We start from the raw sequence: 53,952 nt of genomic DNA, 5'->3' as shown, positions 1-53,952 counted from the left end.
TCACCAAATATACCACGTGACTTGGATGACGCCCCGCGGTGGTGGGTGTCACAAAACATACCTAAAACAGTCACTTATTAAAACAAATGGCCCTATAGAGGCAATAGCACGCTTCATGAAGCACAACTTGAACAAGAAGAAAAATAACCCTGCCGAAAGGTAATTTACAGAAAGAGAGAGGCATGGTACGTAAAATAAATAGTACTCCGACTTAATGTTAAAAAAAGAAAAGAAAAATAGCACTGACTGATTTAGCAAAACCCATGATAGTGGTCATTCTCCAAGTACTCCTAGTCTTGGCTCAATAAACTGTAATTTCACAATACCCCAAGTCTGATCAGACTCCTTACAACATGGGTTTAAATACTGACAGCATCAGACTCCTTACAACATGGGTTTAAATACTGACAGCATCAAACCCACGAGTCAACAATAAAAAGGCACTTCAACATAGTTTCCTCTTGTAGAGAAAGTCAGCAAATTATGTGAGAAAACCACAAATTTCTGTAATCTGAATATTCATGAATTTGATTTTACATCCTTCTTGAAACTCAACAGATAAGCACCTAACCCAACATAAGGTATAAATTTAAGGGCATTCACTAACCCAACATTGTTCTCCTCTACATTTTGGAGGTTGTCCCCTACCAACCAGGGCTGGAATATGATGTAGAGTACGATATCCCAAACGAAGGCATAAGCTATCCTGTCAGATAGTATATACTCTACAAAATACCCCCATCGATCTCCTACTGCTCCAAAACCCCCATCAGGACGGCCATAAAAGAGCCATAATATTGAGATGACACCCAATAAACCACCAATCAATCCCACAGTCGCTGCATTGTTTGTCAAAACTGAGACCAACTTCGAGGGCTTCTCATCGACTTCAGGGCCATAGCTTTCATTCGTGGCACCAAGGCGAATGGCCATGTAAGGTATTAATGCTGCTGAAGAAAAGAAACCAATGAAGCAGTTGAGGGTTAGGTAAATGGAAAGCATAAAGGAAGCCCAATAAAATGATGACAAGAGAATCTGAAAACGAGGAGTTTTTTCATTTGAGAAGCACATGGAGGTTTCAGGTTGCTTGTTAAGCATACTGTTTGTAAGGAACATTTGGATGATCCATAAGACTTCAAGGAATCCTTTAACTCTCCCTCTCTTGCGATCAGTGAAGAGCAATGGAGCAAACATAAGTGTCCATGCGATAACAAAATTGAACAATGCTTCACATGCCTGATGATGGACACAAAGTTTTATCATGAAGATGTCTGGCAATGGTGTCTTGTATATAGATGGACAAATAGAGAAATTCTTACAGGATGAAGCAAGGATGCCTCAATTAGATGAAAGCCCACTGCTCTGCCAAGAAACACCACATTCACAAGAGAATTATTTTAAACAGACAAAATTTCTACTATGGAAAGCCATAATGTGCAAGCGGTGCTCTTTGCAGATACATGGCATGAGCTAATCTTCTTTCAGACTTTCAAAAAAAGACAAGGACCTATTATCATGGACATTATTTTATTTTTTTTTTGTAACTAAACAGAGCATGTTCTACACAGACTTCAAGAGAGATTTTATCACATCTGCCAAACGTTGCAAGTTTGGCACAGTTTTTTTAGACTACTCTCAGTACTGATTGTGAGAAATCGGATTAAATTTATGCATGAATCCGATTAGTAACAGATATTAAGGTGGATATCCTCTAAATTTCTTTTGCCCGCTATTACATAATATTGATTTGCAATCAAAATTATTTCATTTATGCTGACAGTACTTTATATTTCGAAAATCCATAGATGTCTATATAGTTCTTGCAAAGCTTGGATTGAACTCTTAGATTTCTTTAAACTCGTAAAGCATTAACTCAAATTATAGTGTCTCTGTTGGTGTGGCTCCCATATGGATAGAAACCAGTTATGGGTCAACATTTTTCATGTGCCAGGCATCCAGGTTTTGGAGGATGGAGAGGAGAAGATTTCATGCATAGCACTAATGAGGCAAAGTGGTCAACCTCTAACAGAAAAGTAAAACAGTCCTCAATTTGGGCACTTTTCATGATAATGGTAACAAAATGGAGGTGCCGCAGAAACGAAACCCAAATATAACATGGTATAAGATGGTAGGAACAAATATTCAATTCCCCATCTCCAAATTAAAAGAGAGACACTGATTAAGATGAAGCATCACGTGGTTCTCTAAGATCACTCCAATGAATGGAGAACTTTGAGGTTGTACACCAGAAACACTAAGGCAAACTATGAAGATTCCAAAACTAAGGACAAATCAACCATCCCACACATTTACTCAAATACGTGTTTAACAGATGTCACTTAACTTGCAAGCATCCACTCATGCACCCTCCAAAGGAAACATAGAACATAAAAATGAACTCATGAAACAGTTCAGTAATCCCAGTGAATTTATACAGTACTCTGCATCTACTCTCTATTCCTTTTATCATTCCGTTCCATGTATCTACTCTCTATTCCTCCCATCCTTCTACTCGCATTTCCAGTGGATGAAAGCAAATTGAAGGTTAAAAGGTAATGAGAGCAGAAGGGAAAAGGATACACATAAAAGCATTTATGCAAGAATGATATTTTATATTTTTAGCTTTGAAAAATACTTATGATTATTCCAAAATAATGTCTCTTATTACTTAACGTTTTGGAAAGAGTAAAGACTTAATAATGTCATACTCACCATTATAGTATCCAAATAATAGTTGACAGTTATCTTTAGGTAACTTAATCGTTAAGATATGTTAATGCAATATATGGAAGAGCTAAGTATAATAGTGACTATTTGGATAGTGTATAAACCCTTCACAAATTGATTTATAATGCAAAACGGTTAATAACTCTGAATGCATTATAAAAAGCCTAAAAAGACATACAAAAGTCTTTTGACCAATTTAAGATAACCCATATATGTTAACTCTACAAAACCCAATTTCATGACCAACTCTACCATAAGTTATAAGGTAAGTGTTGTCTTAATGAGGCATTCTCTCTCTCTATAAATAGGGACCTATTCCCTCTTTTTTTACAAACAGAAGCAATACAAACTTTCTAAGAGTTATCTGAGAACTTTCTCTCTCTAAAAGTAGCAACTTCAGTGCTCTAGATCTTGCAATACTTGTGCATTTGTATTGGCAAGATAGTTCCCTCAATCATTTACTCCCATGTATCCCGAGGACAAAATTGCCTCGTAAAACTTGAGTGCACACTGATTCCTGTTAGTAACGAGCAAATGTTGTCTTGAAAAAGTGATTTATCATGTCTGGGATCAGAGAGATTGAAATTCATTTTACTCTTTTTTCATTTCCTACTCTTGTCCCATTTCACCCCTCATTTTTCAACAATTCAAGACAACATTTTAGGGTGAAATATGGAGTCCTTTAAGGCTGTAAACATTGACTGCTTTGATGGGTCAAGCTTTCGAAGGTGGCAACAAAAGCATGTTTTTGTTGACCACGCTCGAGGTCACATACGTCCTCACTAATCCCTTGCCAAAGGAACCACCACAAGTCGAAGGAGAGACAGTGGAACACGCACAGAAAAGAGAACGAAAATTCAAACTTTGTTGAAAATGGATAAAGGATGACTTTATAGGCAAGGGACACATTCTCAACGCACTCAGACCCAATCTTTGACATGTATGGGTCTTTATCCACAGCAAAAGAAGTATGGAACGAGTCGGAGATCAAACATAAAACTTAAGAATCAGGTAACCAACGATTTTTTATTTCCAATTACCTCAACTTTAAATGCACTGAAAAATAAGCCTATGCTCAGTCAAGTATATAAATTGTAGCTTATTGTAAGTGAACTTAATCGCTGTGGAGTGGAGTTGAATGAATCTTTCTTTCCATGTGGGAGCTATCATTCACAAATTACTCCTATCATGGAGAGAGTACTAAAAGAAAATGAACCATAAGAAGGTTGATTGTTTATCTTGTTCAACTTCAATGCTCAGTATTGGGGAAGAGAATAGGCTTCAGGAAATGAAAGATGAAACCATAGAAAACCAGTTGGCAAGGGACTTTCAATCCAAGGAAAAACTTGTAGAGCACAAGTAAGGATAAGGATCATAACAAGAAGCCTTTCTTTCCCAAGCAGCAAAAAGACATCATAAAGATAAAAAGTCCAAAAAGAAAAGCATTTGTTACTTGTTGGGAAACCTGGGCACTACTTTAAAGAATGCCGACACCGATAAAGGGCCTTGCAAGGTTCTTAAACCAAGTACTTGACTACTGAAGAAGAAAATTTGTGGCTATGATCACTGAGGTCAATCTTATGGGAATGATTCCGGTTGGTGGGTAGACACAGGTGCTACCATCCATGTTTGTAATAACTGCGATTATTTCAAGACCTATGAGCCAGTGGACGATGGGAACTCAGTTCAACTGGGAACTCAAGCCTAGGCAAGGATGCTTGGTAAAGGCACAGTAAACCTGAAATTTAGTTCAAGTAAGATTCTCACTCTAGAGAACATGTTTTATTTGCTGGGAATGAGGAGGAACCTTGTTTCAGGCTATTTGCTTAACAAGCATGATTTCCAAATGGTCATCGAATTTGATAAAGATCATATTGACTAAGAGAGTTGTCTTTGTTGGCAAAGGGTACTCATGTAATGGGATGTTCAAACTTGATTTAAGTAATGAAATAAAGTACTCTTCCACGTTGCTTGCAAGTTTTTGTAATTTATGACATGCTAGATTAGGTCACTTGAATTTCGTTTAAATAAAAAATATGGTTATGTCGGGCTTAATCCCTGAATGTGGTAATATATCTAATGGTAAACGTGAAACCCATGTTCAAGCCAAAATAACAAGAAAGCCTTTTCCTTCAGTGGAAAGGAATACTGAATTATTATGGCTTATACATAGTGATATTTGTGTCCTCACAATGGTGATTGTTTCAGGCTTTCAACTTTAGACACCATGTAAACTCACCTCAACCCCAGCTCAGATGAAGCTCAAATAGAAATACAATCCATCAGACTTATTAGAAATATGCTAAAAAAGGAAGCTCATTGCAGTGCTACTGTTGCAAAAACACCTTAAAATCTGAACAAATAATGACAAATGAGATTTATTTGATTGGCAAACGCTAACTATTTTAGTTCCTAGGAAGCCTCATCTTATTAGTTCAGTTGGTTGTTTGAGAAATTAACACATAAGGAATTGACACTTATTTTTTCTTGCGTAGGTTAAATAGTCAGAAAAGTGCCTAAGTTGCACGGAATCAGAAACATACCTAAGTTGGCCAGCGGAAGAATGTAGAAAAAGTTGTGGGAAAGCTTTAAAAGGACGATAATGGTATCCAGCTTGATTTCCCACAACGGTTCACCCTATACAAAGAGATAAGAAAAGCTTATATAAGTAAGCATTAGGAGGTCCAAAATACCATTCCAGTCTTCAATTTGTCATCTTTGAGACAAATACAAGAAGCCCAATTTTTTAAATCTCATTAAAACACGTATCAAAATTTTCACCTTAAACAGGTTTGTCATAGCTATATATGCATGAAATATATATACTACTTCCCTGAAATACATCGAGCTGTATGCATGAAAATTTATTTAATTTCATCATGTACAATTAATATATCACATTTATAAAAGATCATATATGCTCATAAAGATATTAAGACCTGCATAAGTGTGCAAATAATAGAGCATGACTACATGGTATGTAATAGTTGCAGGTAAATCAGGGATACAAGATAAATGAGAGTTTCTGTGAGATAATCGATGTGAACCTTTTAATCGTTTGTTTTTCAATAAGTAGGATAAATGATTCAATGGACACCAATTCAGCAGTCAGAGGTTCATGAAATCATTCCTCATTTTCTTAAAGATCATCATATGAAGCATGAACTGTGGTCCTTTGACATATGGTGTTGATCTCCATAATTTAGAACCAAAATATTTCTTTAGTCAATAGAATACATGGACTAGAGTCGTGAAATGCAAGGCCTGAAAAACCTCAAAAAGGGAGTTAAGAAAGACCTCACGATTGCCGTCCATGTATTCATTTTCTTTCTTTTGAATTCTGATAGTCTGTTGCCGATGGATCAAATGACAGCTACATAATACAGGAAGGAGCATGCACTATACAGATTCCCCATGAAAGGCAAGATTTGGATTTGGGGGTTTTCAGTAGCTTTAATGTCCTGTCCCTTACCAAAGTGCCCTCATTATAATTATTACAGTGTGGAATGACTCTGAAATGACTTGCTCACAATATGAAGATAAAAGGGAAGAATACTCAAAACTGGAGGAAGGAGTTCTTCCATTTCTCAGTTGTACGAAATATGAGAATCATGCCTGGGGAGCACCTTACCAGTACAAAGAATCAGAATCTTGATATACTAACATGAAGGTGTGAACGACATTGCAAGCACAGTAAGGTAGTCTAAATAAGTTACAGCCTTCATCTATAGCCACATCCTCACCCTCAGCATGATGAACATGTTTAAAAAGAAGAAGGGGATAGTCAGGCTGGGGCCCATGAGATTTGCTACCTGGTTCCTGTCTAGATAGCATACATTCAAGAAGATTCCAGCTGAGGTAAATGTTCCTTCTAATGATTAGAGAGGATGCAAGTGGAACAGGGATCAGAAAGGGAAGAAAGCATGAAATATTGTCCTATCTAAGTTTATTCTGGCAGGGGATGATGGGCGCTCTTAAGGTATTTTTTCATCTAATCAAAGTCTTGCATATGGTTGACAGTAACAAACCACTCCATGGGCTCCATAGATGAGTCAATGGAAAGTTGCGTGAGAGAGAGAGAGAGAGAGAGAGAGAGAGAGAGAGAGAGCTAAAAATTTGGATAATGATAAGAGCCGCCGCTATGAGCTAATTTGGAAGACTATTGATAAGAATTGGGATAGGCAGCTATATCGAGCATTGCATGCAGCTGGTTATTTTTTTAACCCAGTTTTTTCTAATGTTAAAAGGGATATACAAACAAATGACACATTTATCATTGGTTTTAATTATTGTTTGGAAAAGGTAGTCCCTAATCAAGAAATTCAAGACATTATATACACTGATGAACTAATAAATAACAAGCGAGCATTGAAGTCTTTTGGGAGTGCAATGGAGATAAGGCAGAGGAGCAAAGTTGATCCAAGTAATAACATACTTAACCCAGTCTTCAAGTTCAAAGTTTGTGTTTGTTATTTGATTTTTACATTTCATATTTAATCACAAATTCGTAATTCGTCATCAATTCCTACTTTCATAGTTAACCTTAGATAAATCTTTAACACACTTAATTTGCAGCCCATTGGTAGAGCCATCATGGGTGTAATCTTCCAAACTTGCAGAAGATGGCCATCCGGATATTGAGCCTAACGACTACCTCGTTGGGTTGTCGGCGAAAGTGGAGCACTTTTGAGATGCTATGTTAGTTACTAACTTACTATGCTACTTAAGTTTAAAATTTAAACAATTAAATTATTAGTTTACTTCTAGTTTTAAGTAGTACCAAACGACTGCACAAAATACCTTAAATATGCTCAACCAAAAACGAAAACTGAACCCCTCTAATTTGGACGATAATTTAAGCCTGCAAATAGCCCCTATTTGAACCATTAACTAGTAGAATAATAGGTCCATTTCTCACTCCTAGACATTACGCGATGTCTGCACAATCCATCAGAAATTTTATACTTCGAAACAATATTTTATATGCTTTGAGTGACCATTCAAGTAAAATACCAATTCTGAGCTATGTAGCTGGATTCCAGCAACGGACATGATATTCACAATGATGAGGCAAAATGACATAAGAAAGATAAATAAGTCCTTAAAAACTTTAAGAAGATCACTAATCGTATAAAGGACACTATTAGCTTTGTACCATGGCCATTGAATGATAAAGAGGAGTAAATTCCTTGCAACCAATACAATGAATTAAGGAACCACAGGCTGCAATGAGGCCAATTCAGAACCTACAGTGACTTAGGGCAAGCATACCTTCATTCAGATGACCATAATTGAATCAAGACCAAGTTTAACCCAAAATAAAACACAAAAGTATAAAACATAATTTCACCCCATGTGCCGCACCCAACAGGGCTTTGTAGAAAACCACATACTTGAGCATGGAAAAAAAGGAAAAGAACACGACAAAAATGCATGAATCAGGCACTCACTCACTCTCTATCTCTCGACAGATTAACCAAGGAAAAGCACCAATCCAGTGAAAGCAAGCAAATAAAATTCAGAAAGGCCATCATCAAGCTTTAAACTCGGGACAATTATCAAAAGATTAACGATCAAAATATGGAGACATGCGCACACACAAGCACAATTGGGGTTTAGAAAGAAGTCAAGAAGGAGAGATGGTACCGGAGCATAAGGGAGAAGGAAAAGCCAGACGACGTATACACCCTCCATGATCCATAACCCCACCTGCTGAGCAAGTGTCAGAGGAGATTGACCATCTAATGCCTCCTTTGATGAAGCCTTGGAGGTGCCATCCTTTTCAGATGCTTTGCACAAAATCCCTTTGCTACTTACTCTAGAGCTTGTTGTAACTCTCTGACTCAGAAGATGAAATGAAGAGGAGGAGGAGGAGGAGGAGGAGGAGGATGAACCATATCCTTTTCTTAATATTTTGTGGAGATGAGGAGAACAAGGCAAGCAGGGAGAGCCATTGATTGTAGGCTTGAGAAAGAAAGGAGAGAGGAGAGAGGGTAAGGAGGACATTTCTTCCTTCGTCCCACTGCCCTAACCCCACTGATACTGATACACTCTCTGCTCTCACTATGTACAAATCTCTCACCTCTCTCTCACACACCACCACATTATGAGCGCCACAGTGGTGCCCATCTGTCGCTAGATTTTAAGTTCTTTCTCTCATGGTTAGCAAAATCTCCCAATCTGATCGCTGACCGCCCAGGTAGATCCGGTTTTGAACGGTTAAGATGATAAACCGCTATTTTTAAATAAATAAATAAATATGTATAAATTCTCGAGATTAAGGAATTTGATTTGAAATATATTTTTAAATATTATTTATGTTATAATAAAAATTAAAAATTATTTTGATCATTAATATTTATTTTTATATTTTTTTAAAAATAATCAAAAAATTATTTATTATTAATTTTCAACTTTATTTTAATGTGTTTTGTTTTAATTATTTTTTATATGTTTTTTATATTTTATTAGATATTTTTATGTCTTTAATACTTTTTGACGGCCCAAAACTTGACCGATTAGAACTGTTGAATCGATCATTTTATTGGTTTGGCCGGGTAAACTGTATCATTTCCATGTCCATTGAATTGTTCCTATTTGAACTGCTCTCTCTCCACCCACCACCACATTGGTTTGATAAGAGCATGAGCATATTATCTAGGCATTATATATGAAACTGACAAGGAAATGGGCGAATGAAATCATATAACAAATTAACAAAAACAGAAAAAGAATTTCTCAAAAAAACCAAAAAAGAAAAAGAAGCAAGCAAACCCAATAGAAAGCAGATAAAATCTGTTGCTTGCCTTTCATAAATATCCTGCTTCCACTGTGAAAAAAAATTTTCCACTAAAAGCCCACTTTCTCTCTCAATAAATGAGAGCTCTCGAATCACAATGCTATACATCCTTGTCTCCTTCCTCTCTATCTCATCTTCAACCTCTAAGACCTTTTGCCACACATCATTGTAATCCATTTCAGCTTTATTCATGGTGTTATCAAGCTCGTCTACCCTCTCCTTTACCTCTGGTTCTTCATCTACCCTCAAAACTAGCGTCTCTTTCTCTCTCTTTGAAGACCAATACACATCTGCAATGTTCTCAGATTGCTTAATCAATGCAGCTTTGTTTCTCTTCAGCTTACTCAAATCTGCATTCAAAACGTCCAAAACTTCATCATAAAGTTCTCGACGTTTATCCTTCACCCTCTTTAATGCCTCCTTAACATTCTGTATTAGAATATTTGCTTCCACTCCATTTCTATCTCCTATAAATTCTCTAGCCTCTTTTACTCTCTGTAAAAGTACAGAAACCACTTCTAGCAATCTTTGTGTGTAATCAGAGAATTCATGAGAACGAGAAACCTCTCTCTCAGTCACCATTGCCGGAGCTGCAAAGGCTTGCTTCTGAAGCATCTTCTGAGGTAAAAAACCAATGACGAAGCAAAATAGAGCCAAAGCCAGTGATTTTTGAACTAATTCTAGCCATGAATTACATTTTCTCAGGGATTTTTCCTGATCTCTATTGAGGTACGGCAATCTCCCAAGTGAAAATAAACAATCTGATTCGTTATTTCTTTCATTTGAGCTATAACACCTTGTTCTACATGATTTTAGTAGAATTAACGGAAATTTACAGTGTTTTGGAGACGTATCCCCAAAATGATGGACGTTGCGTTTAGAGAGAGAGAATCCTTTCGAGAGACAATTTTTCCCTCTGAACAGAACGAATCCTCTTTGAAAATTCAAAGGAAATGGATAACATTTACAATGAACAGGGAAAGTTTGGGTTGCAGAGACTACACGTGGGCTACAACAGGGTATCTCCATGGATGAGAGTGAAACTTAGGGTTCCCAAACTTACAAAGAAGATTGATACCATGATATATCCATGGCCAAGGCCCAAATTAGGATCTTTGAAGTCAGAAAGAGCTTCTGGAAAAGGGTGTCTCCATGGTTAGAGCCGAAAAATAGAGTTCCTAGATAGAGAGAACCAGTCAAGGGGAAAGCCCCATAGAAGAGCGAGAAAACTAGGGTTTATGTGAGAGAGAGTTTAGGGTTTTAGAAAACAGCATTTTCTTACTCACTGAACAGAGGAGGAGATCCAAAGCCTCCCCCCCCTCCCATGAAGCAGAGCTATCCAAATGCTTTCTTCGCAATTTACAGTCTGAGAAAGTATAGGATGAGAACATTTACCTTGATACAAAGCGCCCATTGGATGTAAAATTGGGTAGTCACAATTATTTGATTGATCAGGTTCAAACTTCAAAAGCAATTTAAACTATTAAATTTCACCTCACATGGTAAATTTCACATCACATCACATCAAATGGTTATAATAAATTGTGACCACCTTACAGTTATTTGTATTTATTTTGTTGTTTCAGAAAATATGTACGATTTATTGTAACAATAGTCACACTATGTAATCTCCGCCCAATTGTGCCATTCAACGGTTTCGATGGCCTCACAAAAATATTAATTTCAATTTACCGCCCCGCAGCGGGAGGTGAACTTGAAGATACAATACTGGTTATGTATACTGGAATGAAGCATGCCTCAATAGTTGATTCTCCCTCACCAATCAATCTATTGATTGGACGGTGATAAAGAGCATGTCATTAAAATCACAGTATATTAACATTTTTTAAATTAATTATTTTGTTATATATTTTAAACGGATGAGGTTTGTATTAGGTGCCTTCGAGATGTAGTTCTAGTATCAAAAATTTTATAATGGCTTAAAATATATTTTCATCAATGGTTATGAGATTTATAGTACCAAAATTTGGAAATATCGAACATATCCATAAGTACTTGAATGTAGACGCTCCAAATAATTTGTTACAAGATGCAATTATTTTTAATACTTGAAATCCTTTTTTCCTTCACATTCATATATCTTGAAATTGAGTAGACCTTATTGGAGGGTTTTAAAACTTCAAAACACTTTTTTGGATGCACCTTATCACAATAGTATGAGGATGATACCTTGTATAAACTTTTTCCACTTACAAACTGATTCATAATTTGAAGGAACAACATTGATCATGTGGTTTAGCACCATCCAAGTAACTAATGTTGATGGATAGAAAGTAGCCCATAAAATTAATTGGGACCCAATTCCTACCACAATCTAACGAAAATCTATTACATATTTGTTTCACTTGAAAATATTTCACGTGAAAAATTCGTCATGTGGCTAGATGTGAAAATATTTTCACACTAATTGATCCCAATGCATCTTTTTATACCAATTAACAGCTACTTAGTATGAAAATATTTCTACACCTAACCACATTAAGGAAATATTTCCAAGCGAACCAAATGTGTTAATGAAATAGTGACAAACACATGGTCATGGGATCATTACGACCATACGATTATCAGGCCCATATGGATTATGGTAGAAGTGCCCCTTGTTCTGTCTGTTGGAAGAGCTAAAATTGGGAAGAGGAGGCACTATCATTATCATCTTCTTTTGACACCCCCAAATTATTAAAGGTTAAGAAACCATTTGTACCTTGTTCGAAAATCATCCAGGTGGTCCCATGAACCCATTTAACACTGGAGATCCAGTTTCGAAGTTCATTTCACCTAGGTAATTATAAAAATCAAAAAAATAAAAAAACCCAAATTGCCCCAATTCAAGGTGGAATCTCGAACAAAGGCAACCAAGCAGCCGAATCTGGATAACATGAGTACCATGCTTGTATAGGGTTTGCAAGTCGGGAACGTATTTTGCATACTAAAATCTCTTTTTCAATGTTCCTATTTGGCTCATGCCAAGGCGGCACAAGCCAAATGTACAACGTACCCTCACTTATTTCCAAACACATATTTTCAGTCCATATGTTTGTTTGGATTGCAAACCTTGAACATAAGGGGTAATTTCATCCTTATGCTCAAATTATGTGACTCAAGAAAATCGACAATTGTTTCCTAATTATTCAAGGTTAATAAATGAATTGTACCATCGAACAAAATCATTAAGGTGGTCACATGAAACCAATTAACACCAAAATATCTGCTTTTTAAGTGTTATTTCACTAAAGTAACTCCTCAAAAGAAAAAAAATAAAATAAAATAAAACTAAATAGCCCTTTCTCAAGGTGGGCAATATTGAACAACGGCATCCAAGCAACTGGAGCCAAATGACGTACCTTGCTTGTACAGGGCTACAAATCAAAAACATACTTGCATGGTAATCTCTTTTTCATGGCTCCTAATGTAGAGCAATTAGGGGTAATTACATTATTTGGCTCATGCCAAGGCAAGCACAAGCCAAATGATCTATGTATCGTAAATTATTCAAGCTTAAGAATTCGACACACAAATTTTCATTGCATATCCATGCCAAGGTTACTATCCTTGAACAAAAAGGGTTAATTTCATCCTTATGGTCGTCAAATTAAGCGAACCCACAATTATATCCACAATTATTCAAGGTTAAGAAAGTTGTACCATCTCACAAAATCAGTAAGTGGTCACATGAACCCTTAGAATGGCCGTATTCCAACTTTCATTCCACTTATGTACTTCAAAAAATAAAAGAGCGTAAAAAATACCCAAATTACCCCTACTCAAAGTTGAAAATATTGAACGAGGCACTTACTCTATCCTTTTCTAGTGCTACAAATCCATAACATTTGTACTATTTTTAAAGCTTCAAAATTCATGAACCAAAATAGATTTTTAAAACACAGAATTTTAGTGATCAAGGGTATACCAATCAACTACTTTTACACTCAATTTTACTTCCCAAGGTAAAGGCTTACATCACCAAAGCTAACTCCAATTACCCAAAAACAAAAAAACATAAAAAAGTGCACTAATTCCAAAAAAGTGCACTGTTTGTTAGTCGGGAATCGTATTTCCTCGGATAAGGCTTCTATGAATCCCCCGCCCCACCTAACCTATTTAGACGAGTCTTCGCTCCAAAATCAAATTTTCATTAAATTTTTAAAAATCTAAAGAATGATGCGTATGGATTTGCAAAAAAAAAAAAAAAAAAAGGTTTTTACGAAATTTTTTTAGAATTTTAATAATATTTTAGCACGTTTAATTTTGAATTTGAGTAGGCCATCATTCGTTGACATCCATCTACAAGATGGATTTTGAATGTGCATCCCCTTGCACATCTACTTTTCTATTAATTAAAGAAAAGTTAAAATAAAGACAAGGCTTTATATATATATATATATATATATATATATATATATCAAAGCGTTGTATCAAAAATCACTGAAAATCATAATTCATGCATTGATAAACCTTCAAATCAATCTATCTCTGCCTTGTTTATTATGATTGTGAAAAGAAAAATAGAAACTCACGCCTTGAAAATATATTGTAACACATTATCAAGGCCATCTATTTCCAAATGTCCATGGATCCATGTTCATAAATCCACAAGACACGCAAGTGCTACAAATTTTATAATCCATGGTGGAATTAGACGTTAGAGCCATCATAGGGATTTCCCATAGCTAATGTATTTCTTGGACAAGATTTTGAAAGGAGGCTTTCCTTTTTTCATAGAGCCTAGACCTTTTAAAAACTACATCCTTATATTAATACATACACTTTTCTTTATTTGCCTTACGTAACTTTTCCATTAATTTTTATTTTTCCATTTGGAATTCAAGCTGGCAGAATTACAATTTGGGTAGGGCAAGACGTTTTTGGCTTTCAAGTTTTGAATCACAGGTAGAGAGTTCCTCTGCACCTGATCATGAAGCGCTTGCTGACCTTTGTATCCCGTGTGGCTCCTTGTGGCTTGATTCAACTTTATGTTTTTTGGAATCATGGGTTCTTTTCAAATCAGTAAAAATGAGAGAAAAAGTCTCTCTCATACACGAACATGAGCAGACACGTACTGGTCTTATTGAATTCTCATATTGTTTCTCTAAGGTTTCCTTCCACTTTATTACTACTCTTTATAAATTGGAAATAACTTCATAGTTGCATGGAGAGAGAGAGAGAGAGAGAGAGAGAGAGAGAGAGAGAGAGAGAGAGAGAGAGAGAGAGAAATGAACTGCCCTCAAATAGTTGAAAATACTAACATCCTGCAAAACCATGATCAAAATGGATAAGAACTCAATCACAACAAAGCAAGCTGAACTCTCCTAAATCAAAGCCAAGTTAAAAATCCTAACACACATGGACAGAAAAAGTAAATGAACCCACAAATATATTGAACAGAACAGGAAATGTGGGGATCACCCTCTAGAAAGAGGGGCTCCAGTGACCAGTATCTCTCTCCATCTGATCACTTTATTCTTTTCTTCCATTTTATTGTTTTTTTTAAAATGGATATATGATTTACTGATCTCAGCCATCGTCATAACTTTTTGAAACCAAGCTTGTTTTTATAGCCTCTGATATCAAGATTACTTTCCGTTACAAAATATGAGGTTCACCTCACCACAATGCAAGAACCACGTTTAGTCTGCAACTCCCATGTTAATGCAAGCATGAAAAGCTAAAATCTTTTATGCAGACCAAGATCCTAAATCAATCTCTCTCTCTCTCTCTCTCTCTCTCTCTCTCTCTCTCTCTCTCTCTCTCTCTCATACAGAACAAGATCCTAAATCTCTCTCTCTCTCATTCCAGTTCCTGCCACTACCACCACAATATTACGTCAGAATGAACTTCCATAATTGGAATTATATGACCAGACCTTTATATCGATATTAATAAGACCTCAAGTATGTTCCCATGAGTTCCATGTACATACCAAGCATTCATGGGCGTGAAAATACTGCAGTAAATACTGTTGTCCATATTGGTATGGAGGCTAGGGCTAGACCATACTGCAAAGGAAGCATCATTAATTAAAGAGTGCGAGAAGAGACTAAACCGCATGATTGTTGTGCAATTTAAAGGGGTGCCATATGATGAGAGACTCATGATAGCTTAAGAGTGAGAAGAGAGCAAACCAACATGAAATTTTGTGCAGTTTAAAGGGGTGCCATATCGTGAGAGACTCATGATTGCTGAGAATGAAAGAAAAAAGTAAGCCGGAATGATTTTTGTGCAATTTGAAGGGGTGAACTCAAAAGGAATCAAGCAGCAAATGTAAATTGTGGTTTACTTCTAAGTTTTCTTTCGGTCAGTCTTTCTCTTATTCTTTCCTTTCACAAATATTACGAGTCACTAGAACACCGAATCAGTTCAATTCAAAATTTACTACTTCAACCCCAGGTCATTTTAACTTTTTCTCATCTAGTGTTTTCAAACACTGGTATGGACCTATACTGGCTTTCCAGGAACTCTCCTGATATTTTTTCAGTTAGCATCTACTATATTTCAATTTGAAAATTAAAGGTATCATAGACAAACCTCATAAAGCAGAAGATTTGCAAATGTTTCAACAAGAGGTGCTTTGCTTGGATTCAGCTGCGGAACCAAAGCATCAGTTAAACAAACATAGCATTTGAAGCTAGTTACATAAACATCAGGTAACATGCTATTGTCAAAGGGAATTTACTTGTAGCATCACAACGAGGTTTTGGGCCGTTGGCATGGCACTCAATACCTGTGTATAAATAGAAACCATTTGATTCATTTTCTTGTAAAAAGAACAAACAATTATAATAATAATTTCAAGCCAATGAAAAATGAGTGAAACACCAGGTTGCCTACCCAAAAAAGAACAATTTATGCAGGGATGGACGCTGTTCAACAACTAATGACAATAGAGTTTATAGAACAAACTAGATTTTTATTTACTTCGTAAAAAAAACAAATGAATTGGAAAAGCGCAGCAAAATCAACATAGTTACACGAAGGTTTAGCCAAATATTGGAAATGAATGACAGAATCTGGGTAACTTCACCATAGTTTAAAGTCAAGGAAGTTGGAACTTATTAAAAGACGAAGGTAGTTTCAAACACAAACCCAAACATGCATGTGGGGGTGTATTGTCCAATTTCAGCTAAACCTTTATCGACATTGATTCATGCCGCATGGCACCAGACAGTTCAATGGTCATATCCTTGGCACATGTTCTGTTTTAAATCAGATGTGGGTCCATACAATGCCAGACATTAAAGGTCTTCAAAAGAGATGCATATCCAAGCAAAGCTTGTGATAAAGAGCCGCATTACTCGCTCACAACAGACCTTCAATAGCATCAAAGAAACTCGATAATTATAATACTCACCAATATTGTGAACACTAAAATTGTATTCATTGGTAGCAAGCCCATATGCAACAGGCCCTGCAAGGATGTGAACAAGATACAATGGTGGGACTTAATCCATAATGACGTCAAAGGAAACAGTTGCATTTAAAGATATATGAATTTGAAGGTTTTAATTCTTACCTTAACTAGGAATAGAATGGCCAGTGGCATTCCAATAAGGCGGATGCATATAATTGCCCAAAATATGTGCTTATCAAGAACAATAGTATATCCCTTTTCTCTATTAAATTCACCACTCTGTTTATCAGTTTCATATGGATCACCTTTTCTTAGGCCAAAGTCTGAGATAAGAGGTCCAATGGCACAAGCCAGTATAATTGTCTGAACAGTGACCGTTGCCGACCCCAATAATGATGATGCCTGAGAGATAATAGTACATGCGATAAAGATATATGCTCATTCATAAGAACACATTATGTCATAGTTGAGATAGATGTCTATTTCAAGATAGGAGAAAAACACACGATAATCTCAGCAACAGAATGCTACTTTGGGAAAGTGTACCATAATGCTGAGGACAATAGAAGAGAGATAGTAGAACCACCAGAACAGGATATTTTCTGCTTGTTTGTAACACTACATAAAATAATGTCTATTTATTTGCATTTTGTAGTGCATTTCCAAGTTTTAATGATGTTATTTCTGCTTTTTCATTCTTGCCTCTCTATCCCCAATTTTAAAGTTTTTCTTCCCAATTATTTCCAAGAGACTACTGAAATTTTTTTTGTTAAGAGACGTCAGATGCAACATCGATGCTTATTTCCCAATTATTTCCAAGAGACTACTGAAATTTTTTTGTTAAGAGACGTCAGATGCAACATCGATGCTTATACAACAGCTTCAGTGTGGTGGATTGAAGTTATGTTATTAGCTTGTGATTTTCAGAACACTTCGAAAGTTTAACAATAAGACACTTCAATTATAACATCATTTTATTTTTATTTTTATTTTTTTTGCTACTTTTAAATAGTTTGATTGCAATCTTACATAATACAATATAATCTCCCATTCATTTATCTTTCTGTAGAGAAATCAGAACATACCTCCATTATAGATTGGCAGAACAAAACCAGACCTTCGTGGAGAACTCTAAAGCCTTCAGATGATTGGTGAATATCCAGAAACTTTCCCTTGGAAGGATAGAAAAAATATGAGATTGGTGTTGCCCCAATAACCAGTCCAATCAAAGTCTGGAAAAGAAATCAAAATGACACAAGTCAAATGTGAATCGTATATATTTCAGGTGATAGAACCAGTCCAATCAAAGTCTGGAAAAGAAATCAAAATGACGCAAGTCAAATGTGAATCGCATACACTTTCAGGTGATAGAACAGGAAATAAAAAGTAGTAATTTTGTTCATACCCCATAGATAGGAGGATTCAAGATACGCCTAATCCAAAACCATATGAACTGAATGAAAGATTGCATTGACGGTTGTGACAACGATAGAACTTCCTTGCGTTCAGGAGAGAACAATTGATACCCAATACTCCAAAGTAATGGAGACCAACCAACAAGGTAAAGAGCAACATACCTGAAAATAATTTTAATAAGCAATTAATCATTGGTAAATATGATAGGTCATGGTTCTGTAGCTGTGCTTACCCTGCTGCAGTACCACCATCAGCATATGAAAGTAGTCCTGCAAGGATGACCTGTAAAAAATTTAGAAGCAACAATGTTCAGTCTCTATCTTCTGAGCAGCAAATTGACTGTTCCATATCTAAAGGACAACAGGTAGATCACACAGGTGAATGTTTTTATTGCTTTGGTCTGGCTAGCAACCATCCAACAAACATGCAACAACCAGAATTGGTATTTACTATCATATAGACCAGCAAACAAAATATAGCATAAGGGTGGGAGAAAAGAGAGACACAAGATAGGGCTCCAAGTTGATTCCACCTTTTTTGATTAGTGGGTTGACTAATTCCATTGCAATTGCACCTTATATAGGCACAACCTAGGGTGCAATATTACATTAATACCTTTTACATGGATAATGTATGACTGTACACTAAATTGAACATAGACTTAAATAACTATCCCTACACGTCATTTCCAAATGGTCCCCCTCAAGCTGTACAAAATATCCAAAAATTCGGTCGCCTAGCCACATAGGCAGGGTGACAGAACCAAATGAGCCTAGGTGCACAACCTAAGCAATGATGTGCCTAGGAAAAGGGTTTTGGGGGGCATTCCACCCCCCTTAAACCATGTTTGAGTGTTTTAGAAAGAGGAAAACTTCCAAAAACAAGAGTTTTTTTAGATTTTTTGAAGATTGTACAAACTTTCCGATTTCTTGCAAAATAGAAAAGCACTCAACCCTATACCTTTTGTAGCTTGAAGTGGTTGTGAAAGAAGACTGTCAGCAACCAACGGTCTCCAATTCAAGCCAAGATCAATTGAATTTTGAAAGGTCAGTATATACAAATTTTTGGTTTAAGGTTTGGTGATTTTTATGAGTATAAATTTTTTTTTCCTTTTTCTTTTCCCATATTTGGTTTGTTCCTGTTTTTTTTCGAGTTTTAGCTTTGGATTACTGGTCCATATTCAAGAGTGGGGTTTGGTTTGTGTTTATTACGATCCAATCTCAATAAAATGTAACTAAACTTAATTCAAATGGATTTTGTCCTATTTTATTTATAATTGAGAAAGGGGCAATCATATGAACTTCTTTCTACTCGATTGCCCTTTTTCCAATTTTTGCTCTCTTATCTTAAATACTCAGTGTTGCATTAGTATTTTTTTAATTATTTATGTAAGTGAGTTATCATTTTGAAATTTTTTTCTAGTTTTGATTCTTATGAATCTTTTATCTGGTAAACTATTAAATATTTCTCTAGGATGGGTAACTTTAGTGTTTCAAATTTCAATATTTAATTTAGTGTCTCTAGACTAATTACTTGAGTTTTGTAAAGGGTGCAGTTGGCGTACGGATGCATCCGTAGCTGTAGAGGTAAGGTGCACCTTCAAATTTTATCATGGTAAATAATTTTGTTGTAAAATGTTCTTAGGATTATCTCAAAATCTATTTTTATATCTAATTATAAAATTTTAAATTTAAAAAATGGTTAAAATCTAGTAGATCTATAAACATATGAAAATCTTTAAAATGGACGGTGTAGATAATATGTTGTAAAATGCACTATTTTTGAGACTTGAAATCTTTTTATTTTTCATGGTCATACATCTCGATGTCGAGATGATCAAATCAAAGGGTTTTCAACATTAAAACTACCTTTTCCAATAGATTCTTGAGATGCATCCGTAGTTCTACATTATAAGGTTGCATCCTTCAAACTTTTTCCTTTTGTAAATCACTAAATACAAAATAAGTAAATAGTAAACTATATAGTTTTGCATCAATACTTTTTTATTTTTAAATTTGTAAGTATTTCTTCTTGTCTTATTGATACTTGGAAATAGTGACTTTTTTAATAAAGTTTTCATTTTGTTTTTCAGGATTTGAGTAGTTGAAGATGTCTTCTTATATTTCTAGTAAACAAGTTGATCCAAGATGGAAATATGGATCATTCCCAAATCCAAATGACAAGAATAGGGTTGAGTAGAAATCTTGTAAGTTGGGCTTACATCGAGACAAGAAGTGCAAGTTGGACTTACATCGAGACAAAATTTCTTGAGTATTTTTATTCAGATGTATGGCGTCTTGCATCGGTTGTCTCAAAAGATGATCTCTATAGTTTTTTTCCAGTCATAGATGATTTCTCAAAGAATGTATGGATTTTAAACATTAAAGTAGAAGGCAGACATATTTGACATATATAAGCATTGGAAAGCTAAGGTTGAAGGACAGACTGTGAAGAAGGTCAAGCACTTGAGAATGATAATGGTGGAGAGTACACTTCAGCAAAGGTTATAAATTTTAGAAGAACATGAATTAATCATCACTATACCACTTCAAAGACGCCGCAACATAATGGAGTTGCTAAGCACATGAACAAGACACATCTAGAGAAGGACTACAACATTTTGACACTGGTTTGTCAAAGGACTTTTGGGCAGAGGCAGTCAGTATGGCGTGTTACCTCATCTACAAGTCACAATCTATGGCAATAGCATGTAAACACCACAGGAGGTATGGTCAGGTAAACCTGCTCATTATTCCTGTTTAAGGATTTTTGGTTGTCCTGCTCGTGTTTATGTGAAGGATGATATTTTGAGTCTGAGATCAAAGAAGTGTATTTTCCTTATGTTGATGGAGTTAAAGGCTATAGCTAGGGTGCAGATCCTAAGTTGCTTAAGTTATTATCAACTATGGTGTTAAGTTTGATATGGTGACTTATGTTGTGATTGAGGGCATGGCCCTTGATAGAGCAAAATGGCGGAACATGATCCGTGTAGCTGAACCCAATTAGTTGGGATAAGGCTCGGATGATGATGTTAAGTTTGATGAGTCTTGCATGTTGAAGCTCATTAAGAAGAGTGCCAGAAAGGAAAATCGCAACAATGGTGATAAGGTTGAAGTGGAGTAGAGAACTCCAAAAAATGTGTCAACAAATCCCAGTGAAAGAGTGGAGGAGAATGTTGACCATGAGGAAATTGTTGAACCTACTCCACAAGAGGAAGAGCTTTAGCTTGGAAGGGGAAAGAGAACTAAGGAGCCAGTGGTGCGATACAAATTTGACGGCATAAATGGCTTATACATTGGTTGCCACAAGCCAAGAGCCATCCACTTTAAAGAAGCAACACATGATGTTAACAATAGCAGATGGAGTGATGTCATGAATGAAGAGATGAGTCTCTTCAAAAGAATCGCACTTGGGATCACGTGAAGTTGCCCAAAGGCGAGAGAGATATTAGATGTAAATGGGTTTATAAGAAGAAAGAAGAGACACCTTAGTCTGGTGGTGATCAATTTAAGGCACAATTGATTGTAAAAAGCCATGAGCAGAGAGAAGGCGTTGACTATAATAAGACCTTCTCTCCAGTTCTAAAGCTCACATTATTTGGATATTAGTAGCCATGATTTCGTTTGCTTATTAAGAAACAATCGCCGTCTTTGCATGTGGATGTATTCACATTAGTGACGAACCACGTAAAATCTTGGTGTTCTCTTTTGTATTATTTGTGTCTTCCTCTGTTTTTCGTGTTTGTTGCTTGCTTGTGGTCAGTTGTATTTTTCTCGCTCTTTACTTTGCCATAAATCAACCTATCAGATTTTAGAGCTTCCGCACACAATAGTGAATTCACCACCAACATCACTTTGGAAGTTTATGAATTGTGACAAAAATTAATTAGCTATGAATGAATGTAAACATCAAAATATAGAGAACACCTCATTTTTTTTTTCATGAAAAATATTTAGGTATACCTACTATAAGAATCAATAAAAGAAAACATAATAATGCCCATGTAAAGTTGAGCTTTTTCAAAATGGCCCCATATATTTGAATAGACTAGTTTGCATCGAAAATAGGCATTTTTATTATTCAAAGGACAGTTCATGACTCTTAATAAACACCACAACTAGGACATATCAACTTTTGCAATGATTTTTTCAAAAAAGAAAATGAGGGCAATACGACTTTCGCAGCAAGACTCTCAAGGAAAGAAAAATTACTATGAGCTAAATGACAGTATCATAAATCCAACTCAAGATGACGTCTTCGACTTTGACATGAACATAGACTATGGGGCTTCTTTCAGAATGTATAAATTCCTAAGTCAATCCCCTTTAGTGTTTATCTTCATCATGAGAAGATCCTACACATACACAAAAGAGGATGTAAACACGGCGTAGGAATTTGAATCATCATCTAATGGTGACACAAAAACGAGAGTCTTCTTTGTGCGGAAAAGAAAAGTGAGGGAAAGAACACAAGAATTAGCAGAAGAACACATCGAAGCACTTCCTATACGCAACAAGAGGTGAGTCCTCCCATGTCCTAGTACAACTATTCCTTTCCCAACATATGGAATTAAATTCGAAAACGTACCAACATCACCAGAAACACAATTCACTACACGTGGATCCCCAATCCATGCACTCCTTATTGATCTTCAAGGTTGAAAGAGGTGCAGAGACAGCTTCATGCAGGTCGGAAACTTGATTCACTTTAGCAGCTATTGATGTGGTCCAATATTCACACTACGTTAAAAGAAATTAAAACATCAAAGTTGAAACCAAATCTGAGCCAACAGTTGGCAGCACCATGTCCTCCTTTTCCTCATACCTCCTTTTCCTCATACTTGACATGTGATAATGCAAACTTGAATGATGCAATGGGAGAAAGCAATATACCGCATCATCCTCCAGAGTTTCCGACAGCATCTCTTCCTCCTTTGAAATTTCCTCCTCTCCCATGACCACGAGAACGGGGAAAGTGTACATTCAAATCATCAAGAGATTCTTGAGATCCTCCCTTCTTTATCTATGCATTTGGTGCAACGAATATCACCTCATATTCCAACGAGAGGACGAAGTCCTTCAAAAGGCAACAATTGTGATTGACATGACAATGATGAAACAAAACACAAGGTACACATGAGCTTGGGGAGCAAGTGTTTTCTGTACCTTATCTTTTTATCAGATACAGGCTGTCCAACAACCGCAAGTTGATCAGTAATGGTCTTCATCATGTTCAAGTACTCCATGATAGTGGTTCATTTCAAGCTGCATACACCTTGCCTCTGAAGCTTAAGAATAAGTCTGACGTAGACGATTCCATAGTTTCCATTGATCTATATCATCCCTAATACCAAGTAACACTTCTTGGGATAACGTAGACATAATTTACACAAGTAGTGATTGATCTTGCTACATAAAACCACAGTATTGAGGATTTACTCTTTATACAGCACTTGTACTTGTCACTCAACTTAAAAATTTTACAAGTAACACTTTTTTTTTTGGGGGTAAGTTCAAGTAACACTTTCACATACAACTTTCACAACTCTTAGTCATTGTTACAGCCAGAATTTTGATTTTACAAAGACACGAATATCACTTAAAATGAGAGAATAACAACTCTCTGGAGTACCCAAGTCATGAAAACAAGCACATTGCTCATATGGAAGCAAACGACACTACTTAGCACATAGACTTATCTATGAACTGCACATACAATTTTCTCATCAACATAAACCAACTCTAAACTTTACATAATCAACTCTTGATGACATGAAAGATTAATAGACTCAAAGTTACAACAAATAAGTGCAAAGTAATGTGGGAAGCCAAGGGTCCGTGCCTAGGTCATAGAAGCAAATCTTTTAGAGACTTCATTTTGTCCCATGGGTGAAGGGAAGGATGGTTATAAAACCCAAGGGCGAATGTCACTTATGAAGTGGGAAGCTTATGCATACCTGAAAAGCGCTTGATTAGCTTTAAAATAAGACAGAGAGAGAGATGAACTTTTAGTGATGAAAACAGTGAGTAAAATTTAGACATAGACAGCTTGAACTGTGTGGGTGTATATGGCCATAAACTAGAGAAAACAAGAGTAGTTTCACAATAGAAATCCTCTAGTGACAGTTAACAGTTTCAAAAAAAATAGAAATACTCCAGTATCAAGGGCCAATGTTATCGTACTCAAATGGATATCAAATGCTTATTGATATGCTCAAAAAAATCTCAGAGAAATCGGGTAATAAAAATGATAAAGAAAATGGTGTCTAGGAGCAAAGTAGTAAACTAGATATGCACAAATGATGGTATACATGCCTAGCTCCACAAGGGACTTAGAAATCATGAATGCTAAAGCATATATGGACAAAGAGGCTACTGTAATCTCACAATTACAGTAAAGAAAGATGGAACAAAATACTCTAGAAATGAAAGGATTAAGCTATGGAAGTTACCTTAAGTGTGGAGCACTAAGTAGCCTAGACACTATGGAAAGAAGCTTTATTAATGGCCATGGGAATTTTACTCAGAAAATGGCTGAAGGGAAGAAGAAAGGAAGAAGTGGGGCCTGGAGAGTCTCTCTACTCTCTCTCTTACTCTCACTAAATGGACTATAAAGTGTGTTTTGAAGGGAGGCTATTTATAGGCAATTTCAAGTGTGCCATTTTAAGTGAATTAATCGAGACCCTTGATGCTCATCATCCGTGGCGCACAAGAGCGCTTTGATCCTAGCCACTCATCCTTATCTAGCCATTAAAATCCAAGGATGAGATTTCACCGTTATCACTCCTTAAAAACCTAATAGTCCATTTTACTAAATTGTCCCAAGTTTGAAATAAGTTCCACATATGCCATTTTAACATTCCATAAGTGCCTATTTTGAACTTTTGAAAATCAAAAAGAAATGAAGGGAGAGGGGCGTGCCCCTCATGTAATTAGTAAAGTACCTTCCTTCCATCCAATGGGATGAAGCCAATTCAACAAATTCACATGGGCTTAAGCAAATGAGGTGATGCCACATAAAAAAGCAACTTTAAAATATCAGTTCCAACTATGGATTAGGGTTTAACCCATAATTTAATGGTATACCGCACATGTGAATGAGGCCACATGTGTGCCAAATTAACATGCGACTCATTTAAAACATTATAAAATTAACTTTGAAGAAACAAACATATACCAATGAAGGGCACCCATTTGGCTTTTATGTCATGCTGACATCAGCCAATGGCGGGTCCCATGGGGTGCCACGCGTAACCCTATGGTCAGCTAGGTGGCACATGGCCCCCCCCCCACTTCTTGTCCTCAAATGAAACAAAGGTTAAACAAATTCAAAAAGTCATTTTTTTTGCTCCAAAATAATTTCAAATGATCCAAAATTCCCCAAAAACTATGACTCCTTGCTCTCGCCTTCGTCCTCCTCTCCCTCGCCCCCGTCCTCCTCTCTCTCGCCCTCCTCTCCTTCGCCCCTGTCCTCCTCTCTCTCGCCCTCCTCTCCCTCACCCTAGATGTTGGAACGACATCTACAGCCTCTACCCCAAAACCTCCTCGCCCTCTCCTTCTCTCCCTCCTTCATCCAGATCTTTGCTCTCTACATCGCATCCTTTCCCCCATCCCTCTTCTCGGCCCTCCTATTCTAAGGTGGCTGCCTTCCCCAAGCCGGTCTCTGAACCCAGCAACCCCCCTCAGCTACCCCATCAGCAGCGGCAACTTTCACCTGCACCAACTATGTCTCCTTTCCTCCCTTTCTACATCTCCATCCCTCCAGCTCGACTTCGAAGTCTAAGCCCAAGCTTCTCGCGGCCCTTATTGATTCTTTCCAACCGGGGCGATATAACATTAGAGGGATTGAAAGAGCTGCTTAAAAACATTGGGGGGATCCAAATATCGCTTGCAATCGCCTTGCTAAAGGTGATATTCTCTTCTCCTTCCCTTCCTTGCCCAGCTTGCTCTAAAGAATTCCAACTCTTTCTCCTTCAACTCCCATCCATCTGTCGGCTCCCTACCCCTCCCCAAGCCACGTGTCACGTGCGGCCTCTACCACCCCCCGACACCGCCTGACCTTACCTGCACGGAGCCGATTTCTCCTGCCTACCTGTCTAACACGCTCCCTTTTTCTCCTCCTTGGTCTCCCCCCAGCCACCGCTCTCGCAGCCTTCGCTTCCCTCGGTCGTAGCTCCCTGCCACCTGTCACCCTCTTATGCCCCTGCAGACCATCAGTCACCAGAATCGTCTTCACCACCCCTCCCCTCTGGCGAAATGTCTCCTCCCTCTTCCTTCCCTCCCCTCGTTCCTTTGCCGACCCCTACTCCTATTCTTGGCTTGTCAGACAAGGAACCCGAGGACCTCTGCCCCTATCCTTTTTCAGGAGTCAAGGAAAAAGGGCTCTTTGCCGCCGCTGCCTTCCTCTCCTCCTCCCTCCCTGGTCCTGCCCCATCTTCGCTCTCCTCTCTCCATCGCCTACCACCCCCTCTACCTCTTTGACATCCTCGCACCATCCTTCTTCCCTTTGCAGCCTTCTAGCAACCCTTTCCCGCTCTCAATGGACAAAAACAGTCTCGCCCAAGGCATCGTAACCATTCTTCCCCGGATACATTTCGTCCATGTTGACCCCTTACCTTCCCTACACCCCCCCACCTGGTTCGCTTCACCAGGGTTAACTCCCTCCATTTCACTTGGCCATCTTCCCGCCACCCCTCTCTCCTCGCTACCCTCTCCTCTGTTCAGAAGTTCCACTACCTCACCTATCTCCCGTCGTCCATTTCGACTCCACCCCCTTGTTCAGCACTCAACATACCCTTCAGCTTACAGTTGGCCCTATGTACCCCCTTCCTTTTACCAGGAGTCCTCCCCTCCGCTGTATCCGTCTTCTATTGCCTAGCCACCTTCACTCCCCAGCCCCCCTTCCAGTCGGGAACCCCTCTCCTCCACCCTTTCCCTTGCGCCTGAGCCTCTCTCTGCGCCACCCTCTCCCCCAGTGTCTATGCCTTCACCTGAGCCCCTCCCTTAATTACCCCTTGACCTCTACCCCCCCCTTCAGTCTTAACAGGAAGTCGACTCCTATTGCTGACTTCCTGAAAGATCTTAGTCAGCCTTCTAACCCTCCCACACCCCTTTGCTCTGGGGAAGGGTAGCAGAAGAAGCAAGGGACATTAGCATCGATGAAAAAATGAAAGAAATGTAGAGGATCATGGGATTCCACCACGACGAACCAGAAGTGCCGGCCCACAAGTTTCTTACAGCAGATGGACAAAGCAAGGTCAAGTTGAGATCCAAAGGACAGAGAACTCATCAGCCTTTTCTCTTCCCCTTCTTTTCAGGACAAGCCACTCTAGGATCCCCCTTTTGCTATTTTAACTTCTTGCCCCAAGAGGTCTTCCAGGTTGGCCTCCTCCCCCCTCTCCCCTCTATCCCATGAAGCTCATCACTTGGAATATTAGGGGACTGGGTCAACAGTCTAAAAAGAAAGTCGTCAAAGATCTTTCTCTCAAACATTCTCCCACCATCGTAGCCCTTGTCGAAACCAAACTACCAGAGCCCACTATGCAGCTCATTCGCCAAGTTTCGGGCAAGAAACCTACCCAGTGGGTTGCTCTACTGGCGATTGGAGGGCATCTGGGTTGTATGGAATCCCTTAGAACACACCCTCAACTCCTCTTTTTTGGGGGAACTCTCTGTGACCATCCTCCTTTCTAGCATCCCTGAGGAGTTCCCTTGGAAATTCACGGCTGTCTATGGGCCCAACTCTTCCTCGCTCAGACACAACTCCTAGTCTGAACTAGATCATGTTGCAGCTCTCCCACACCCTTCGTGGGTTTTGGGAGGAGACTTTAACGTGACAAGATGGTCCTATGAGCGTAACGTTTCCAACTCCATAAACAAGGAAATGAGGGACTTCGCTGATTTCATTGCCAAAAATGAACTCATCAATACCCCTCTGCAAGGCAGTTGCTTTACTTGGTCTAACCACTCCCCAAATCCCTCCCTTTCAAAACTGGATTGTTTCCTCTTCTCTACTAACTGCGAGGAATCTTTCCCCGGTTCCCTTGCCTTGGCCTTACCCAAACCTACCTCTGACCACTGCCCCATCTTGCAAGATACCAATGCGGTTCACATAAGACCTAAACCTTTCAGGTTCGAACTAGCCTGGCTAGAAGAGACTTCCCTTCTTGCTCTACTACCGACTTGGTGGGCTTCCTTCTCACCTCTGGTTAGGGGTAGAGCTGGCTACAAACGTCAGACTAAACTTCAGCTTCTCAAAGGCTCCCTCAAAACTTGGAGTAAGTCACAGCCTGGCAATTTTTCCCAAACAAAATATCTTCTCCTTGACACCATCCAACGACTTGACCATCTAGAGGAAACCAGAGCTTTGGATACCTTGGAACTTAACCTCATAACCCAAACCAAACTTGATTACCTATCCACCTTGAAAAAAGAAGAAATCTACTGGTTCCAGAGATCAAGGATAAAGTGGTTAAAAGTGGGAGACCTTAACACCAGTTTCTTCCACCAAAAAGCCAATTGTCGCAGAAGGGACAACTCCATCTCGATGCTCAAGAGTTAACGAACAGATTTTTGGTCCAAACAGGCCATTATTGGGTTCTTCCAAACCCTTTATACTGCCCCTGCTGGCCCAAGGCCAAGAATGGCTGACCAAGATTTCCTGCTCCTCCCTGATGATTTAGCAGCCGTGTTAAAGCAACCCTTCTCTAAGACTGAAATCTTACATGCCATCAAAGCCCTTGTTTTAGACAAAGCCCCTGGCCCAGACGGTTTCCCGATCTCACCCTTCAAAACCTTTTGGAACACTTTCCGTTCTGACTTCTTGGTTTTCTTCGAGGAGTTCTTCCAGAGGGAAATTATCCATAAAGCAATTAATGCCACCTTCATCGCCCTGGTTCCTAAGGTTGAAGGGACAGAGGAAATCAAGGACTTCAGACCAATTAGACTCCTGAACTCAACCTATAAAATTTTGGCTAAGGTCCTTGCTTCTAGACTTCAACGTGTCCTCCCCATTGTTATATATCCTTCTCAATCAGTTTTCATTCAAAATAGACAGATTTTGGATGGGGTCCTGGTGGCCAATGAGTGCCTCCACTCAAGGCATCTTGCTAAGAAACCAAGCTTAATCTTCAAAATAGATTGGGAGAAAGCCTATGACCACATTGACTGGTCCATCTTGGAAAATATCATCGTGAGAATGGGGTTCAAGGATCAATGGAGGAACTAGATGATTGGTTGTTACTCTCATCCACATCTATCCATACTCATCAATGGGTCACCAAAAGGTCCGCCAAGGGGATCCTCTCTCCCCATTCCTTTTTGCCATTGCAAAGGAAGTCATCTCTAGATCCATTTCCCGCCTTTACCAATCCAGACCTCTTTCAGGCTTCAAAACTTGTAACCAGGGCCTCTGCAATATGCGGATGACACCCTCGTGTTCCTCGACGCTTCCCAAAAGGAAATCAACACGTTCAAACTCTTTCTCATGTGCTTCCAGAAAGCTCCAGGATTCAAAGTGAATATGCAGAAATCCAAAATGATGAGGATTGCCATGACAATTGCTGACGTAGGTGCCCTCATCCCAGATTGGGAATGTCAAGTGGAAGACCTCCCTTCCACTTACTTGGGCCTTCCCCTAGGTCTGGGGAAACCTATAAAGAGACTTTAGTGTCAGGTTCTGGATAAAGTAGAGAGATGCCTTGCCTCTTGAAAAGGCAAATACCTTTCTCCAACAGGTAGAACAACTCTGATCAAAGCTACCTTGGCAAACACTCTGGTCTACTTCATGTCCCTTTTCCAGATCCCAGCACAAGTGGCCAACTGAATAGAACAACTAATGCGAAATTTCCTTTGGTTGGGATAGGCTGAGAAGACCAAATTCCACCTCGTTGCTTGGGACTCCATCTGTCTTTCTAGAAAGCAAGGGGGTTTAGGAATAAGGTCCCTCAGAAAATAAAACACATGCCTCCTCGACAAATGATGGTGGAGAATTGCCTCCCAACCAGACTCTCTTTGGGCTCGAGTGTTACGCTCCAAGTACAAAATTTTAGACGAAACGTGGATACCAGAAGGGATATAAAAACACAGGGCATCTGGGGTGTGGTTGTCTTTTGCCTCCTCACTACCACAGTTTAGAAAGCACATTAGATTTCGTGCCAAAGAAGGCCTTAGGGTCAAGTTTTTGACTGATCTTTGGCTGGGTACTTCTCCTCTATGCAAGGCCTTCTCAACCCTCTTCTCTCTCACCTCCAACCCTAACTCTACCATAGCCGAGGAGATGCCCCTCTCGAGTGGAACGAGAATCTGGTGTCCATCCCTTAGAAGAAACCTCTCAGATGACGAAAGTGCTTTGTTCTAGCAACTTTCGCTTACTCTCTCCTTGCCTTTCCTCCCTTTTCTGGGGAGCGATACTATTGTCTGGAGCCTCTCCCCCTCAGGCACTTTCGTCACCTCCTTCTACAATAGTCTAATCCAACCCCCAACCTTTCCACTCAACCCAACCTCCACCTCGTCCAAGGTTTGGTCCACCATTGGCCCCCCAAAGATTCAGCTCTTTAACTGGATTGCCTGCTATCAAAGAGCCCTCACAATTGACCAACTTCAAAAAAGAGGCCTCTCCACCCCCAACAAATGTTCTCTCTGTCTATGTGAGGAGGAATCCAACCCCCACCTATCCATTCATTATAGTTTCTCCCTTAAACTCTGGTCCCAAGTGCTCCTACTTTTCGGTTTTCAATGGGTTACTCCACCCACAGTTAAGGCTTTTATCTCTTTCAACTTCGATGCACAGTGGCCTTTGGCGGGAAAATCTTTATGGAAGGCAGCAGTGGCTGCCACCATCTGAACTCTTTGGCTAGAAAGGAATAACAGAATTTTCATTAGGGTTCAGCTCCAACCACCTGCTCTCTTTCACAAGGTTATCTCGCTGACCACTTTCTGGGAGACAAATCACAAGACTTTCTCTGGTATTTCTAGAAATACTCTTCTTTCTCAATGGGAAAACGTCCTCTGTCACAGACCCTCAAAACCCTTAAGAGCTTGTAATTGGCAACCACAATCAGAGGGAAGCATCAAGCTCAACTTTGATGGCTGCTCTCTAGGCAATCCCGGCCCTTCAGGAGCAAGAGGGTCTTCAGAGATTGGCAGCAAAATGTCCTCTTCACTTTCCCTGCATTCCTCGGGACCTCGGATTGCCAACATGCAGAAGCAATGGCCCTACTTCTGGGCTTGCGATTTCTCAATCCCTCCTGGGGTATATCTCTAACTGTAGAAGGAGACTCCCTGAACACCATATCTTGGGCAAGAGGCTTGTCCGCTCCACCTTGGCAACTGTTACCTATTTTTTATGAGATTACCCATATCTCAGGGGTACGAGCATGGAGGCATACTTGGCAGACGTCCAACGCTCTCGCACATCTTGTGGCGAAGGAGGGAGCTAGGTTCGATTTTGACAACCAGGCTAGGTCCAGCTCCTTTTTTGTTCAAGACCTCGGCCATACTACTTAGCCCACTTCTTACGAGCATGTGACGGCTCCATTCATTATTTTGTATATCTGACTGTATATCTTGTAAAGTGGGCGTTCTTATAAGCCTATCTTACCATGGATGACTTATGTATTTTTTTACTGATTAACACCCTGCGAGGGTGCTTTCAGTTCCACTCCTCTGGTAAACTTTTTCTTTTTTAGTAATACAATGTTAACAGTTCTCAAAAAAAAATATTCAAATGATCCCAAAAAATTCTAAAAAAATTCTATAAATGACTTACCATCATAAATACTCATTGTGGCATCAAAGTAAATATGGACAATTGGTAAATGAGATATTTAGGCTGAAATCTAGGTATCGAAGTACTCCACTGGGCTCTTCCAGAATGATGGTCCATTCTGTCTACCCAACAAGCCTATGCTCCACAGTCTGTGGCAGGGATGCATAATATAGCTTATCAAAGTCCCCCCAATCAATGTCCCATCATTCTCGAATGTCAGTGGATTACAGGTGCACCCATGGAGACATATATACAAGGGTCCTCTTAAGGTACATGTCCACAAGCTCTTCCTAGTTGGATCACACATTAGAAGAGTGGTTTCTCATGCGACTATGGGTTTACATGCCATGCGGAGGACTCATGTTATGTTACAGACTCATGTCCCATGAGTCATGACCATCTTATACAGGCCATTACACTTAAGGTACTCAGATTCTAATCTTTTCTTGGTTATCTTAGACCTGGCTAACACATCATTTATGAGGCATATAGTTCAAGTATATCCCTTCCTTAGAGGGGATCTTCACACCTCTAAAAGCAATTTATGTCTCACTGGTATTTCTCATTGCCTTATGTACTCGGGTATATGATTCTAGGTCCCAATGTGCCAAGCACCTAAAATCATCAGCTCTCACTTACTCCCACTAAGCGCGAGAATCTTGGAGTTAAGGCCATAATTCCAACACTAAGTGACCCATAAGACGAAGACTACGAAAGGCGAGATTTGACACTTCCATTTAATGAAATTTGTCGAGGTTGATTTTTCATAAACAAGTTGGGGAAGAAAGGAAATTCTTCGAGGTTAATTTTTCATAAACAAGTTGGGGAAGAAAGGTTCCAGGTCTTAAGACACTTGACTGGAAACGGGATTAACAACTCTACATCTCACCCTAACTTGCTTGAAACCGCAGGGCTCGAAAGGTTGCATCGCCCTCTTCTCAAGTGGTGATTATCTCTGATGAGTGAGGGGAAAGAGCAAGATTCTTCCTTTTACCAGACATTAGCTCAACCCTTGATTCCCATTTCCCCACCCGACCTATCTATCCAAATGAGTGAGTTTCATGCTGCCGGGTCACTTGATGGGGAGACAATAGATGGAGAGAAGGAATGGATAAACCAGGGGAAAGAGGGCTAGCACTAAAGAGAAAAGTTATTGAATTAGGAAATGAAGACAAGAAATGGAAGAAGATTTTACGACAATTTTTTTTTTAAGCATCAGTTATTGTAGAGAGACTAGTATGTGATGCAATCAATTTTTCACAATAAGGGCTACTCATTCTTAGTGTAATAGGAAGGATTAAGAAAATATGAGAAGAAAAAGATTATGGATAAGAGGACTTAGAAAGAAGAATTTCAGGAAAAGGACAAAAAGAAGATTGAGAAAGAAACTCAAAACATAAGAATCAGATTTGATAAGAAAGGATAATAGATATAATAAGTAATCAGATTTGATAAGAAAGGATAAAAGATATGGAATTAGGGATTCCCATATAGATATTTCTCCATCGCAAATACCATGTAGATATAAAGGTTGAAGAAAAGAGAGAGACACAAGATAGAAAACGTGACGAAACATAAAAATCAGCAATAAGCACCTTGACACAAGCAATTTTGGAGAAACCCTGAGGCTTTCTCCCACCTAGGGCTCAAGCCTTAAGCTTCTTTTACAAGACAAAGTCCTTCTATTTTTAAAGAAGAATACATGAATGACTCTCCAACCCATACATGCCCTTATTTACATTGAAAAATTCTATATAATTAACTTTTGACCAAAAGGTCCGAACTTAAGTATAACTTGAAACTAAGCTCTTTAACTTTAATTAAAATATCTAAAAAATCCCTAAATGGTCCAGCAATGAAATAATAATAAAAAACTGAAATAGCCTCAAAAAACTAAAAAAAAAAACCAAACTATTTCTTGTTCTTCTTGGAAACCCTCCTAAGGTTTTCATCCTCCAAATATGAGTGAAAACAAGGAAGAATCAGTCGCTCCAAAAGAAGATACTTGTGGCTACTTGTTGTGCTTAAATCCCCATCATTATCCCCAAGTTGAGGAGAACTCTCCCTCGAGTTTACATCTTCATCTTCATGCACTTCCATACCATGATACTCTGACAGATCAGCAATATTGAAGATGTTTGAAATCTCCATGTGTGAAGGCAAAGCGACCTTGTACGCATTGATGCCCATCTTCTTCAAAATCTTGAATGGTACAACCTTGCGATCAGTTAGCTTGTTGTATTTTCCCACTGGATGTCGTTCCTTCCTAAGATACACCATTACCCAATCTCCCACATTAAACTCCTTGAAAAAGCAATGTTTGTTAGTTGCTTCCTTGTATTTAGTTGTACTAGTTTCTAGACTAGCATGCACTTGTGCATGCACTCCTTTCATTTGTTCAACCAAGTCCTCAACAGTAGCATGACCCTCCCCATTGGCCTGGACAAAAACCAAGTCAAGTGAATAAATAGGGTTTTTCCAATATACCACGTCGAACGGACTCTCACCAGTAGATCTACTGCAAACACTATTATAAGCAAAAACTCAGGTTGAGGCAATGCTAGGTCCCACTGTTTCTTCGTTCCCTCACAATACTTCTCAAAAGATTGCCAAGAGTACGTTTTACCACTTTAGTCTAGCCATCTATATCTAGATGATAAGCACTATTAAATTGTAACCGAGTGCCCAATTCCTTCCACACAGTTCCCCAAAAATGGCTGAGAAACTTTGTTTCTCGATCTAAAGTTATCTTCTTTGGAACACCATGCAACCTCACCACCTATTTGAAGTACAAGTTAGCAACATGTGTAGCATCCAAAGTCTTCTTGCAAGGTATATAATGAGTCATCTTTGAGAATATATCGACCACCACGAATATAGAATTCATACCTCTTTGAGTCCGCGAAAGTCCTAGAACAAAATCCAAGCTAACATCCTCCCAAGGTGCATTAGGAATAGAAAGTGGAGAATAAAGCCTGGTATTTTGTCATTGCCCCTTAGACAGTTGACACGTACAACACCACCCTCTTCAATTTTGGCCAATAATACTTGACTCCACCAATATTATGGTTTTGTCTATACCAAATGTCCACCAAGACCTCCCCCATGTAGCTCAATTATTAGAGTTTCTCTAGGGGAACCTGTAGGAATACAGAGACTCCTTTGAAGAGAAATCCATCTTGAATAAGCAAAACTCCAACAACTCCACTGCAACATTGGTCCCATATCTCCCGGAAGTAGTCATCATCTGCATAAAGATCCTTCATAAACTCGAACCCAATAATAGCAATCGCCATGGTAGTTAATAGAGTTGACCTTCTACCCAAAGGACCAGCCACTTTATTTTGAGTCTTCTGACTACCTGCCAAATGCCAAATAACAAAAGTGAACTCCTGCAAATAAGCTACCCATCGAGCATGTCGTTGATTTAGTTTATGTTGCCCATTAATATACTTCAATGCTTCATGATCTGATAACATAGTTCCGTCTGAATAAGGTAATGCCGTCAATGCCTTAAGGCTTGAATAATAGCATAAAACCCCACATCATAAGTAGAATAGCGTCGACACGTATCATTCAACTTCTCACTAAAGAAAGCAATAGAGCGACCTTCTTGGCTCAACACTGCACCAATTCCAACCTATGAAGCATCATAATTTAACTCAAAGACTTTATCAAAGTCTGAAAGAGCAATGGCTAGCCTAGTGCGAAAACCGTTACACTAACGCGCATCCGTTTTCTTGCTTGCATTTGTTGGTTTGTTTTTTTCCCCAGCAAATTACAGCTCGAAAGCAAGAAACAATGGCTAGCGCAAAAGCCAGTGCGCTAACGCGCATCCATTTTGTTGCTTGTCTTTGCTGGCTCGAAAGCCTACGTGCACTAACATGCACTACGTTTTCTGCACAACTAGTGCGCCCAGCAAACTATAGCTCGAAAGCCAAGATGCAATGGCTAACATCGGTGCCTCAGCCATCTTCTGCTTCACCAACTGAAAACTTTTCTCAACTTCATCAGTCCATACAAATCCCCCCCTTCATCAGACAATTTGTGATAGGTGCTATGATCGAACTAAAGCCTCTAATAAACCTCCTATATAAAATAGCCAACCCAAGAAAACTGTGAACATCATACATTGTAGTAGTAGTAGGCCAATCCCTGATAATTGCTACCTTTCTTTGGTCAACCTTAATTCCCTTAGTTGAAACAACATAGCAAAGAAAGATGAGGCTATCTGTCATGAATTCACACTTTTTACAACTCAAATACAATTATTATTCCAATAGCAAATCAAACACCAACCGTAAGTGCTCCATATGCACCTGATCACCAATGTTGTACACTAGAATATCATCACAAAGTATACCACCACAAATTTCCCAATAAAAAACTTGAACACTTGATTCATCACCCTCATAAAAAGTATTGGGCGCATTAGAGGCCAAATGGCATCACAACCACTCATAAAGGCCCTCTCATATTTTGAATGCAATATTCCACTCATCTCCAGGTCAAATATGGATATGATTGTACCCACTACTCAAATCTATCTTGAAAATATTATCAAAAAAATCTATCTTGAAAACATAGTAGCACCAGCCAACATATCTAACATATCATTTAAGCAGGGAATTGGAAAGCAGTACTTGATTGCGATCTTGTTAATGGCCCTACTAACCACACACATGTGCCAAGTCCCATCCTTTTTAGGCGTCAACAAGGCCGAAACAACACAAGGGCTGATGCTCTCCCGTATAAACCCCTTCTGTAGAAGCTCTGTGACCTGTCTCTGCAATTCATCATGCTCCTTTGGGCTCATTCTATATGCAACCTTGCTCGATAGGCTAGACCCAAGAACGAGGTCTATGTGATGTTGGATGTCCCTCATGGGTGGTAAACCCTCTGGTAGCTCATATGGAGTGACATCATTATAGTCCCTCATTAAGGGCTCTAAATTGTGGTGGAACCGGAATAATAGGCTGCTCCTCCACTTGGACCACTGCAAACACCATCCTCAACTACTCCAATCCCTCCATAAACTCAGCCAATGAAAGAAGGCTAGCACACCCTTCATCTGATTTAAAAGCACTTTCCTTCTTAGATGGACTTAAAACCACTTTTATCGTATCTTTGATGAATGAATAAGTGCTTTTAAGTCCATTATGTATGGTACGTCTATCATACTGTCATGGTCTACCCAACAATAAATGACATGCATCCATAGGCACGACATCGCCCCAGACCTCAGCTTTATAATGCTTTCCAATAGAAAAAGAAACTAGGCAACGCTTGGAAACTGTTACCTTATTTCCCTTTTTGAACCAAGCTACGTGTATGGTTTTAGATGGCTTTTTGTCTTCAACTTCAGCTCGTCTGGAATCTCTTGAGAAACAATATTTTCACAGCTTCCCCCATCAATGATACATTTGCAAATCTTCCCGTAGGCCGTGCATCAAATGTGGAAAATATTAGTGTGCAACCAATCAGCCTCATGTACTACCTTGGGTGTCACCACAGATGCCTCAGCTGAGCTTCAACCTTAACTGCGAGGTTGTAAGCCTCATCTATGGTCCAATACCGCTGTAAAACCACCACATCTTGTATACACGATCTTAGCCCACCAACAGAGCGAGCTAGGGACTGCTCTTCCCTTTCAACCACATTACTGTGAGCCATCAACTCATAAAATTCATCGGTATACTCCTCTACACTCTTTTCTCCTTGATGAAGATTATTCATTTTACGATAGAGAGATTGCAAATAATTTTCAAGCAGGTATTTTTCTTTTAATTTCTTTTTCATCTTCTCCAATGTATTAATCTTGGGCTTTCTCATCGTCTCTCTTCTAACTCGAAGTTGTTCCCACCATGTCGAGGCAACTTTTTTTAATTTTATAACAATTTTACTCTTTCATTTTCAGGTACGTCCTTATAATAAAAAACCTTTTTTACATTATTTAACCATTCTATAAACTCCTCAGGTTGAGGCTTACCGTCAGAATCAGGTATATTCACCTTCAAATCGACATCCCTAGAGTGACGCACCCCACCTCTAGGTCTCCGGTCACTATCCTCATCCCTCGACTCTACAAGCGGAGCACGAAGACGAAAAGGGATGTATTTGAGATCATCTTAAGCTGAAAGATCACCATCTTGTTTATTATTGAGGATCGCGAATTGTTGTGTCAGCTGCTGAACTTGTCTTTCAAGTTCCTCAATTCTCTCATCTCAAGGATCACATAGCGCGTCCATAAAAATCCCCCTTCTATGGCCCCTTGCGCCATGGGTTTGCCAAAATCACAAACCCTAAACAAATTATCAACAAAAATTGCTGAAATCAGCAAGATCTAAGTTGTTCTGGAAAAACTTTATAGCAAACCCTAGACCCCAGTATAATTTTCCCTCTTTGTTAGCCTAGGGCACCAAAAAAATGGTGCTACAGTAAATCTATATGTACTACAGTAACTCCATACTTGCTACAGTACTTCTGTGTAGATCGCAGGCTCTGATACCATTTGATGTAGGAGAACTTGAAGAAACATTAAAAAATCAGCAATAAACATCTTGACACAGGCAATTTTGGAGAAACCCTAAGGCTTTCTCCCACCTAGGGCTCAAGCCTTAAGCTTCTTTCACAAAACAAAGTCTTTCCTTTTTTAAAGAGGAATACATGAATGACTCTCCAACCCATCCATACCTTTATTTATATTGAAAAATTATTGTTTTGAACAATATTTGCCCATACAATTAAATTTTGATGAAAAGGTCATAACTTAAGTATAACTCGAAACTAAACTCCCTAACTTTAATTGAAATATCTAAAAAGTCCCTAACTGGTCCAGCAATGAAATAAATAAATAAAAATATCTGAAATAGCCTCAAAAACTAAAACACAACACCTAAACTATTTCTTGCTTTTCTTGTTCTTCTTGGAAGCCCTCTTAGGGTTTTCATCCTCCAAATATGAGCAAAAATTACGAGGAATTTGTCGCTCCAAAAGAAGATACTCGTGGCTACTTGTTGTGCTTAGATCTCCATCAACCTTTCTTGATTAGCAAGTTGACTACCATTGCTTCTTATATAAAACGCAAGGTCCGATATTACATTACACCTCTTACATGTATAATACATTACCTTATATTAACCCTATACATCACTTCCTAACAAGTATTTTCCATGTGTATCCTTCAGATCACAGAATGCTGACACAAGGGTAAGCATATCTAGAGAATTATGAAATGAGGAGATTTAGATATATAGAAAAGAAAATCAGTAGTGAACAATCAAAGATGCATACCAAGAATTAAAAAATCGATACACATTTTCATCTTTGAAAAAAGGATAATTATAAAAACAATATGTATTAAATAAACAAGGAATTTTAATAAATATATTGCATTTCACCACCCCCAAAATAACATATGAAGCTATATATATACCCAAATATTGATCAATGGGCACATCAAAATTCTAAGCGCCAATTCTTCCATCATGGAAACCAAGCACACGATTAATGAGAATGGCCTGCGCGTAGAAATAAATGTCTATATCGTTACATGCAATGGGATGCAAAAAAGCTGCCTATCGATTTGAAGGTAGGTGACCGATTTGGGTGGATTCAAAGGTAGAACTATTGCAGATGGTAGAAACGGTGCTAATAATCCATTGCCACAAGCATGGTTCCTGATTTCATGTTTGATTTTCTTACAACTTGATCAACTTTCCTTGTGTCATTCTCAAGTGTGCAGACAGGTTTCATATGGCCATCACCATTATGCCCACGACACATGCAATTCAACATTAAGAGGTAAGACCTAATGAGATACATAAAAATAAAATACCATAAATAAAAAATAAAAAAAATTTAAAAGTCCAAAATTCCAACTCAACCTTAAGAGGTAAGATCTAATGAGATACAATAAATATAAAATACCATAAATAAAAAATAAAAAACATTTAACAGTCCAAAATTCCAATTCACTAATGGAACAACTACTGAGTCAAGACCGGCAGCTTTCCTAATGATGCAACAAATCAACCCCGACTCAATGCAAGATGAGGAGTAAATAGTAAGTTTACCAAAGGATGGGATACGCTATTGCCAAATGCACAAGAAGCAATAACCAAGGAATCATCTTTAAGAATATTAACATTCTTTACAGAAACATCCCCCATAGAAACTTGATTGCCCCAAGCATCAATGGGGACCATACAGTTGGTTTCGTTCATCAAGCGAAGAACAGCCTTGCCGAGTAACAAACCAATAAGCACCTAATGTATGAACACGACACATTTTAGTTTGAAAAAGAAGACAAAGTTATTGAAAACAATAAAATGTGAACTAAGAAACTAAATCAATGTTCTCCCTGGTACACATCATACCTGTAGGCTGGCAATCACAGGTAGAGAAAGCAGACTCCATTGAGCTTCAAGAGCAACAATCCTGGAGACCTGTATTAAACTAGCTAAGATCAATTAAAGTCAAAGAAACTCTATAGCTAGAGATAAATCTCTGCCAAGAGCATGGGTAATCACTAAGAAGGTTCATAAAGTAAAATTTTTCACCTTGGATATAAGAAAACAGGGTACGGTTATTCTGAAAGTCACCTGCTCACATTCGGAAATAGGAATTGCTCCCTCTTAATATTACATTAAGATAAAAAGAAACTGAATATCAATGCTTAATGAATTGTGTGAATTCAATAGAATATTCAAATGATGAGACTTTAGACACGCATCAGTATCAGACACAATCCAAAAAGTGGAACAAATTTCAGTCTACACTCTCCATAGTTCCTAAAGATCATATCCTATGAGCATAATCTAGAAAGCAATGGATGCAATCAAAGCCCACTTAGGCACATAATCGCAAAGAAATAACACTTTCCTAGTTTACTTTGACCAAAAAAAAATCCTCATTGAGTTTTCTTTATTTTTACTAGTTTAACTTACAGAAAAATAACCTAAGAAAAAAATGCTTCTTAATGATTTTTTGTAGGTTTTATTTCTTTATAGTAGTTTATCTACCTGACTTAGAATAGCTGGTGTCTCTGGAGTGATATGCCCAGATCTCTGCAACAACCCCACAAAAACTACCTTGACAAGTTAAAGCGCTCAAAGAATCAAACTAAGCTAAAATGGAATATTAACAAAGATATAAATAAAGAAAAATAAAGAAAACAAGAGAAAAAATGGCCATAAATAAATATTCGAAAAAATAAAAAGACTAGAGCCCATTGGTAGAGGGGAAAAATAATAATTTTACACCATCCAAATTGGTTCTCTTTGAGAGTAAAATGATGAATCTAACCCTTTCAATCCCCAAATGCTTGTGAACACGAGAACATTCCTATCATTCAAGACCATACGATACTTGACTACACTAACAGTGAAATAAGATTCTTTATTGGATGCAGGGGCATGATGCTACCAAATCAGTGTTTGAAAAATCATTGATCTAGATCGGAATCGCCCGATCCAAATTGAAAATCATCTTAGCTGTTCTAGATCCCGTAATAAGTCGGGATCTGACCGTCCCCCCCCCCCCCCCAAAACCGACTGGTTCAGCAAGATCCATACCGGTTCTCACCGAACTGGTCAGATCTATTAGAGAAACGTTTGGAAACAGTACTTTTTTTCTTTTTTTTTTCTTGTTAAATTGAATTTTGAAAAACCTTTAGGTCGTATCACCATTTGTCAGAGGTTTACATCATTGGTTGACCCCTTGCCCGTATAGATGCCATAGTCACCTTTCAACTCGCACGTGCAACTCATTGCATGAGGATTAAGTGTGGCATTTTTTTATGAAGGCTTTGCATGCCTCAAATTTTTGATGTGGGACAAGTCTTCCCTTCCACTACGATTTCTATGGGGTGACTAAATGGGACATCTTTACCACTTCTACAGTTGAATAACTAGGGCGAGTAGAAGAATAAATTTTAAAGTAAACAATGAAATATAGTAAGTTTGTCAAAATAAATAAATAAATTTTGAGGTAAATAACAATAATTCATGCAAGCATAAATGTATTTATTTGTTTTTTATTTCATTAAAATATGATTACAAATTTATATTTTGAGCAATAATGCAAACCATAGTTGTTGGAGACAAGAGTGGGATCGGTTCGGGAATCGCAGAACCGCCCTATTGCAAAAGTGCCATGGGTTTGAGATTGGCGTTTGTACAATGAACAACAGAGGGAACGAGATTCTTAGGTTTACGGGAGTGAGATCCCATATCGATGGGTTTGAGGTTTTGACTGGCAAGAATCTAAGCACCACTACACATTAAACAAGGTTGTCAAGTAGAGCAAGTACGGGTTCCCTTGGTTAAGGAATCAAGGTTTCCGTTTGTCATATAATGGGTGTTCTCAATATCAAGATTCTTCAAGTATAGGAATCAAGGTCCTCAGTTGATTGGCCCCAAGATCTGCAACTACCATTGGTTCAGGGAACGAGTCAAATATGTATGATATCCTCTAGTTAAATAAATCTATAGTGGCCCATATCTATACATCATATGCTTACATGCTACTTGATAAATGCTAAATACTACTGAACCCTTTACCATATATGTCCATAGTCCATGTTCCAAAATCCAACATGTACATATGAGCGTATGACAACCTCTAATTAAATAAATCCATAGTGCCCTATTTCTAGGCATACATGCTACTTGATGAAATATTAAATACTTTTAGGCACATTACTATATAGTCTGTGGTCCATAGTCCAAAATGTAATATGTATGACATCCTATGTTTAAATAAGTGCATCAAACCATATTTTTATGCAACACATGCCTATGTGCTTGATAAATCTAAAGAGTATGGATTATTTTGCTACTTAGTCAGTGGTCCTTAGTCCAAAATCTAATGTATGACATACCCTCTTTAATTAAATGCATATTACTAAAATTTGATACATCAAGTGCCTATATACTACTTGATAAATGCTAAAAGTATAGATCACTCTATTAGATAGTCCATAGTATACTTATGTAATACATTCTTCTTATATATACTCCAAATCCCATTAGAGGTATAACTTTAATAACAAAATCCCTCGAACCACCAAGATATTCGTTACACACAAATCCAAGAAATAATCTACAAGTATATAAATTGGATTTTTTCCATTATTTTAATCAACTACATACCTAGATCACCAACACGTACCCCCCCCCCCCCTTCCCCACCCAATTCACCCTCCCTCTATATTAACCCTTGGCCCAAAAAACCAGCCCACACAGCTCCTTCACCATTAGCTTGTGGTGATTATTCTGGTGAATCTGGTCGTTCCTCCCAACTCTTCCACACTACAGGTATGTGCGCTTGTGCTCTTTCCCTGTGTATTTCTCTGACTCTAGTGTGTGCATAAGAGAGAGAGAGAGAGAGAGTTGAGTGAGTGTGTGCAGTAAAGAGAGAGGTGTGTGTATGCACAATAGAGTTGTGTCTGCAGTAGAGAGAGAGGTGTGTGTACGCAGTGGAGAGTTGTGTGTGCAGTAGAGAGAGTTGTATGCAATAGAGAGAGGTGTGCGTAGGGAGGAGTGAGAGTGAGAGTGAGAGTGGAGAGATAGCGATCAGATAAATGGTTTTTTTGTTGCTTTTCATATATATTTTCTGATTTGTCATAATCAGGTATTTGGATTGAAACACGAATGTTGCATGGGTTTCAAGGCATTGAATTTCTAAGATATATGTAATAAATCTGGTTTTAGGATCAGAATATGAATGTTGCGTTGGTTACTGTCTTGATTTGACATTTTATTGGATAATCTGGTATTTGATCAAAGCATGAATACTGAGTTTGTTGCTTTGTTATAAAACTTGCCATTTGCATGAATACTAAATTTGTTGCTCTGTTACAAAACTTGCCACTTATATAAAAAGGGGAGATGGAGAGAGAGGAGTAGGAATATTGTGGAACTGGATTCATCTGTTTTTTAAAGTAGATTCCACATTTATGGAACCCAAGATTATAATGTACCAAAACCTTGGACCATGTTTGATGGGAACAGGAATGTATTTCGAAATGGTATTGAAATCCACTAATGGTTGGAACGTGATCCCTTTATTTGGGAGCGAGATCTCAAAATTGAAAACCGGAGTCCCAATGAGATCCCTAGGAGAAACCGTGGGATCGAGGTTCTGGAGCGAGAACGCCACCCTACCCCCACGATTCCCTTAACTATGATGCAAACTCGTTTTGGAGATTTTTGAAAAATCATGTTTTAAAAATTAATAATTCTTGGAATAAATGAAGGGCTTTTGATGCATATAGTTTATTATCAGCATATGGAGTGATTCAATCATTTTTTCATTTTTATCATTTCTCAAATTTTATGCCATTATTTTTCATTTTTAGTGAAAAATCATTTTTTAAAAGGCTTTTTTAAAATGTCGTGACATCAAAATTTATAAGGGGTTTTATATTTATTTTTAATCTTATGATAAAGTTTTTTTTTTTTTTTTGAATCACATTTGATGTAATATTAAAACATTATAATTAGAAATTATACATACATTAGTATAATTAACAACCAAATCTTGTATTTTATTTATTTATATTTAAATTACATAATGTATTGTTTTTTGTTATAATACTTAATAAGATTTTTTAAAAATTAGATGATATTACGAGACAAAGTTTACGGTATAGCATCACATTTGACACCTGAGAAAGCCAGAGCCCGATTATGAGGGACATCAACAAGTGTTACAAGCATACGTAGATGACTTTGGGGTTGTGATAATTTTGGATGAGTAGAGAGATTGAGAGAATTAAAAAATGTTTGATGCGCTACTAATTTCACTCTATAAGGGGTATTATTAATCTTATAGTATAAAAGTGCTTTTTAGTATTTCATGAATCATGTTTAACGTGATATTATAATATTATATTATAATTAATAATTATACAGACATCCTGATATGAAAACATCGTCTTAATATTTACGTATTTTTTGCAAAATAACGAAAGTACAAAATATAGCAATCGCAATTTTTTTTCGAAACTCAAAAAATTATTTGAAGGGATTTTTTGAAATTTTTTTTAAGCCAAAACCAGCCGATCTAGCAGATTCTTTGATCCGAATCGCCAATCCACTGATCCGACATTTTTTTGAGTGGCTAATCCGGGTCACCAATCCTTTTTTTTTAACCTTGCACCAAATATTGCTAAGTGTTCTAATCAATAGGTCATATTTTCTGGGGCATTGATTTCTCTACAATCTATTCATACGGAACGTTTTGTTCACCACGATAAATTTCCCATAATAGGGGTTTTCATAAAACAACCCTCAAGAAATACACTATTTAATACCCTTTTGTCCCACCCTCAAGATGTCCACTGAGGATGATGCCAAAATTGGTTAGTAGTGGATTACAACTGTTTTGAAGAAAGTTTAATGTATTCTATTATTGTGGGTTAGAAACTATTGAAGGGCAGTTTCCAATTTTGCCCCTACATAGACAAAAATAATTTTTTGGCAAAATCACCTACATGAGATAGTGGTATTTTCTATATACTAACCCTAAATACCCTATGAGATGTTTAAATTTTCGATTACCACATATCTTGTTGAGTAAATTACCATGATATTAGTATTTTTTAGCACTAGTATCTTGCCAAGTCACATTATGGGATATTCGTACTATATATATATAATGGGTCCCTTAAGGGGGAGGTTTATAAAACAGCTGCGCGTTCAGCAATTCATTATGGGATGAAGGGTGGGAGGTCAAGAAACAACATATCCACATAATGCATGTAGCATAGATGAGAATGTTGGGATGGATGAGTTGAAGACAAAGAAGGATGGAAATCGTAATGAATACAGTGGAGGGAGCTTAGGAGTAGCTCCAATTGGCGATAAAATGAGGGTAGGGGTGGTATTGAACCTGGACCCGACCCGGGACCCACCGAGTATACCCAACACGGGTCCAGCATTTGGACCCAATGGGTCGGGTCCGAGCCTAAAACTTGGACCCATAACCACAAACCGCTAGAGACAAAATACTTTACTTTAAGCCCTATTCGTTTGGGTGTATTGAGGATCGTATGCAATAAGAACTCGTAGTCATTTTTAGCTATTAAACGACAAATCAAACAGCTTGAAATATAACGGCGGGTGATTGTGACATTGTTGCCAATAATACGGGTATATGATTGTAAAAAAAAGGGCAAAAAATAAAAAAGAAGCATATAGTGAGGGTGGCAATGGACCCGACTAGACCGAGACCCGACGGGCATGGGAATGGGTATCCAACGGGTCGGGTCCGAGTACAAAACTTGGAGCTGAATACTATTCGGGTCTGGGCCCGGGTCCAGCTAGACCCAACCCGTTGCCACCCCTAAATGAGGGAAAGTAACATTAGGTGGTCTAGTTATATGCAACGTTGACCTAGAACACCAATTAGGATCGTGATTTTGGTTCAAGTAGAAGACTCTAAAAGGGCAAGGTGTAAGCCCCAAAGGACATGGATAGAAATAGTGAGAAATGATATATTAAGTTATAGTCTAACTAAGAGTATGGCCCTTGATAGAGCAGAACAGGGGACCAAGATTTATTTAGCCGAACCCAAATAGTTGGGATATGGCTGGGATGATGGCGTTAAGTACTTAAGTTGTCAGAGGAGATTGATGTTTTCAAAAACCAGTATCTAACTAGAGATGTTAACGGGTGGGGTTGGGTCCTAATCGATCATGAACCGAACTCGACACGACTGGGTCTTAGTTGGATCCAAACTGTGTCAAGTCCAAGTCATTGGACAAGGACTTGACCAGCAAGTTGAGTGGGGTACAGTTTTAGATAAAAAATAAATAAATTTTATTACAAATATTTGTAATATATAAATAATGTAGCACATATACATATATATAAATATAAAGTTGGGTTGGGCAGGTTCGACCATGGCCCACACCCAACCCGATCCGATAAGGTCCAAGATGGACCCAGACCCGACCCAGGTCAATTGGACTTGGACCCGCCATATCAAGGTCCAACATTTTGGTCCAAATTTGGAGCCACGTTGGTTGAAGTTTTCAACCTGTCGGGTCAACCCGACCAAATTGCCACCTCTATATCTCGCTTTAAACACCTCATGAGATAATGGTATTTTTTAACATGAATGTCTCACTGAGTCAATCCTGAGATACTCATGCTTTGAATAAAAATACCTAATAAGATGTTTAGAGTGTAGTAAGCTATTGATGTATGGCAAGGGAAAGTATACAATAAGATCATTTACTTTTGGTACAAGAAGGTCACAATCACCTCTAGCCATCAAATGTAAAATCAGGTGGCTGGGAGTGCATCGTTGCCCGCATAAAATCCGAAAAAGATTTTCTCAAACTTTGAGCAGAGTCGATGCCCTTAACCACCTAATTTCACATCTGACAGCTAAGGGTGATTGCGATTTTTTTGTACCAAAAATAAATAATTTTATTATATATTAGTTTTGAAAAAGGTTCTTTGAAAACAACAAAGGGAATTTCACAATTTGATTGGGCATTTTCAAATTTAGGACAATGTATGACTTAAGTGAGGGCTTTAGTCCTACTGAGACAAATTAGAATGAGCGAGTCACGTACATAGAGAGAAATCCTCTCTACCTTTGTGGTCATGGAATATGGAACAGAGTAAGAAGGCCTATGCAGAGCATGTGGCATTGCATGTGAGCAATGTAAAGGCACTTGAGGCTCACTTTGCACTTCTCACATTCATGGCACATGAGGTGCACGATGCCCATGCTATTCATGACCTCAGCAGTGGTCATGACTTTTAGCCTATGTTGAAAAGTGTTTCGCAACCTTTGGCTCCAGTTATGACAGTTCACCATGGGCGACTAGGCCCTACGATTTCACGTCATGGTTCATTAGTCTCTCCTGCATCATTAGTCTCTCCTGCCACCCATTTGCTTTGCCACATGTCACTCTCTTATGACATGTGTAGACACATGTTTGCCGTGTGTAACCAACCTTTTCAACAACTAGTAACTAAGATTTCTTTGTAAGTCAAGATTCCATTAACGGATTTTTATGAAACTTAGACCGAATCAAAGCCTGTACCCAGCTAAAATATTTTATGGGCAAATCAATGTGAAATCTATGTTCATCAAGAGGTTTCACATGGAATGCAACTCACAAAACCTACACATTGCTTCTAGGGGCAATGGTATCCTAGGGTTATTCTCGTCACAACCCAATTGCATCTTGGATCTTGCAAGTCATGTGCTTTAATTATGTTGAAGGCAGCAAGAGCATATCATGCCACCCAGTCCAACTATTCAAGCGAAGGTGTCCTATGTTTCGGAATGTTCAAATTACCCTTTTGGAAACCTCAATCTGGGCTCTATTTACAACTTGAACTTCGCAATAACTATATTGATTTCAGCCAAGAATTTTGGGATTAATACATATTGCTGAAAACTTAGTCTCATTTGAGACTTGGCTTCGAAGTGACTGTATAGACCTCACGTTGAGTTGCTTTCGCCTAAGTAGTGCAGTTTAGACATTGGTTGAAGTATTCACTTCAATTGTGGATTATGCCCATTGACCGTGATCATACAGTATTGACATCGGTTATGTTGCTTTGACCAATATTGTTAGATTCGTTTCAGAACCTCCTTCAATTTGGTCAGAAAAATGAAGCACTTCGGTAATTTGGCAGATTAGGGGAGAGACTTCAGATTTTTTTTTTTTAACTTAATATAAATCCGAAGTCTTCCTCAGAATCGGAAGAAGTACTGAAGCGCTTAATTTTTCTGAACAAACCGAAGAAGGTTCTGAAGCGAAATCTCACAACATTGGGTAGGAGAGAGGGAATGATCAAATGTTGAAAGGTAAATCTCCAAAGGCATGTTTCTATAAATTTCTCTAAAATTATGGAGCTGCTTTTGACACCCTCCTTTTCAGCTATCCCCACAAAAATACATGGGGGTCCTTTCGATACCCACCCATTGGGTAGGACAATGAAAACTAAGGGTCAAAATCATAAGTGGGAATGGCACCTACCCACTAAAAATGCCAAAAGAAAACTGGGAGGCTAAAATTTGGTATTCCTCTGTGTTTTCACCAGAAAAAAACCAAATTTTCGGAATAATTTCTACAGTAGCAACAATTTACTTTTTTCTGCCTCATGATCAGTCCTTATTTCCATATTTTTGCCCTAAAATCATACAAAAGAAGCAACTCTTTTGATTTCATTCCATGTAGTTTTCGCATGTATTTTCTGAAAGATGGACTATGTGATAAAGAACAGTGTATGTATTTAAAAAATTTCTTTTGCTTTCACCGGCAAGATCACTTACAATGTCCAATTACAAATAAAATTCCCTTGAAATAAATAAATAAAGTAAAAATTGGTTTCTCAGTTGCTACCACCTAATAACAAATCTTTATTCAATAATCAAAACCTAGACCTCTTTGCTTTATGGGAAAAGAAGAACATACATCAATAAATCTTAAAGAAATAAAATTGTAGGAGATTACCTCAACCTAGCTTAGTACACTCCACGTTGAGTCTCTTCCTTTCCGATGGTACTCGGGATCTTTGATCGATCTCTTGATTCTCTTTCTTATGGCAAAACCCAATTAATGCATATAAAACTCGATCTAGAACCAACCACCTAAAGCCTCAATGCCTTAGTCTTATTCTAGCCCCTTGGCTTGACCTTTATGAGAGATAAAAATCAAAGAGAGTGGGAGAAATCTACTAGCTAGGGGATGATCCATTTGCTACCCACAAAAATTATGAAACCAAACCTCGCTTTCTTTAGAACCCATAAGAGAGAAGTAAGATAACCTAGCCTAGGCGAGCCACCCTATTAGAGAGAGATAGAGGGTTTAAGGTGGGGAGTGGCCCCTTAGACTAGCTAGGGTTTAAGGTGGGGCATGCCCCCTTAGGTTATCTAGAGAGAGAGAGATGTAACCTGGGTGGGGCATGCCCCTCTAGAGACCTTCAGAGAGAGAATAATCTTAGAGAGAGAATAAGTGTAGAGATCATGAAAAAGAATGATCTCTTTTATAGATTTTTTATGCATCAGGGTTTGTCTTTTTAATGGGAGGATCAAACTTAACCATTGAACTAAGGAGACTTGTGGGGTGAGGTGTGCGTCAATCATTCCTTATATCCACCATCAAAATTCTAATGAAGGCACTAGAACATTATCCTCCCCTTCCTAAACCTATTCCCATCAAATAAATTAAATAACGAAAATATCTCTTTATTTTCTCTTTTAGTAAATATTCATTCCATATCTTTCAATGAAGCCTTTTTTATTCTCAAGACATTCTAAAACCATTTATTTCATTCCATATGCAAGAGGACTTCCCACCTAATTTAGGAAAGACAACTAACATGGAGATCCCCTCACAATATTTAGTAAGAGGTCACCTCCTCATGGGTGGGGCATGCCACCCATTGCGGCCTCTCATAAGCCCCACCCAATCCCACGAAAAATATTAAATGGGCCCCCATGTGTAAAGGTAGGTTCCACATATTTTTAGAAATAATAAAATTTGATTTTTAGATTTTTTTTAAACCTTTTAGTTTATTTAAAAGTTCAGAAAATGAATTTCTCTTTATTTATAAATCCAAATGACAATATTAAAATATCAGAAGATTCACAAAATTTCAAATAAACATTCTAAAAATCAAATAACATAAAATTAATTAAACTAAATTATTTTTATGATAATCGAATCTATATAGGTCTAGGATTTTATCAACGCACAAGAGTACTCCACCTTTAACTGTGGACCACGATCCACAATAGCTTTCTCAAACTGACCCAGCAGTTCCCATGACTCACAGTCCACTGCACGGCTCATAATTGGACCGTCAAAGTCAATCAATGGGCTAGGGGACATAATCTAAGTCTGTGAATTTCAAGTTCTCCCCTAAAGACAAAATCATGATCTGCTAGACCATGATGCAACCACGACTCTATAGTGCATAGAGGTAATCTCTAACACATGTACACGCTCCACCTTCAATAGTGGATATTTATCTCAATACAGCTATCTATATACATACCGTATAGAGGTTTTAACCTTATCTCTATAAGCCATCCAATAGAGGTTTTAGCCTTAAGCCATCCATCACACACAAATGTCACACAGTCCCTCGGCTCTCATCCGGGTATACTCCAGCCTCATCAAGGGCTAACCCACTAAACCCTTCTTGATTTTAACTCTATGCCCTGGGACCTTGGGTTTTTCATAACTCGATTAGACTAACACATTGAGTCTAGTCCGAGTATCGACAAATTACATTTGCCTAGTATGGTCCACAAGAGGACCACACTCCCACTGAGTTTATTACTCATTTATTCAAAATGTTCTATACAATCTCTCTTAAGGAAGGCCACATAAATCCAACATTTTCCATCAATGGCATTGCAATGACAAATTTCTTCATTTTCTAATTTTCTTTTTACCTAATTTTCCAATGCTTTTCTTATAACTAACCTTTGTATTTAAACCACATAAGCTTTGAATGCAGAATTTTTCACGAGAAATGGAAAAATCTGAGTAGCAAAACTTGCCACATTTAGCAGTCTTGAAAACCTGGCATAGAGAAAATTACAAAAAAACTTGCCAAAATTTTAACAAGAAATTGTAAAATTCGGGTTTTAGAAACTTACCACATATAGCAGCAAGGCTCAGAGAGGTTTTTGCAGTGCCTAAGAAGACCTCTTTCACTGGAGCAATGGGAGCCAAAGAAGCAGACGCTTGAGGAATTGTGGAGACCGATCTCATGTTTAGAGTCTTTGCTCTGTTTCTGAAACCATAGGCAACAGTTTGTGGCCTCTTGGCAATACCAGGGACTAGGCACAGTGCATAACCAGGAAGAAGACGAGATGTTAGATTTGCCATTAATGGACACGCAAGAAACGATACCTTCACTCTTAAAGCTACTTCATGAGAAATTTTTACAGTGAATCATCAAATATGGAAACCATAGAACAAATGGATTCTCTCTGAAGCTTTGTAAAAGAGGTATCAATGAACTACTTTGTCATTTCTGCAAGCCCCGGAAGGTAGTGCAAAAGTCCACTAGAAGAAACCTTGGAAACTGATGATTTAGCCATATGGCTCTTCTAAGTCAAGGTTGAGCTTTTAAGAAACCAGTATTGATGAAGTCAAACAAACTTTCATGGATTAAAGCCCTAGAATCCATGGTCCCTCTCTCTAACTGCTCTGAAACAACGTGCCAATAATAGATATATCAGAAATTGAAAAGAAACCCTCAATACAGTGTCATTTCTCTGCAATTATCATGAATCAAAGAAAAATAAAGGAGGACTTGTTGGGACCCTAGATCCAATTCCTTTTCTGCAACCTCTGTTTTCTTCTTGAATAAAATACTTCCCTATATGAGTTTTCAGAACCAAAATCGATAAGGAATTACCTCATTTAGAAACCCTATACCCGCCCAAGACACATAAACCACAGCTGCCTTTAGAAGTCTTCCAATGAAGAGAAAGCAGGTCAACTTCTTGCAGAAACCACAGCTCCACTATGAGATTAAAAAGAGAGAGAGTTCTCTGAAGAAGAGAAAGAGAATGAGTGGGGCCGATCAAGAAGGCCTTTGAATCAGCAGTGTGGAGCAGCTGACAGCACAAAGCTCGGCAATTGTGTGCAAGTGATGGACACGTGGCGACGTATCAATGGGTTTTTCCATTTGGCGGGAACAACGTACTCTTCCCTCGTAGCAATCGTAATCATTTTTTTAAAAAAAATTGTTCTGGAAGGGCAAAATTTAATAATAGAAAATGCCCTCTACTTACTTTTTGTTTGCATTAGCGTCCGTCCACTTGGCGGTCGGGGATAGAAACAGGTCTGGTCAGGTCAGCAGCTAATTTGGAACCTGATCCGACTCGAAAAAGTAGAATATCTATCTATTTTATCTGGGTCTGGTTTGTATAGGGTTGCAACTTTAAACAATTTAATTATAGCGCATCTCTAAATTTTATCATAGCACGTCATTTTGGTATAAAAAATTATTATAAATATCTCAAAATCTATTTTCATATTTAATTATAATTTTTTAAACTCAAAACACAGTTAAAATCAAGAAAATTATAAAAAAAAAAAACCATTATATGCAACTTACCCCGATCCAAACCTTTTTTCACACTTTTTTTTCCCTACAACAATCTTTTTTCGCAAAAAGCCCAAGGTAAAACATTGTTATTTTTTTGACAAAAATGCCTTTCTTATACAAAAAAATCAATTGGCGCTGGCTATTTGTTCCAAGTAGTATATTGTCGGAGCGCAAAATCGGAGCAAATTGTCTAGAACATACTGCCGGAGCGTATATGTATCGAGCGTCGGAGTCGTATATGGAAACGATATAGAAGTTAACAATATGAGATAATAGGATACTTTTCCTAAAAAAAAATTGTTATCCAATAAAATTACAGTTTTTCTAATACCAATTGCAAAAAATACTAAGCATTTTTTCTTTTATTATAAAGCCGTTTGGGTGTTAAAGTATATTTTTCTCTCTAGGATTCTCTCCCTCAACATGAAGGGGATTTACAAGTATAGGAGTCGCAAGCTCAGTGGACAACAATTTTTTTTCAAAAACAATTTACAAGTGGAGAATGATAATGAGAGAGAGTAAAATTGGGATTGTTTTTGGAAATCTTTTTGTAAGCTCCAGATGATCTCCATTGTTTTTGCAAAAACAAAATCTTTCCAAAAGGGGATTCTTTTTGTGAAAACATGATGCTTTTTTAAAACAATTGTTTTTGGAACAATATTAAGATGATATTGGAAATCTTTTTACAAGCTGTGAATTCCTGCCATGGATGGCTTTATCGAACTTCAAAACAATTTTTTTATAATGATTCGATTGTAAAATTGTGAAGC

General features: G+C 38.1%; 2 protein-coding genes across 16 annotated transcripts; both read right to left on the bottom strand.

Moving 5' to 3' along the window:
* Positions 1 to 250: 250 nt before the first annotated feature.
* On the bottom strand, positions 251 to 8,844 carry LOC18444283 (uncharacterized). 6 transcript variants are annotated; one of them, XM_088850239.1, is made up of 5 exons: positions 8,374 to 8,844; positions 5,271 to 5,364; positions 1,320 to 1,357; positions 1,070 to 1,236; positions 251 to 950 (listed from the first exon to the last, which is right to left on the bottom strand). In XM_088850239.1, the coding sequence occupies exons 1-5, from the start codon at positions 8,731 to 8,733 to the stop codon at positions 905 to 907; spliced, it is 705 nt and encodes a 234-aa protein (XP_088706365.1). In that variant the 5' UTR covers positions 8,734 to 8,844; the 3' UTR covers positions 251 to 904. The 6 variants fall into 6 exon arrangements, with proteins under 6 accessions (XP_088706365.1, XP_088706366.1, XP_006854517.2 ...); XM_088850240.1 differs by having other exon boundaries at positions 251 to 947; XM_006854455.4 differs by having other exon boundaries at positions 1,101 to 1,236.
* A 5,467-nt stretch (positions 8,845 to 14,311) lies between these two features.
* On the bottom strand, positions 14,312 to 53,014 carry LOC148779980 (protein PIN-LIKES 1-like). 10 transcript variants are annotated; one of them, XM_088850231.1, is made up of 16 exons: positions 52,487 to 53,014; positions 51,720 to 52,275; positions 41,099 to 41,163; positions 40,637 to 40,678; positions 40,454 to 40,522; positions 40,151 to 40,342; positions 18,541 to 18,590; positions 18,298 to 18,469; positions 17,978 to 18,124; positions 17,055 to 17,294; positions 16,893 to 16,949; positions 16,218 to 16,265; positions 16,070 to 16,126; positions 15,465 to 15,540; positions 14,757 to 14,793; positions 14,699 to 14,726 (listed from the first exon to the last, which is right to left on the bottom strand). In XM_088850231.1, exons 2-14 carry the CDS (start codon positions 51,949 to 51,951, stop codon positions 15,472 to 15,474), a joined length of 1,440 nt encoding a protein of 479 aa, XP_088706357.1. In that variant the 5' UTR covers positions 51,952 to 52,275; positions 52,487 to 53,014; the 3' UTR covers positions 14,699 to 14,726; positions 14,757 to 14,793; positions 15,465 to 15,471. The 10 variants fall into 10 exon arrangements, with proteins under 10 accessions (XP_088706355.1, XP_088706356.1, XP_088706361.1 ...); XM_088850229.1 differs by having other exon boundaries at positions 14,312 to 14,793; XM_088850230.1 differs by having other exon boundaries at positions 14,312 to 14,793; positions 51,720 to 52,270; positions 52,487 to 52,952.
* Positions 53,015 to 53,952: the final 938 nt, after the last annotated feature.

Source organism: Amborella trichopoda, chromosome 10 (genome assembly GCF_054954075.1).
Source record: "Amborella trichopoda isolate Santa Cruz 75 chromosome 10, AtrichopodaSantaCruz75HAP2 v2.0, whole genome shotgun sequence".
In the NCBI taxonomy this organism is placed as follows: Eukaryota; Viridiplantae; Streptophyta; class Magnoliopsida; order Amborellales; family Amborellaceae; genus Amborella; species Amborella trichopoda.
The sequence above is the reverse complement of the archived record's forward strand: the minus strand, read 5'-3'. Positions and strand labels throughout refer to the sequence as shown.

Bases quoted from the DNA above. Each gene is read 5' to 3' on its own strand.
- LOC148779980 (XM_088850229.1), bottom strand. From the start codon at position 51,951: ATGGCAAATCTAACATCTCGTCTTCTTCCTGGTTATGCACTGTGCCTA. The intron at 40,523-40,636 runs GTGAAAAATTTT...AGTTTAATACAG, and splicing joins CCTGTTTTCTTATATCCAAG to GTCTCCAGGATTGTTGCTCT. The intron at 17,295-17,977 runs GTATGTTCTGAT...ATTATCTCTCAG, and splicing joins TCTGCCAATCTATAATGGAG to GCATCATCATTATTGGGGTC.
- LOC18444283 (XM_006854455.4), bottom strand. From the start codon at position 8,733: ATGTCCTCCTTACCCTCTCTCCTCTCTCCTTTCTTTCTCAAGCCTACA. The intron at 1,358-5,270 runs GTATGTTTCTGA...TTGGCAGAGCAG, and splicing joins TCTTCCGCTGGCCAACTTAG to TGGGCTTTCATCTAATTGAG. The intron at 1,237-1,319 runs GTAAGAATTTCT...GTCCATCATCAG, and splicing joins AGGCATCCTTGCTTCATCCT to GCATGTGAAGCATTGTTCAA.